The following is a 72,089-nucleotide window of genomic DNA, read 5'->3' as shown; positions in this document are numbered from 1 at the left end:
CCTATCTTCCTATCTTTGGTGACAAGGGTATCCTTCTACCTTTAGATGCAGGGAGTGCACCTTTCATATGGGAGATTTCCTGATTTTAGGGAGACAGAAAAGAGGGTCAGAGTGTCCCTCTTGTACTGGCCATTTCTTAAGTCACTTTAATTCAAAATAATAAGTATGCCATTTTGGGGTGGCCTTCCCTGGACCCCAATACTTCTAAACTGCCAAAAAACATTCTCTTCTCATTCTTAAGGGCATTTCCAATTTGATCTTCTTCAAAGTAGGGAGACAGAACTAAAAGACTATGACTCAAAAGTTGTATAATAACCTACTGTTGGTAAAAGCAAGTATAATACAACCTCCACCCCAAAATCTGAATTAAATTTCTTGATTAATTCAGTGAAGTTAACCTTTTCATTGTTTTGGCTTTATTCCCTGTTTTGTCTCTGTAGTCTATAATATCATACAACCCACCATATTTTCTTGGAAATGTGGTCTTAACTAGAGGGAATATTTGTGAGATTTGTGGGAAAATTAAGTAAAATTTACCTTTTCCTTCCCATGAGTTTTCATGAACACTTTCCAGAGGAAACCATTTTTCAAAGGGGTAAATAGGGACTTCCCTGGTGGTGTAGTGGTTAAGAATCCGCCTGCCAATGCAGGGAACACAGGTTCGATCCCCAGTCCGGGAAGAACCCACATGCCGCGGAGCAACTAAGCCCGTGCTCCACAACTCCTGAGCCTGCGCTCTAGAGCCCATGAGCCACAACTACTGAGCCCATGTGCCACAACTACTGAAGCCCATGTGCCTAGAGCCTGTGCTCCGTCACAAGAGAAGCCACCGCAATGAAGCCCGTGCACTGCAATGGAGACCCAACACAGCCAAAAATAAATAGATAAATAAATAAATTTTTTAAAAGGGGGTAAATAAAGGGATTTGAGAGCTATATAACTCAGCTACTCTGTGTATACCTGAACACTCCCCACTGCTTCCAAGTGAAGAGGACTGCTGGAGGTGAAGTAGGAAGGGGATTTTTTTCCTTGTATTGAAAGAGCATGCAGTTCTACAGCCAGTTGCACTGGAGCAAATCTTCTTGCTTTATTTGTAGGGAAATTTTAATTGCTAGAACACATAGGAAACTTGTCCTGTCTCACCAGAAAAACAAAACACAACAAAAAGCAACAACAAAACAGGATTTCCAAAATAGCATTGATTCAATGTCACAGAAAACTTTCCACTTACAGGCTTTTATTCTATTTCTAGCCAACAAAACTTTAAAGTAAGATATAGAAGATACTCTTATATTAATTGTGTTGATATAATTCCATGTTAGAAACTTGTGTTGGAATATTAACTTGTAATAATTCCTTTCTTGGCAAATGTAAACACATTTTTATTAAAGATCCTGAGTGGTAACTCTCAGCCCTCTCATGGTATGTCTTAAGAAAGAACTAGTCTTTTAGTCTAAACTATTTTTGAAGAATGGGAAAACACTAAAATGTTTTTAAAGTTATCACTTTCTTATTTCTGTTACAATAGAGGTTGTATGGAAATATTTTCTGACAGTTTGAAATTAAATATAGGTTGCTGGAATAACTAGTTCATATTTCTTTTTGTGTCTTTTCTGGTAATTAGGATAGAAACAAATATCCAAAGGGGAAAACATACATATTTCCATTTGTACATACATATTCACAACTGGTATACTCTACAGAGCCAGTTAGAGGAAATGTCTTTAAAAATCTCTTCAAATTCCTGCTAAACACTCCTGATTTGAGTAAGTTCACTAGCTAAAACAAAAATTCATAGGCTCAGATAAACAAAGTTCATATTAATGTAATGCTAATATACAAGGAAAATTGTGATTTTTTTGTTCTTGTTATTGTACATAACTACATTAATTGTGGTCTGGAGAAGTAGCCATTGGATTTGACATTTTCTAGTCAAAGAAGGTAACATTCTCAAGTGGACAAGTGGAGACATAGTTATCAGCTCCTCTACTCTCATCCTTTCAAATTGGATCACACCCTCCGCTGTAATGAATTTCATTATTCAACAAGTTGCCTCCATTGCATATATGCCTCTGTCTGCACAAGGAGTGGGGGAATGGGACAAAAAGAGAAAGACTATCTCACATATGACTAAGGTTGAGGAATTAAACGTTAAAAGTTTTTACCACCCCAAATATTTCCACCGATGATGTATTTTTTGGTTTCTTTTCAAGTTATTACCAGAAAAATGTAGTCTACTAAAATATGTTTATTAAGTAACATTCAATTTTGTTTCTTATTTTCTCTTTGTCAAAGCCTTATGCATCTGCCTATCTCAGCACTTGGTCAGAATGAGATCACCACCTTTGCCACCTCAATTAAACTCCACCGTCAAGTATGATAATACCAGCTGATAAGAATCTTATTAATTGCAAGTAAATACAATATTTTAGTAAGCCTGATTGATCATAAAGAGAGGGAAATAAAAACAAAAGGAACTGAAAAATAGCTCCTCTGTGTGACAGGCACTATGAAAAGTGATGATTTCATTGAGTCATCCCATCAACCAAATGAACCAAGTACTGCTTTTATACAGATTTTACAGTTGAAGAAATTGAGTCTTAGAGAACATATCTTCTAAGATTCCGGAGATAGTGAATGTGGGATACAAGCTTAACATGCATGCAGTCTGATGACAGAACCCCACATGCTTACTCAGTTAAGATACATTAATTTGAACAGATTTATCACAGATAAGTATACTGTTTCCATTAGCCCTTAAAAACTCACATTATTAACTTATAGTTCTTAGGAGAATCAATGCTATAAACTGCTAAGTAAAAGAACTGCTAGTCCCTAAACCCTCCTTTCTCACCGAAATAATAAATTGGTTTAAGAGATGATCTGTAAGTTCTTTATTAAGATTTTTTTGCTTTTGTTAGTGTTTTAGTTTTTTTACATGAACAAGCCAATGACTGGGCAAGGACACGAGTGAACAAGATTTAGATGATGTAAATTTTTTTCCTGCAAAAGTTCACTATGGAGAGAAAAAGACTAAAAAATCAAATGTCTGTAATTTATATAATTGGAGATCCATTTTACAAAAATGTAAATAGCTTGAACAGTTTTTAATACTGCAACTCTGCTCTTTTAAAAAATTTTTGGCCTTTAACATGTTGCTGAAGAGATCTTCTGTTTCCACAGAAAAGCACTTGACATAGGTAAAACAGTTTTACTACAACAAGGCATCTCTATTTTTTATTGTAATATCATTCACTTTAGATGCAACTTTAGTGTTTACTTTTTTAAGACAGTGTTTTAAACCAAATATGTGAAAAGCTAACAGGGGCTTTGATACTAAAATATGTTCAATATAACCTTAGTAGTGACTGTAAATCATTTTGTTCAATTTAACTTTAGCTCTAGGACATATGGATTATTCATTTGTAAGTCATTAAATAATCATTTATTGATCATGTCTTAGTCATTACGCTAGACAATGGGGATACAATGAGGTAAGAAATTAAAAATAAAATCTGTCGTTCATGATCATTATTGTTCTATAGAGTAGACAGATAGTTAAACAAACAATTATCATATAATATGTTCATTCTATAGTAGAATTTGATATAGGGTATCATGAGAACATTCAGATGAGGGGAGCTGATTTTGTTTAGTGTTTGTACTAGGTTGCATAGTGCCCCTTCCCTGCCCCCCAACTCATGTCCATCTGGAAACTCAGAATGTGACCTTATTTGGAAACAGTCTCTGCAAATATAATTAGTTAAGGTCAGTTAAGTTAAGTTATGAGGTCATACTGGATTAGGATAGGCTCTAAATCCAGTGACTTATGTCTTTATTATGGAGGGGGAAATTTGAATACAGAGACATAGAGAGGGAAGATAGCCCTTGAAGAAGGATGTAGAAATTGGAGTTATGCCGTCCCAAGTCAAGGAATGCCTGAGGCCTTTGGAAACTGGAAGAGGCAAGAAAGGTTTCTTCCTTAGAGCTTTGAGACAGAACCTGGCCTTGCTTATATCTTCTAGCCTCCAGAACTGTGAGAGAATAAATTTCTCTAGTGGTAAGTCTCCTAATTTTTGGTAATTCCTACAGTGACCCTCAGAAACGAATACAGATCTTGGTACCAGAAGTTGTATAGCTATTTAACAAACACCTAAAAATGTGAAAGTAGCTAGGAATTGGCTAGAAAGGCTGGAAAAATTTTGAGGAGCATGATTAAAAAATCTTAGATTGCCTTGAGAAGGTGGTTTATAGAAATATGAATGTTAGAGGCAAATCTGGTGGGAGATCAGAAAGAGTAAAGAATAAACAGTAAGTTAGAGAAATCTTCTGTTGTCTTAAATTACATATATCATCATTCACAGAATCAACAGGTAGAAATATGAACATTAAAGATGTTTCTAGTGAAGTCTCAGAAGGAAAGAAGAAACTTATTACTGGACATTAGATGGCAAGTGATCTTTGTTATAGTGGCAGAAAACTTGACTGAATCGAGTTCTAGTATCGTGTGGAAAGTATAACTTGTAAACTATGAACTTGGATATTTAGCTAAGGAGATTCCCACCAAGCTCTGGAATGGGTGGCCTGTTCGCTAATTTAGTTTGTAGCAAAAAGATAAATTGAGAAAAGAACTGTTAAGTAAAAATGAACCAGTACTTGATGATTTGGAAAATTTTCACCCTATTGAGATAGAATGCTTGGGAAACATGTCCATGGTTGTGCCTTAGTAACTTTTGCTGAGGAGATTATGTGTGTGACACATGGATACAGTCACCCAGATCATGGGTGGTGGGTTATGGAATAGAGATGGGTTATGCAGGCACGATCTTTAAAGAACCTTCTTGTTTAGTGGTATGGATTCCTTAATGGTATGGATTCCTTCAACATACATGGTAAACTGACAAGTTTTTTTTTCACGTTCTCATCAATTCATGGAGGGAGGGGAATGAAAATACAAAGAGAAAAAGGAAACATGCAAACTGTCTATTAAAGAAGAGCTTGTTCTTGTATTTTTAAATGCATCCTAGTATCAAATCATGGAAGTATTAACACTTCCTGCATTATATTTAAAATGTGATGTGACCTGTTTTGTTTTAACATGTTACTATTTACAATATGCCAACCCCTGCAACGATTGCATAATGGCAACGGTGTTAGATGCCCACTTGAAAACATGCGAGGGTTACCTCGCTTTCCAGAAATTCTCTAAGAGGTGCTCAAACAAAATGGCCCAGGGCTTCCCTGGTGGCGCAGTGGTTACGAATCCACCTGCCAATGCAGGGGACACGGGTTCGAGCCCTGGTCCGGGAAGATCCCACATGCCGTGGAACAACTAAGCCTGTGCACCACCTGACAAGATTTTTGAGAATGTTTCATCAACAGAAACACTGTCAGCTTGAACTGAAGGGGATAGAAACAGCATGAAATGAAGGAAGGCTGTTGGTCTTCTAGGATTATAGGCAGGAAACAAGTTGAAAAAGCTATTCAGGTACAATCATGAGCTACCCTTCAAACAAAAGCAAAATTACTTTGAGGGAAGAAGCAGAAGCCAGATAGGTCGACCCAAAGGCACAAATAATGGACTTAGTTCTGTAGGCCCAGAGGATGAGCTGTTGAGGCCTCCTTACACCCAAAAAAAGACCTTCCATAAATCCAAAGGGAGATCAAACCAGAGAATTATTCTCAAATTGTGAAACCTAATGGAATTTACTTTGCTGGATTCCAAAAATGCTTTGGGTCAGTAACTCCTTTATTCTTTTCATGTTCTCCAGTTCAAAATACAAATGTCTATCCCATGCCAGTTCTATAACTTGTACTTTGGAATCAGATAATTTTTCCAGTTTCACAGGTACAAAGATGGTGAGAAATTTTCCCCTAGGATTAGTCATATCCAGAATCTCACCTGTAGATGATTTAGATTATTATTAACTTTTTAAATTTAGAGTACTTAGATAATGAAATTTGAAAAATTTTAATTTGATATGTATGTGAGATTTTGGTATAGAGTTAATGCTCAAAGAGATGAAGACTTTTGGGATATTGGGATTGAATGAATGTATCTTGCACGTAGGATGGATGTGAATTTTTGGTGGCCATAGGGTGGACTCTGCTGGGTTGAATAGCATCTCCTAAAAATTCATGTCCACCCAGATCCTCAGAATGTGACCTTATTTGGAAATAGGGTCTTTGCAGATTTAATTAGTTAAGATAAAGTCATACTGGTTAAAGTGACTCTAATTTCAGTATGACTGGTGTTCTTTTAAGAAGAAAATTTGGTTAGAGAGAAAGAGACACACATAGGGAGAAGACAGCCACGTGAAGACAGAGGTTGAGATTGGAGTTCTGCTGCCCCAAGGTAAGGAATGCCTGAGACCACCAGAAATTGGAAGAGGCAAAGAAGGAGTCTTTAAAACCCTCATAAAGGACAGGTCCCTGCCAACACCTTGATTTCAGAGGTATAGCTTCCAGAACTATGAGATAATAAATTTCTGTTGTTGTAAGACAACAAGTTTGTGGTCATTTGTTTTAACAGTCTGAGTAAACTAATACCGTGTAGAATAGATCAAGGAAGGCTTCACAGGGAAGGAATATTCAAACTGGCTTTTGAAGAATAATTATGTTTTTTTACAGGCAGGAAAGACTAAGATGTTTAAGAAATGGATGCCCAAGTCTTAAAAAAAAAAGATATGTTTAATTTCTAAAGCAAATGGTGGCTTCAGGAGTTTCACAAGAGTAATACAAAAGTAATAACATGTCAACTGTCAGATTTATAAGATTGAATACCATTGAGGCAAATTTGCCATGAAACACCCAGCGATACGGCCTTTGTATGTCGTAACTTTTTAAGAAACTGCCAAACTGTTTTCCAAGATGGTGATATAATTTGAAATCCCCACCTACATAATAGTTCCAATTTTTCCACATCCTTGACAATTCATGATATAGATAGTCTTTTCAATTTTAGCCATGGAGGTAAAGTGGTATTTTATTGTGACATTAATTTGCATTTTCCTAATGACTAATGATGTTAAACATCTTTTTATTTTTGCTATTTAAAAACAAAATAAAGTAAGTCGAATTCAATGACTTACTTTAGGTAAGGTAGGTCTTAAGGTAAGACTCCGACCTCATTAGAAATAAAGGGAGACAAATTCATCTTTCACAAACTACTGCATTACTGCATATTTTTGTTTGAATCCCTCTACTCCTGATCTAAACTGTCCCTAGAGTTTAGTAAAAAAAAAAAAAAAAAAAAATGAAGACACGTGCGAATATTTTTACAAATATTTTTGATCTTAAAGACTTGCTCTCCTTGATACTCACTAAAAGATCTTATACTTAAATTCTCAGTTTGGGCCCTTTCTGCTAGGTTTTCTTTTTTTTCTTCCTTAGTTGCTTCCAAACTTATTTAAAGCATTCTTTTTCTCCTTTAACTTTTATTCATTTATTATTTTTTAAATAAATTTATTTATTTATTTTTGGCTGTGTTGGGTCTTCATCGCTGTGCACAGGCTTTCTCTAGTTGTACGGGCTTCTCATTGAGGTGGATTCTCTTGTTACGGAGCACAGGCTCTAGGCGCGTGGGCTTCAGTAGTTGTGGCTCTCAGGCTCTAGAGCACAGGCTCAGTAGTTGTGGCACACGGGCTTAGTTGCTCCATGGCACGTAGGATCTTCCTGGACCAGCACTAGAATCCGTGTCACCTGCATTGGAAGGCTGATTCTTAACCACTGTGCCACCAAGGTAGGCCCAATTTTTATTTTTATATGTTTATTTTTTTGGCTGTGACACACCTCTGGCGGTATCTTAGTTCCCAGACCTGAGACTGAACCTGCGCCCTAGGCAATAAAAGCATGGAGTCCTAACCACTGGACTGTCAGAGAATTCCCCCCCTTTTTTTTTTTAATTTTTGAATTTTATTTTATTTATTTTTTTAACAGCAGGTTCTCATTAGTTATCCATTTTATACATATTAGTGTATATATGTCAATCCCAATTTCCCAATTAATCACACCACCACCACCACCCCCAGCCACTTTCCCCCCTTGGTGTCCATACATTTGTTCTCTACATCTGTGTCTCAATTTCTGCCCTGCAAACTGATTCATCTGTACCATTTTTCTAGGTTACACATATATGTGTTAATATATGATATTTGTTTTTCTCTTTCTGACTTACTTCACTCTGTATGACAGTCTCTAGATCCATCCACATCTCTACAAATGACTCAATTTCATTCCTTTTTATGGCTGAGTAATATTCCGTTGTATATATGTGCCACATCTGCTTTATCCATTCATCTGTCGATGGGCACTTAGGTTGCTTTCATGTCCTGGCTATTGTAAATAGAGCTGCAATAAACATTGTGGTACATGAGTCTTTTTGAATTATGGTTTTCTCAGGTTATATGCCCAGTAGTGGGATTGCTGGGCCATATGGTAGTTCTATTTTTAGTTTATTAAGGAACCTCCATACTGTTCTACACAGTGGCTGTATCAATTTACATTCCCACCAACAGTGCAAGAGGGTTCCCTTTTCTCCACACCCTCTCCAGCACTTGTTGTTTCTGGATTTTCTGATGATGCCCACTCTGACTGGTGTGAGGAGATACCTCACTGTAGTTTTGATTTCTATTTCTCTAATGATTAATGATGTTGAGCAGATTTTCATGTGCTTCTTGGCCATCTGTATGTCTTCTTTGGAGAAATGTCTATCTAGGTCTTCTGCCCATTTTTGGATTGGGTTGTTTGTTTTTTTAATATTGAGCTGCATGAGCTGTTTATATATTTTGGAGATTAATCCTTTGTCCGTTGATTCATTTGCAAATATTTTCTCCCATTCTGAGGGTTGTCTTTTCATCTTGTTTGTAGTTTCCTTTGCTGTGCAAAGGCTTTTAAGTTTCACCCATTTGTTTATTTTTGTTTTTATTTCCATTACTCTAGGAGGTGGATCAAAAAAGAGCTTGCTGTGATTTATGTCAAAGAGTGTTCTTCCTATGTTTTCCCCTAAGAGTTTTATAGTGTCTGGTCTTACATTTAGGTCTCTAATCCATTTTGAGTTTATTTTTGTGTATGGTGTTAGGGAGTGAATTCACCTGTGAAGCCATCTGGTCCTGGACTTCTTTCTGTTGGAAGACTTTTAATCATAGTTTCAATTTCATTACTTGTGATTGGTCTGTTCATATTCTCTATTTCTTCCTGGTTCTGTCTTGGAAGGTTATACCTTTCTAAGAATTTTTCCATTTCTGCCAGGTTGTCCATTTTATTGGCATAGAGTTGCTTGTAGTAGTCTCTCAGTATGCTGTGTATTTCTGCAGTGTCTGTTGTAACTTCTCCTTTTTCATTTCTAATTTTATTGATTTGAGTCCTCTCCCTCTTTTTCTTGTTGAATCTGGCTAAAGGTTTATCAATTTTGTTTATCTTCTCAAAGAACCAGCTTTTAGTTTTATTGATCTTTGCTATTGTTTTCTTTGTTTCTATTTCTGCTCTGATCTTTATGATTTCTTTCCTTCTGCTAACGTTGGGTTTTGTTTGTTCTTCTTTCTCTAGTTCCTTTAGGTGTAACGTTAGATTGTTTGAGATTTCTCTTGTTTCTTGAGGTAGGCTTGTATAGTTATAAACTTCCCTCTTAGAACTGCTTTTGCTGCATCCCATAGGTTTTGGATTGTCGTGATTTCATTGTCATTTGTCTCTAGGTATTTTTGGATTTCCTCTTTGATTTCTTCAGTGATCTCTTGGTTATTTAGTAACATATTGTTTAGCCTCCATGTTTTTGTGTTTTTTATGGGTTTTTTTCCCTGTAATAGATGCCTAATCTCATAATGTTGTGGTCAGAAGAGATGCTTGATATGATTTCAATTTTCTTAAATTTACTGAGGCTTGATTTGTGACCCAAGATGTGATCTATCCTGGAGAATGTTCCATGCACACTTGAGATGAAAGTGTAATCTACTGTTTTTGGATGGAATGTCCTATAAATATCAATTAAATCTATCTGGTCTGTTGTGTCATTTAAAGCTTGTGCTTCCTTATTAATTTTCTGTTTGGATGATCTGTCTTTGGTGTAAGTGAGGTGTTTAAGTCCCCCACTCTTATTGTGTTGTTGTCAATTTCCTCTTTTAGAGCTGTTAGCAGTTGCCTTATGTATGGAGGTGCTCCTATGTTGGGCACATATATATTTATAGTTGTTATGTCTTCTTCTTGGATTGATCTCTTGATCGTTATATAGTGTTCCTTCATTGTCTCTTGTAACATTCTTTATTTTAAAGTCTGTTTTATCTGGAATGAGTACTGCTACTCCAGCTTTCTTTTGATTTCCATTTGCATGGAATATCTTTTTCCATCCCCTCACTTTCAGTCTGTATGTGTCCCTAGGTCTGAAGTGGGTCTCTTGTAGACAGCATATATTTGGGTCTTGTTTTTGTATCCATTCAGCAAGCCTGTGTCTTTTGGTTGGAGCATTTAATCCATTCATGTTTAAGGTAATTATCTATATGTATGTTCCTATGACCATTTTCTTAATTGTTTTGGGGTCTTTTTTGGACGTGCTGAATTCTCTTAGTTTTTGCTTGTCTGTAAAGCTTTTGATTTCTCCATCAAATCTGAATGAGATCCCTGCAGGATAGAGTAACCTTGTTTGTAGGTTCTTGCCTTTCATCCCTTTAAGTATATCATGCCATGCCCTTCCAGCTTGTAGAGTTTCTGCTGAGAAATCAGGTGTTAATCTTATGGGAGTTCCCTTGTATGTTATTTGTTGTTTTTCCCTTGCTGCTTTCAATGATTTTTCTTTGTCTTTAAGTTTTGCCAGTTTGATTACTATGTGTCTCGGCATGTTTCTCCTTGGGTTTATCCTGTATGGGACTCTCTGCACTTCCTGGACTTGGGTGGCTATTTCCTTTCCCATGTTAGGGAAGTTTTAGACTATAATCTTTTCAGATGTTTTCTCGGGTCCTTTCTCTCTCTCATCTCCTTCTGGGACGCCTATAATGTGAATGTTGTTATGTTTAATGTTGTCCCAGAGGGCTCTTAAGCTGTCTTCATTTCTTTTCATTCTTTTTTTCTTTATTCTGTTCCACAGGAGTGAATTCCACCATTCTGTCTCCCAGGTCACTTTTTCATTTTTCTGTGTCAGTTATTCTGCTATTCCTTGTAGAGTATTTTTCATTTCGGTTATTGTATTGTTCATCTCTGTTTCTTTGTTCTTTAATTCTTCTATGTCTTTGTTAAACATTTCTTGCATCTTCTCGATCTTTGCCTCCATTCTTTTTCTGAAGTCCTATATCATCTTCACTATCATTATTCTGAATTCTTTTTCTGGAAGGTTGCCTGTCTCCACATCATTGAGTTGTTTTTCTGGGGTTTTATCTTGTTACTTCATCTGATACATAGCCCTCTGCCTTTTCATCTTGTCTATCTTTCTTTGAATGTTGTTTTTGTTCCACAGGCTGCAGGATTGTAGTTCTTCTTGCTTCTGCTGTCTGCCCTCTGGTGGATAAGGCTATCTAAGAGGTTTCTGCAAGTTTCCTGAACGCATCTTTTCATTTGGCGATGTTCATATTATGATCTTGTGTCTAGGGAGGCCTGTTACCCATTCAAAACTTGCCTGAGAAGACTGGTACTAGAAGACAATAGACATGTATGACCTCATGCTGTCCTCTGCTTGTTTCCTGCACAACTGCATGTCTTGAATGGGGACAATTTCCATTCAACACAAATGGTAACTCTCCTGTTTCCAGCCCTGGTAGTGTTGTAGGTCTCCTGCAGAAGTGGGGGAGTGGCTGTGGCTCACCACAGGGACAAGGACACTGGCAGCAGAAGTTCTGGGAAGTACTCCTTGGTTTGAGCCCTCCTGGAGTACACCATTATCTCCACCACCCCTAGGTTTGGTTTTTTTTTTTTTTTGTATTGCATCTGGATTACATGCTAGATTTAGATTACATTAAGAAGTAGGGAAATTATCCTGAAGTATTTTGGTGTCACCTCTCTTCCAGCATTAAAAAATGTTACAGCCCCCTACAGTTCTGTATTAACAATACTGTGGTTCCCTAGTATACATTTGAATAGAACCACTAGATGATATTATCTTGGCTTTTTTTAAATCCCTCTATTGCATTTCTGGTAACTTAGATAGACTAATGCAAGAGTGACCTAAGTGTTATCACTTTGTGACTAAATATGGGAATGCTGATCAAGATTCCCTGGTTTCAAATTCCATCTCTACCATTTACTAGATGTGTGACTTTGGGTAATTTGCATAACCCCTCTGTGCCTGGGTGTTCTCATTTATAAAATGGAGATTATAATGGTATCTTCCTCCTATGATAATTAAGCATGCTGTAAATAAATAATATATGTAAGTCACTTAGAATATATAATATGTACTAAGTACATGGTATAATGAGTCTCTGTTATAGAAAATACAGTTAATGATTTTGCCTCTGGACACCAGTGTAGGATTTAATAAAATAATATAAGCAAAAGTACCTGCTCCGTGGTGTTTCCTATAAGTGAAGCACCCTTTTTCTTTAATACACCATTTCCAATGCAATAAATTCCAAGAGGTTCTCAAATTATGTTTTTCTGGCTGGTTATTGAAAATCTTATCAATATGAAGAAATGGTGATACACAATGATCTATATTTTTTTTTATTATAAAGTTTACTCAAATTATAATAAGGCAATCTTGGTAGATTTTCGTTATTCTCTTAACATCATTTCAGTTCAGCCATAAGGGTCCAAGTGCCAATTCCAAAGTATTTCCTGGAATGTCAGATCAATCAAAATGCCTAGTGTTCTCTCCACTTTTTTGATTCATATATATGGACACTAGAAACAAAATAAATGAATAAATGAATGAAGTTTCTTGATTGCTGAAGGAGTTGTAGCTTTGCATTTCTTAATTTCCATACACTTTTAAAGGTCAGCCACAGCACTATGTATGAAAAGATGAATACACACACTAAAATGATCTGTGGTTAATTAAAATTAAAAGAGATGAGAAATTTACAGTTTTACTTTTTAACTGCTTAGAGTGTTCTCATCTTTTAATACGTGGTTGGGACAAATGCTTATTGATGCTGGTTGATGAGGGCATTGAAAGAGAGAATGACCTTTATTTCAGGGAAAAACATTTCTGATGGAAATACCTCATATTGTTTCCCCACAGGTAATTTTTACTTACAAAGAGATCTGTAAAAATGTATTTTCCCAATTTTAATTATATGACCATTAAGAAGAATGGCTTTCTTTTGCAGGCAGCTAAGAGAATTTCTAGTGGTTTAATGTATTTGGAGAACCCAAAACGAGTTATTATTTTATTTTTAATTCAAACTTGGCTTTAATTTGGTCCTCTAGGAGACATACTGGAAGGCATTTGGTTTTGAAAAAATAATAATAACAATATTAAGGGTTTATGTTGTCCACTACTTGTTTTTTTTCCCATCCCCTAACGGCTGAAGAGGCCTCTTGGTGAATTTTCCAAATGTCTGCAGGTGCCGAATGTGTCAGATTTGCACCTGCAGAGTTGCATGATTGTGCTTCTGTAAGCTTCATGCTGAACAGTATATGGTGAATGCATTAGACACAGGGACTGAGGGACAGCTGGAGTTTGTGAAGAAAAATGAAAATAACAGAAGTAACAACAACAAAAATCTGGCAAATATATCAATGTAGTTCTCATCTTTCATTGGATTAGGGAGTGCAGTAGGTATTTTTAAACATAGAATCAGCAGCGGTTGAATTATAACTAGGAGAGAAATTGCACAGACTCCTCAAATCAATAATGTAACTAAAGTAACCTGGAATAATGATGTATAATTCCAGGTGCCTCTACAATAAACTAGACACAAGTCTCCCAGGGTCAGCCCTCAAACCCCACCATCAGTCTTGCCTTCTCCAAATTCATTATCTGTTGTATACTTTCATCAAGTTCTATAGATTCTCCCTCCAACTTGATCTGCTAATTACAGAAAGTTCCCATTCCCATAGCCAGCAATTAGCCTCCTCATTATTTTAAGCCTGAGTTATTGCACAGATGTCCTGCCACTAGCAAGGCAAGATAATGTAATAGAAATCATATATATTTTTTAAATATAGTTCTGATTGTAACTCTATCACTTATTTGTTTAACCCCTCCAAACCTTAGGTACCTGATATAAAAATAAGACCAACAATTCCTTTCTCTAGAACTGTGTAATAATCAAAGAGATAAGACAAATGAAGTTTAAGTTGTACAGCTAGTAATATACTAAACTATGGGTTAAAAAAAGAAAATAAAAACAATTTATGTTAACAAATCCAGTATAGAACCTAGTATCTTATGAAGGTTCCCTCTTACTTCTGACTCAAACCAAAGGTTGATTTCACAAAAATATTCTGCATCTCACACACATGAAAAGATGCTCAGAGTCACTAATCATCAGGGAAATGCAAACCAAAACCATCTCACACCTGTCAGAATGGCTATTATCAAAAAGACAACAAATATAAAGTGTTGGTGAGGATGTGGATAAAAGGGAACCCTCATGCACTGTTGGTAGTATGGTAAATTGTTGCATCCACTGTGGAAACAGTATGAAGGTTCCTCAGAAAATTAAAAAGAGAACTTCTATGTGGTCCAATAATTCCACTTTGGATATTTACCCAAAGAAAACAACACAATGATTTGAAAAGATATATGTAACCCAACGTTCACTGCAGCATTATTTACAATAGTCAAGATATAGAATAAACCTCAGTGTCTATCAATAGCTGAACAAATAAAGAAGATGTGGTATATATACACAGCCATAAAAAAATAAAATAAAATCTTGTCTTTTGTGACAATGTGAATGGATCTAGAGGGTATTATGCTGGGTGAAGTAAGTCAGACAGATAAAGACAAACACCATATGACTTCACTTATATGTGAAATATAAAAAACAAAACAAATGAACAAACAAAACAAATCAAAATCAGACTCATAGATACAGAGAACAAATGAGTGGTTGCCAGAGGTGATGGTGATGAGGGGGCAAATAGCTGAAGGGGATTAAGAGGTACAAACCTTCAATTATAAAATAAGTAAGACATAGGAATATAATACACATAAGAAATATGGTCAATAACATTATCATAACTTTGCACAGGGACAGAGTGTTACTAAATTTATTGTGGTGAACATTTCATAATGTATATAAATGTCAAACCACTATGTAGTACACCTGAAACTAACATGATATTGTATGTCAACAACAACAAAAAATACATTCTACATCTCTTTTCCTTTGAGCATTGAAAAAACCCAAATATATTAAATATTAATTAGGGATGTAATGACGAATGTTTTACTTATCTTCCACTGCCTCTCCAGATCCATTCCCCATCATCAGATAAACTTCCATCTGCCCTGAAATAGAAGTGAAAGTGTCAAGACCAATTAGAAGGATATTGTCATGATTTAGACAACAGATGATGATAGCTTGAACTACAAATGGCTATGCTGAATTATGGTCAAATTCTAGATATTTGAACATTGAAATAAGAACCCATGAGGTATTAGGGAAAGAAGAACAAAAACACCCCAAAGTTAGCAGAAGGAAATAAATCATAAAGATCAGAGCAGAAATAAATGAAAAAGAAATGAAGGACACAATACTAAAAATCAATAAAACTAAAAGCTGGTTCTTTGAGAAGATAAACAAAATTGATAAACCATTAGCCAGACTCATCAAGAAAAAAGGGAGAAGACTCAACAGAATTAGAAATGAAAAAGGAGAAGTAACAATTGACACTGCAGAAATACGAAGGATTATGAGAGATTACTACAAGCAACTAACTATATGCCATAAAATGGACAACTTGGAAGAAATAGACTAATTCCTAGAAAAGCACAACCTTCAGAGACTGAACCAGGAAGAAACAGAAAATATATACAGACCAATCACAAGCACTGAAATTGAAACTGTGATTAGAAATCTTCCAACAACAAAAGCCCAGGACCAGACGGATTCACAGGAGAATTCTATCAAACATTTAGAGAAGATCTAACACCTATCCTTCTCAAACTCTTCCAAAATATAGCAGGGGGAGAAACTCCCAAACTCATTCTACGAGGCCACCATCACCCTGATACCAAAACCAGACAAAGACGTCACAAAAAAAGAAAACTACAGGGAAATATCTCTGATGAAAATAGATGCAAAAATCCTCAAAAAAATACTAAGCAAACAGAATCCAACAGCACATTAAAGGATCATACACAATGATCAAGTGGGGTTTATCCCACCTGAATGCAAGGATTCTTCAATATATACAAATTAATCAATGTGATAAACCATATTAACAAATCAAAGGAGAAAAACCATATGATCATCTCAATAGATGCAGAAAAAGCTTTTGACAAAATTCAACACCCATTTATATAACATCCTCCAGAAAGTAGGCATAGAGGGAACTTACCTCAACATAATAAAGATCATATTTGACAAACATACAGCCATCATCTTTCTCAATGTTGAAAAACTGAAAGCATTTCCACTAAGATCAGGAACAACACAAGGTTGCCCACTCTCACCACTCTTATTCAACATAATTTTGGAAGTTTTAGCCACAGCAATCAGAGAAGAAAGAGAAATAAAAGGAATCTAAGTTGGAAAAGAATAGGTAAAACTCTCACTGTTTGCAGATGACATGATACTATATAGAGAGAATCCTAAAGATGCTACCAGAAGACTACTAGAGCTGATCAATGAATTTGGTAACGTAGCAGGATACAAAATTAATGCACATAAGTCTCTTGCATTCCTATACACTAATGTTGAAAAATCTGAGAGAGAAATTAAGGAAATACTCCCATTTACCATTGCAACAAAAAGAAAAAAATACCTAGGAATAAACCTGCCTAAGGAGACAAAAGACCTGTATGCAGAGAACTATAAGACACTGATGAAAGAAATTAAAGATGATACCAACAGATGGAGAGATATACCATGTTCTTGGATTGGAAGAATCAACATTGTGAAAACGACTATACTACCCAAAGCAATCTACAGATTCAATGCAAGCCCTATCAAACTACCAATGGCATTTTTCACAGAACTAGAACAAAAAATTGCACAATTTGTATGGAAACACAAAAGACCCCAAATAGCCAAAGCAATCTTGAGAATGAAAAATGGAACTGGTGGAATCAGGTTCCCTGACTTCAGACTATACTACAAAGCTACAGTAATCAAGACTATATGGTACTGACACAAAAACAGAAATATAGATCAGTAGAACAGGATAGAATGCCCAGAGATAAACCCACACACCTATCATCAACTAATGTATGACAAAGGAGGCAAGGATATACAATGGAGAAAAGACAGACTCTTCAATAAGTGGTGCTGGGAAAACTGGACAGCTACATGTAAAAGAATGAAATTAGAACACTCCCTAACACCATACACAAAAATAAACTCCAAGTTGATTAAAGACCTAAATGGAAGGCCAAACACTATCAAACTCTTAGAGGAAAACATAGGCAGAACACTCTATGACATAAATCACAGCAAGATCTTTTTTGACCCACCTCCTAGAGTAAGGGGAATAAAAAGAAAAATAAACAAATGGGACTTAATGAAACTTAAAAGCTTTTGCACAGCAAAGGAAACCATAAACAAGACAAAAATACAACCCTCAGAATGGGAGAAAATATTTGCAAACAAAGCAAGTGACAGATGATTAATCTCCAAAGTTTACAAGCAGCTCATGCAGCTCAATATCAAAAAAACAAGCAACCCAATCCAAAACTGGGCAGAAGACCTAAATAGACATTTCTCCAAAGAAGATATACAGATGGCCAACAAATACATGAAAGGATGCTCAACATCATTAATCATTAGAGAAATAGAAATCAAAACTGCAGTGAGGTATCACCTCACACCAGTTAGAATGGGCACCATCAAAAAATCTGCAAACAATAAATGCTGGAGAGGGTGTGGAGAAAAGGGAACCCTCTTGCACTGCTGGTGGGAATGTAAATTGATACAGCCACTGTGTAGAACAGTATGGAGGTTCCTTAATAAACTAAAAATAGAACTACCATATGGCCCAGCAATCCCACTACTGGGCATATAACCTGAGAAAACCGTAATTCAAAAAGACTCATGTACCACAATGTTTATTGCAGCTCTATTTACAATAGCCAGGACATGAAAGCAACCTAAGTGCCCATCGACAGATGAATGGATAAAGCAGATGTGGCACATATATACAACGGAATATTACTCAGCCATTAAAGGAAACAAAATCGAGTTATTTGTAGTGAGGTGGATGGACCTAGAGACTGTTGTACAGAGTGAAGTAAGTGAAAAAGAGAAAAACAAATACCGTACGCTAACACATATACATGGAATTTAAAAAAAAATGGTTCTGAAGAACTTAGGGGCAGGACAGGAATAAAGACACACATGTAGGGAATGGATTTGAGGACATGGGGAGGGAGAAGGGTAAGCTGGGACAAAGTGAGAGAGTGGTGTGGACATATATACACTACCAAATGTAAAATAGATTGCTAGTGGGAAGCAGCCGCATCTCACAGGGAGATCAGCTTGGTGCTTTGTGTCCATCTGGAGGGGTGGGATAGGGAGGGTGGGAGGGAGATGCAAGAGGGAGGAGATATGGGGATATATGTATATGTATAGCTGATTCACTTTGTTTTAAAGTAAAAACTAACACACCATTGTAAAGCAATTATACTCCAATAAAGATGTTAAAAAAATTTAATAAAATAAATAAATAAATGCATAAATTCATATTCAAAAAAAAAAAAAAAAAGAGAACCCATGCAGTTTGAGAAGATATCCACTGCCTGGGAAGAAGAAGGTGAGGGAGGAGCAGCAAGATCCAAAGATGATTCCTAGGATTCTTGTTTGAGGAACAGAGTAAAAGGCCAGTGCTTTAGGAGTTTGAAAAGCCTAGGGGAAGAACAAAATTTAGGGAAGATATTCATAAAGTCTGGAAGGAAATAGAAGAAACAATTAGTTTTTCATCCACAATGGCATTATTTTAAATAGATTTCATTCCATTCTTCATATATCTGAACTTCCTGGATTTTAATTAGGAGGCATGGCTTTTATATTAATATTAACAATTCATCACTTTTTATGCTGTCCACAAAAAACTGACTCAGCACAAAGATAGAACACATTAAATATAAATAATAAAAAATATGCAATAAAAACACTAATCAAAAGAAATCTTGAGGGACTATGCTAACAAGTTAGACTTTGGAATGATGACTATTACTAGGGGAAAACGAGGACTACTTCATGTTAATACACAGGCCAATTCATCAAGAGAATATAGCAATCCTAAATGTGTATAACCCTAGAAACAGTGCTTCAAAATATACGAAAATATCAAAATATATACAAAAACTGATATCATTTGAAAGGAGAAATAGAAAAATCCACAATTATAGTACAGAATCTCATCACTCCTCTCTCAGTAATTGAAAGAACAAGTAGATTAAAAATCAATAAGCACATAATACACTTGAACACACCAGCAAGCAACCTGACATAATTAATGTTTTTAGAACACTGTAGCTGCCCATCAGAGGATGTATACTTTCCTCTAATACACATGGAATATTCACTAAAATAAATCATATCCTAGGCCATAAAAGTAAGTCTTATTACATTTAAAAGAATTAAAACCATTAAATTATATTCTCTGACCACAATAAATCAAAGTCTAAATCAATAGCAGAAAGATGACTGGCAAAACTGAAATACATTTTAAAATTAAACACCATCTTTTAAAATAAGACATATTTTGGAGAAAAAAATCACAAAGAAAATGAGAAATATTTTAAACTACATGAAAATAAAAACACACCCTATTAAATCTGTGGTATTCAGCTAAAGCATGCCTTACAGGGAAATTTGTAGTAGTGTTTATATTAAAAAAGAAAAAAAGAATTAAAATTAATTATATAAGCTTCTACCTTAGGAAACTAGAAAAAGTGAGTAAATTAAATTCAAAGTAAGCAGAAGGAAGAAAATAATAAAGATAAGGGTAGATACTAATGAAAGATAAAACAGAAAAAAACAACAAAGAAAATTAATGGAATAATTGGGTTGGCAAATGGAATTGTTTACAAGGGACATGAGAGTGATTAAAATATTTCTAATCTTTTTTGTGGTATTTGTTAAATTATTACATACTTGGTCAAAACTAATCAAACTGTATCCTAAAATAAATCTAAACTTTATCTTAAACTTTATATATCAAAAAGCATACTTTGAAAATTATTTACATTATCCAATATATTCCGAATACAAGGCCTTTATTGTTTATGTGTATATTAAGATATCCTTATATTCAATGGCTGGACTTTTTACTTTCTTGGAATATTTGTAATAAGCTTTTTATTTTAGAATAGTTTTAGAAATATAGAAAAGTTGCAAAGAGAATTTCTATACACCCCACATGTTGTTTTCCCTATTGTTAGTATCTTACGTTAGTATGGTGCATTTGTCACAACTAATGAACTGATGTTGATATAGTGTCATTAATCAAACTTCATACTTCATTCATATTTCCTTAGTTTTTACCTAATGTCCTTTTCCTGTTCCAGGATCTCATCCAGGATACCATGGAGCATTTAGCTGTCATGTTTGCTTAGGCTTCTCTTGACCATGATGTTTCTTAGACCTTGCTTTTGATGACTTTGTCAGTTTTAAGGAGTACTGGTCAGTATTTTGTAGCATGTCCCTCAATCAAGATTTTTCTGATGTTTTGCTTGTGTCTGGGGTATGTATTCTTTGGAGGAAGACTATAGATGTAAAGTCCCATTTTTATTGCATTATATCAAGAGTATATACTATCAACATGATTTATCCTGTTGATGTTGACACTTATCATCTGGCTGAGGCAGTGTTTCTCCATTGTAGAATCATTTTTTTTCCTGTCTTTCCATACTATACTCTTTGGAAGAAAGTCACTATGAGCAGCACACATTCAAAGAGCAGGGAATTGTGCTCAGAATCCTTGGGGGCAGATCATCTCTATAAATGTTTTGGAATTCTTCTCGACAAATCTATTTTGTCTGCCACCATGCTATAATATGAATGTTTGTGTCTCCTCAAAATTCGTGTTGAAATCTTACTGCTCAATGTGGCGGTAATAGAAGGCGGGTATACCTTTAGGAAGTTCTTAGGTTGAGTAGAGCTCTCATGAATGGGATTAGTGTCTTATGATGGATGGCCCAGAGCTCCCTAGCCCCTTCTGCCATGTGAGGACACAGTGAAAAGATAGCTGTCTGTAAACCAGGAAGTCCTAACCGAACACTGAATCTGCTGGCCTCATCATCCTGGACTTCCCAGACTCCAGAACTATAAGAATAAATGTTTGTTACTTATAAGGCACCCAGTTTATGGTATTTTCTTATAGCAGCCTGAATAAACTAAGATACCCCCATTTAGTTATTTATATATTTTATCATTTATTTATGTAATATCCATGGACTCATGGATATTAATTTTAAACTTTGGGTGACCATCCAATGCATTAGTTATTTTGTTGCTTACATTGTTACAGCTTTGGTCACTGAGAAATCTTTCAATTTGCTCCCGTGCCCTTTTGACATAGTCTCTTGGTTGTGTGTCTTTGTTTGTTTGTCTGAGTGCCTTCTTATTTTCTGGCACTAAAAGATGGCCCAGGCTTATCTTGTATGTTCCCTATCTCAGCCCTAGAATTAGCTATTTCTCCAAAGAACTATGTTTCCTTTTATTGAAGAATGATATTAGAAACCAAGATCTGGGCATTGGTTATACTCATTTTTACCAGGATGTAGTTGCTTTTGTCAGAGCAAGAAAATATGAGTGTCTTTGTGAATTTTAATTAACAGAAATTTATACTTTTAATGTCCAAGTTTTAAATTTGTTAATGCTCTGTTTAATAAATCTTTCACTTTTACAAACCCAGGGTATTTATACTATGATTATTTTTAAAAAGCATGTTGTTTTATTTTCCACACTTACTTATGTTTTGATTTTCAATATGTCTGACTTTGTTATTTGTGTATATCATGATATATGAGTCAAATTTAATTTTTTTCCATATGGATATCTAATTGACCTAGAATAATTTATTTAAAAGACTAACCATTTTCCATAAATAACTGGTAATGAGTTTGTATCCAGAATAAAAGAGAACTCTTGCAAAGCAGTAGCATTAGGGACAATAACCTAAAAGAAGTCTTGTCACGAAACTTCAATTTTTTAAAAAAATTTATTTTATCTATTTATTTTTGGTTGCGTCAGTCTTCGTTGCTGTGTGCAGGCTTTCTCTAGTTGTGGCTAGTGGCTGCTACTCTTCGTTGCAGTGTGCGGGCTTCTCATTGCAGTGGCTTCTCTTGTTGCGTGCAGAGCATGGGCTCTAGGCACACGGGCTTCAGGAGTTGTGGCACGTGGGCTCAGTAGTTGTGGCTCATGGGCTCTAGAGCACAGGCTCAGTAGTTGTGGCACATGGGCTTAGTTGCTCCGCGGCAAGTGGTATCTTCCTGGACCAGGGCTCAAACCCGTGTCCCCTGCATTGGAAGCAGATTCTTAACCACTGCACCACCAGGGAAGCCCTTGAATTTTTTTAATATGAATTAAGTGTTTATTGCAAAATACAAAATATTAGTTTCTCACTGTCAGTGATTCAAGAAAACAAGGCCATGAGCCCTGGGTGGAGCTGGGGGTTAAAACAAGGATACCGAGTCATAAAATAACTGTAATGTGAAAACTTCCTCTATTTTATTAGTTGTCAAGTTAATGAAAATTAAAACCATAATGACATACCATTACATGATGATCAGAATCATTAAAGTTTAAAAGTCTAAAAGTATGTAGCGGTGAATATGTGGAGCAACAGGAATTTTTACTCACTACTGGGAAAAACTTTAGCATTATCTACTAAATTTGACATACTTAGTTATATACCTTGTAGAAATGGTGCACCTGTGACCAACAGACATGTATGAGAATGGTCATAGCAAGTTTAATTGTGTAATAGTCATACAATGTAATACTAAAATACGATGAAAATAATGAGTAAGATGTGCAGACTTTAAACAATATGTACATTATAATTTTACTTAATAAAGTTCAAAGATAAGTAAAACATATATTGTGTTAGGAATCAGGAGAGTGTTTTCTTTGGGGCAGAAAAGAGACATGCTTAGGAGGAGGCTTGTCTATCTTCTTGAGTGTTGGTGTATTTCTCACCTTTGGTGGTGTTTACATGAGTGTATTTAAGTCAGTGATAATTCATAAATCTATGGGCTTAAAATTGTGAACTTTGTGCACATGATGGTTCAATTAAAAAAATGAAAATGCATTGTGTAAAAATAGGAAAAACTGGAATTAGAAGATCTAGAAGCAAGGTGGTATGCCTTCTGTCACTGAATATTATGGGATTTGCGTCATCTGCAAATCAAAAAATTGTCACTTGGAATAAAGATGAATTTTGGGCTTTGTGAGGCAAAGATGCCAAAGGCATACTATTTTAGAGGTAAGTTGTGCCACAGAGAAAAGTGTCAGGAATTAAAATAAACAACATGTATATTCTGATTTGAAGTGTGCTTGTTTTAAGGACCTGGCAAGTGTTACATTCCTCCCTTTAAAATGACTCCTAGATACAGAGAACAGCAATAAAGGCAATAATTACAAAGATTTTTTCTTTGTAAATCCATATTTCATGTGCATTAATACAACTTAATTTATAAGGATTAAGGTTATTTTGATGAACACCAAAGCTATTAATGATTAATCTAGTTATTTTAGAGTGTGTCTGCTTGAGATAATGTTTTGCAATCCTGACATTAGCACAATCCATCTGGCTCTTATTTATGCATATTTAGATGGAAGTGCCTAGAATGTTGTATGCTGAACACTAATCATGTATTTAACAAATGCATTATTGCCAAGTGACATATTTTTACTCGCTTGTTAAAAACATGTCTCTTAGTAAATATCTTCATCTTTTTATTCCTTAGGTGAGTTTGAGTTTATTTTGTATCATGAATTTAAGGAGTACAGCACTTTTATGTTTCTACTAAGTTCATTTTTCCAATTTTTACCACCTATGGTCTAAGCATGAATAATTTCATTTGGATATTAGTCTATACTATAATAGTAATCCCTGACTTTATTTAACAATACAGTGAAAGACATTTCTTCTGATAAATGCTGAAGTATATATGATTGCTTGTTCCACAATGCAGATAGTACTTTTGTCATTTTCTCCAATATCTCCATATTTTATCACTTTAACATGAATATCACGAATAAACATCCAAGTTCTTCCAATCTCTTATCAGCAGTAACATCTATAAAATGGAGTGGAACTATTTAATTAAGAATGATAAATAGCATGAAAGTTCCTCAAAAAATTAAAAATAGTACTACAATGTGTTGTAGTATTCCCACATTGGGGTACTTATCCAAAAGAACTTAAATGAAAATCTGGAAGAGATATTTGGACTCAGGTTCATTGCAGCATTATTCACAATAGCAAGAAATGAAAACAACATAAATATCCACAGATAGATGACTGGATAAAGAAAATGTAGCATGTACATACAATGGAATGTTATTTAAGTAAGAAAAAAGGGGGAATTCTGCTGTATGCGACAGCATGGATGAACCTTGAGACACTATGCTAAGTGAAATAAGCCAGTCATAGAAGCGCAAATACTGCATGATTCCACTTACATGAGTTATCTAAAATAGTCAAACTCATAGAAGAATATAGTAGAATGGTGCTTGCCAGAGGCTGGGGAGGGGGAGATGGGAAGTTGCTGTAAAACAGGTACAATGTTTCAGTTATGTAAGTTGACTCTGCTCTAGAGACCTGCTATTCAACACTGCTTATAGTTAACCGTACTGTATTTTACACTTACCCATTGGTTAAAAAGTTAGATCTCATCTTAAGTGTTCTCTGAACAATTTAAAAAAGGATAAATTAAAAACTTAACGTACATAAAATTCTGACTCAGAAAGCAAAGGACCAATGACAACATTTGTTATGTGCAATGCTAATTACATGTATAGGAAATGCTTTTAACCCACTTCCAATCACTGTTTCTAGATACAGCCCTGTCACTGGAACAGAATATGCAGTAATTGTACCTGCCATATTATTATTATTTTTAAGAGTTACTTTTTAAAATTTTTATTTTGTATTGGATTATAGTTCATTTACAATGTTGTGTTAGTTTCAGGTGTACAGCAAAGTGATTTAGTTATACATATAAATATATCTACTCTTTTTCAGAATCTTTTCCTATATAGATTATTTTAAGAGTATTGAGTGGAGTTCCCTGTGCTATACAGTACGTCCTTGTTGATTATCTATTTTATATATAGTAGTGTGTATATGTTAATCCCAACCTCTTAATCTATCTCTCCCCTGCCACCTTTCCCCTTTGGTAACCATAAATTTGTACTCTTAAGTCTGTGAATCTGTTTTGTAAATAAGTTCATTTGTATCATCTTTTAGATTCCACATATAAGTGATATCATATGCTATTTGTCTTTGTCTGACTTACTTCACTTAGTATGATAATCTCTAGGTCCAACCATGTTGCTGCAAATGGCATTATTTCATTCTTTTTTTTATACCCACATTTGTGTCTGTGTTACAGTTGTTTGATGTTGCAGAAATCTATCTCTGGATAGATGTACACATACTTTCTAAAATGATGAATTCTTAGCAAATTCAAGACTAAATATTAATTAAATTTCTATAACTTTTCTGAATTTATCTAATTATTATTTGGATCAAAATAATATGTTATTTTTGTCATATCATTAAGTTGAGATTTCACAAAATAGATTGAATTTAAAATCTATAACAGTCATTATGCTATATGACCTAACATAAATTATCAAATATATTACATTTTATTTTTATTAAATAGGATTTATTGTTTGTTTTTCAGATGATGAAAGACTGTCTCAAAGTTTTAGCAAATTGCCCAAAGTTTCTTAACTAATACACTGAAGAATTGGCAATGATTCAAAGATTGTCTTACCAAAGACAATGTCCTTTTCACTATTCCATTCTATTCAAAAGTATGTTTGTAGGTCATTGGTACTTCTGGATATTCCACCCCCTCAAAAAATCAAATATATTTAAGAAATGATGCATACAGCCTCGTCCTCTTGGAGACGTACACAACACGAGTATTATTAAGTTTCAGAGAATTTCCGCAGTGAAAAACTTAACTTTGTTTAACCAAGGGATTTCCTAACATATTTTACTCCAATCCCTTTTCACCAATTAATATCCTAATAGAACAAGTTTTCTAAGGAAAATGCTAGAAAACTTAGTGTTACATCACAGTTGCCTGATTTTTTTTAAAAAAAATGATTTATCATAATCGTGATTGGAATACTGATGCTTGGTATAACATAGATGAACTTGAAATACTATGTTAGGTGAAAGAAGTCAGATGCAAAAGGCCATATATCTTATGATCCCGTTTGTATCAAATGTCCAGAGTAGAGAAATAATACACCGAGATAGAAAGCAGATGAGAGGTTACCAGATGCTGAGTGAAAGGGGGAATGGGGACTGACTGCTAGGGAGTATCGTGTTTCTTCTTTTTGTGACTATGAAACTTTTCTGGAATTATATAGTGGAAATTTATTATTTGAGGATTGTATTTCAATAATGCTGTTATTAAAAATTTAATAGAAGCAAGAGGAAATATACATGGTTATTAAGCATAGTAGTAACTAAATATATTCAAATTCAGGTTGATTGGTAACATTTTTATTTAAAAAATTAGGGAGTTTGAAAAGTAACTACATTTTCCACCTATCATGGCCTTGGGAACCAGACTGATCAAGTTATGATATTAAGCCCAATCAGGCCTTAGCGCAAGAACCCAAAGCACTCCACCCATGAACCCTAATAAAGGCATGTGCCCTAGGTCCTATCTGTCTCTCTGCCTATACCCTGCCTTGACCCCCTGTGTTGCCCCTCAAAGCATGCCTAGTACTTCTTCCAGGACCAGTGAGTAATACATCTTTCTATTTCAGTTTTTCTCGTGGTCTTTTGTTGAACCAGGGTTTAACATCTTGCACCCCAGGGCTCTACTTAACACATGTTAATTTAACAAATTCATAACATAGGTGACTTATAATGATAAAATTGGAAACAGACTAAATGACCAACAGAAAGAATCTGATTAATCAAGTTATGCTTTATTTACCAGATGCACTATTATGCACTCATTAAAATGTTTTTTTAATATGATGATACACCAAAATGCTCTTTTAAAAACTACTAAGTAGATAGTGATAATAGAGAAGTTTGTGTATATAATGACTTAAAATATGTAAAATATTCATGAAAGACATGACTGAAAAAAACCTCACAAAGTTACCAAATTCAAATAGTGATGATTTTTGATTGATGAGACTGTGCTTTTCTCTTGCTTATTGATAAATTTATTTCTAAAATTTGCCCAATAAGTATGTATTTTATAAATACATAAAATATTTTAGATACTAAATAGAAGAGTTACAATCTAACATAAGAGAATCTAGTAGGGTCAAATCAGATATGTTTTAGCAAAGTTTGAGAAAATAATGCCAAATGCCAATAAAAATAAAATAATGTCAGTGATTTACATTTGCATGTGTATTAAACTATAGATATATGTTCTAAGAGGTTTATATGCATTAATTATCTAAATTATGGCAACCACCTTATGACATAGTACTGTTCTCAACCTCATTTAACATTTTGGGAAGATGAAGCAATTTATGAATATGAAAATTTCTCAGCTAGCAAGTGTTGGTGTCAACATTCAAACCCAGGCAGTCTGGCTCCAATATGCTAAATGCTGCTAGAATAAAATCAGCAGTGTTTGTACTCTATGCATTCTAGTATTCCTAATAACTTTTCTTACAAAAAAGAAAAAAACACTAACAGTATTTTAGCCTTCAGAGCTTTAGTCAAAGAAATGAAGATTTATACAAACACAAATATAAACATAATGATTAATTATCATGACTTTCTAAATGCCCTTTGTGAATAATTTACAATGAATGACTTATTTGCTCTGCAGAAAAGATTTGCATTTGTTAATTAAACCTGACTTTATTTATATGACTTCTATTTTAAGGGTAAAATTTTGCCATAGAGGTTGTGATAATCAAGGCATTCAGAACCTAAAGATGGTGCCTTGAAAAAGGTAAGGACAAAATAAAACAGAAAGGTTCGAATATATTCAAGCATCTATTCTAGACAATTTGAGTCTAGACACATAAGAATCATTATTTTAAGGCTACAGTTCCTTTATTTATTTACCTAATGTGTTTTCCAAGGACTTTACATCACTAAGTTCTCAGACAATCCTCCTCCATTCTAGATGTGAATTCTTGCCAAAAAAGTGATAAAACAATCTGAAATTTCCATTATTTTAAAGAAAGTTCCAGTTTTAAAGTTATTAATGTCACATGAAATAGCTTTTCTTAATAAGCAATTCTTTACCACTTAACCTTGACTCTTACTCAAAACACACACACACACACACACACACACACACACACACACACACTTCTGGATACAATTGCCTTTAAAATGCTCTGGTAAATGAGGGGGGTTATGTATAGAATTCTAGTAGTGGCTAATCTCAACTATTAAATATATTATCTTTCTTTTGTGCAAAAAAGCAATATGATATTGACTTTGAAAGTTTGTGCATATATTTTATGTCTGTAAACACGTACAGTGAGATACAGCAATGTGTGGGGTAGAGATTAAGAACCTCTTAGCAGCTCTTCTTTGAGTCTTTCTTTTGGATTGTTTTTCCAGATCTAGCAGTATTACTTCATTTACTGAACTAGTTATTGTCTAATAGGGCTCTAGAGGACTGAAAGAGTTAATAAAGCTTCCAAATGACACAGAATCAGAAACAATTTATTACCAGTTGAAAGATTCTTACAGACTACACATTCCTAAGACCTTTATGGAACAATACTTGATAACTTATAAGCAACCAACTCTCTAAGCAAAGCAGGTCTATTCAAATAAAAATATGATTTGTTTAGACAAACCTTGCAGCAAATTTTCCAAACTTATAATCCTAGGAAATGCAAACATTGCAGAAAATTTTCTGAGACATTTAATCCACCATATTTTTTTTCTGATATTAGTCAGTGTTAATTATGGGCTATGTATGCTGCCAAATTTTTGCCCCACTTTTACTGACTGTATGAAATACTTAGGGATACAGAGCAACACAAATAAAATGTCCCTTTGTAAAGAAGTGAAGAAACTCTGAAGCCAAATTCTCAGTTTTGTGATACTGAAAAATAATTTAATTATTCTGGGCTCTATTTTGTCATTTCTATTATAACATGGTTATTTCTGTGTTCTTTGCTAGCATTAACGTTCCAGTGATTGTAATTGGGTTTGTGTGTGTGTGTCTTTCAGTTCCTATTTTTAGAAGTTGAACATTACATTAGTCATTGTCAAAACTGTTCTAGATGATAAACTCATACAATTAAATATCACATCATGCCACATCAACAACACTGGTCACCTTGCTTGCAGCAGTATGATAGGGTTTATTCTTCTTTGTCAAGCATGGTACACTCTATTTAAAACTCTTTTATTGTGTACCTCTTTTGAACACAGCACTCCCCAAAATGACGGAGAAGCCCAGTATATATATTTATGGTGTAGAGTCTTATTGTAATGTTGGATCAAAAAGTCAGGTAAACATTTACAAAATACCAAGTAGAGAGGGAGAAAGATATAATACACACAAAAATGGCATGGTAATGAAACAGGCATGAATTGAAATTCTCACTTGCTATCTTAATTGTGTAAACTTAGATCATTAACCTCACTTATTCTTGGTTTCCTCTGTTATAAAAGGTAGATGATAACAACTGAATTATAAATTTTTATGTAAGGACTAAAGGGGGTAATGTATAAAAAGTGTTGGCATATAATAAGGATGTTGCTTAGAATTTTCCTGATTTTCCCCATTAGAACCTCCTCTTTCACATTCTAGTAAATGGCAACTGCATCCTTCCAGGTACTCAACCAGGTACTCCAAACCTGGACTCACTACTGACTCCTCTGTATCACACATATTGCATCCCATGCCCACAGGAAACTTGTTTCACTTTCTCTGTATTTCTCTCTATCCACTACAATTACCCTGGCCCAAGCAGCCCTCATCTCTTATTTAACTGTCTTCTTTTCTACACAGTTTATTCTCAATACAACCATCAGAATGATGTTTTAAAAAAGTAAGTTTGATCAAGTCACTCCCTTTCTTAAATCATTCTACCATCTTCTCAACTCATTTAGATTGAAAATCAAAGTTCTTAAAATGTCTTGTAATGCTCTAAAAGGATTAGACTTACACTCTCAGTATCCCCACCTTTTTTCTGGTCCCATTATCTACCATGTTATCTCCCTGCTTCTTGTTCCAGCCAACATGGCCATATTCCTGAATATGCCAAGCAAGCTCCTGCCTCAGGACCTTTGCACTTGCTCTTCATCTGCTTTAAAGACATTTGCCTGGTATTTGTATGGCTCACTTCTTTCTGGTACCACTTTAAGCACTACCCTTTAGAGAAATCTTTTCTGATCATGTAATTTACACTACTCACATGTCCTGTAATCACATTTTCTTTAACTGGCCTTAATTGTCTCCATAGTCCCACCTGACACAGCAAACACGTCCTTACTGGTTTATTTTCTGTCTTTTCTACATTAAATATGAGTTTCACGAAGGCAAGGTCTTTTCTTTGTTTTTCTTTCTTCTGTAACCAGGCATCTGATGAACATCAATAGATAATAGAAGCATGATGAATAACTCTTTAAATAATAAATAAGTGAATAGATCATACAGTAGAATGTATGTTTGTAATAATGTTCCAGGTATAAAAGAAAGAATCTGAAGCAAAAGAACTCAGGAGAGAAAGTGATTGTCCTTGCAAAACATATTCAAAGGAATTCAGATTTTAGAAGAACTGCTGCATCAGATAAACACACAAAGACACAGTGACACACACACACACACACACACACACACACACAGAAAACTGAAATAGTATCTCCTTCCTAAACATTAAACGGAGTGCTACTAACACAGAGAAGATGCTCAATAACAATTTGCTGAATGTATGGGTGAGGTAAAAGATGAATGGAGACGGATGGGTGGATGGATGGATGGGTGGATGGATGACAAATAGAAGAAAGACACTAAACTAAAATATTCTTGTGTTTAAGTGAAGAAGAATGTGGAGGCATGCTAGCTACATTATCTCACATGAATAAGAACATGACCTTAAGGTAGTCATGGACATAGTAAAGATACTATTTTTCTTACTGGAGGAAGTTTATAATAACAGGCACTTAGAGAGACCTTCAAGATGGCGGAGGAGTAAGATGTGGAGATTACCTTCCTCCCCACAAATACATCAGAAATACATCTACATGTGGAACCACTCCTACAGAACACCTACTGAACGCTGGCAGAAGACCTCAGACCTCCCAAAAGGCAAGAAACTCCCCACATACCTGAGTAGGGAAAAACAAAAAAGAAAAAAACCAAGACAAAAGAATAGGGATAGGACCTGCACCTCTGGGAGGGAGCTGTGAAGGAGGAAAGGTTTCCACACACTAGGAAGGCCCTTCACTGACAGAGATGGGGGTGGTGGGGGGAGGTTAGCTTTGGAGCCACAGAGGGGAGCACAGCAACAGGGGTGCAGAGGGAAAAGCAGAGAGATAACCTGCAAAGAGGATCGGTGCCAACCAGCCCTCACCAGCCCGAGAGGCTTGTCTGCTCACCCACCGGGGAGGATGGGGGCTGGGAGCTGAGGGTCGGGCTTCGGAGGTCAGATCCCAGGGAGAGGACTGGGGTTGGCTGCATAAACACAGCCTAAAGGGGGCTTGTGCACCACAGCTGGCCAGGAGGGAGTCTGGGAAACAGGTTGGAATTGCCTAAGAGGCAAGAGACCATTGTTTCAGGGTGCGCAAGGAGAGGGGATTCAGAGAACAACCTAAACGAGTTCCAGAGATGGGTGTGAGCCATGGTTATCAGTGTGGACACCAGAGACGGGCACGAAACTCTAAGGCTGCTGCAGCCACCGAGAAGCCTGTGTGCAAGCACAGGTCACTATCCACAACTCCCCTCCCTAGAGCCTGTGCAGCCTGCCACTGCCAGTGTCCCGTGATCCAGGGACAACTTCCCAGGGGAACACACAGCACTCTTCAGGCTGTTGCAACGTCACACCGGTCTCTGCCTCTGCAGGCTCGCCAAGCATTCTGTACCCTCCCTCCCCTGCCCCTGGCCTGAGTGAACGAGAGCCCCCTAATCAGCTGCTACTTTAACCCCGTCCTGTCTCAGCGAAGAACAGATGCCCTCAGGGGACCCACACACAGAGGCAGGTCCAAATCCAAACCTGAACCCCTGGAGCTGTGCGAACAAAGAAGAGAAAGGGAAATCTCTCCCAGCAGCATCAGGAGCGGTGGATTAAATCTCCACAATCAACTTGATGTACCCTGCATCTGTGGAAAAGAATTAAACAAGATGGACTTAATTGATATTTATAAGACATCCATCCAAAAACAATAGAATACACTTTCTTCTCAAGTGCTTCTGGAACATTCTCCAGGATAGATCATATCTTGGGTCACAAATCAAGCCTTGGAAAATTTAAGAAAATTGAAATCATATCAAGTATCTTTTCCAACCACAGCACTATGAGACTAGCTATCAATTACAGGAAAAAATCTGTAAAAACTACAACCACATGGAGGCTAAACAATACACTACTTAATAACCAAGAGATCACTGAAGGAACCAAAGAGGAAATCAAAAAATACCTGGAAACAAATGACAATGAAAACACGACCACCCAAAACCTATGAGATGGAGCAAAAGCAGTTCTAAGAGGGAAGTTTATAGCAATACGATCCTACCTCAAGAAACAAGAAACATCTGAAATAGACAACCTAACCTTACACCTAAAGCAATTAGAAAAAGAAGAACAAAAATCCCCAAAGTTAGCAGAAGGAAAGAAATCATAAAGATCAGAGCAGAAATAATGAAAAAGAAATGAAGAAACAATAGCAAAGATCAATAAAACTAAAAGCTGGTTCTTTGAGAAGATAAACAAAATTGATAGACCATTAGCCAGACTCATCAGGAAAAAAAAGGGAGAAGAGTAAAATCAATAGAATTAGAAATGAAAAAGGAGAAGTAACAACTGACACTGCAGAAATACAAAGGATCATGAGAGATTACTACAAGCAGCTATACGCCAATAAAATGGACAACCTGGAAGAAATGGACAAATTCTTAGAAGAACATAACCTACAGAGACTGAACCAGGAAAAAATACAAAATATAAACAGATCAGTCACAAGCAATGAAATTGAGACTATGATGTAAATCTCCCAACAAACAAAAGCCCAGGACCAGATGGCCTCATAGGCGAATTCTATCAAACATTTAGAGAAGAGCTAACACCCATCCTTCTCAAACTCTTCCAAAATGTAGCAGAGGGAGGAACACTCCCAAACTCATTCTATGAGGCCACCATCACCCGGATACCCAACCAGACAAAGATGTCACAAAAAAGAAAATTGCAGGCCAGTATCGCTGATGAACATAGATGCAAAAATCCTGAACAAAATACTAGCAAACAGAATACAACAGCGCATTGAAAAGAACATAAACCATAATAAAGTGGGATTTACCCCAGGAATGCAAGGATTCTTCAATATACACAAATCAATCAATGTGATACACCATATTAATAAATTGAAGGATAAAAGCCATATGATCATCTCAATAGATGCAGAAAAAGCTTCTGACAAAATTCAACACCTATTTATGATAAGAACCCTCTAGAAAGTAGGCACAGAGGGAACCTACCTCAACATAATAAAAAATAAAATGACAAACCCACAGCCAACATCGTTCTCATTGGTGAAAAACTGAAACGATTTCCTCTAAGATCAGGAACAAGACAAGGTTGCCCACTCTCACCAATATTATTCAACATAGTTTTGGAAATTTCAGCCACAGCAATCAGAGAAGAAAAAGAAATAAAAGGAATCCAAATCAGAAAGAAGAAGTAAAGCTGTCACTCTTTGCAGATGACATGATACTATACATAGAGAATCCTAAAGATGCCACTAGAAAACTACTAGAGCTAATCAATGAATTTGGTAAAATAGCAGGATACAAAATTAATGCACAGAAATCTCTTGCATTCCTATACACTAATGATGAAAATCTGAAAGAGAAATTAAGGAAACACACTCATTTACCATTGCAACAAAAAGATTAAAATACCTAGGAATAAACCTACCTAAGGAGACAAAAGGCCTGTATGCAGTAAACTATGACACTGATGAAAGAAATTAAAGATGATACAAACAGATTGAGAGATATACCATGTTCTTGGATTGGAAGAATCAACATTGTGAAAATGACTATAATATCCAAAGCAATCTACAGATTCAGTGCAATCCCTATCAAACTACCAATGGCATTTTTCACAGAACTAGAACAAAAAATTTCACAATTTGTATGGTAACAAAAAGACCCTGAATAGTCAAAGCAATCTTAAGAAAAACGGAACAGGAGGAATCAGGCTCCTGGACTTCAGACTATACTAGAAAGCTACAGTAATCAAGACAGTATGGTGTTGGCACATAAACAGAAATATAGATCAATGGAACAGGATAGAAAGCCCAGAGATAAACCCATGCAAATATGGTCAGCTTATTTTTGATAAAGGAAGCAAGAATATACAATGGAGAAAAGACAGACTCTTCAGTAAGTGGTGCTGGGAAAACTGGACAGCTACATGTAAAAGAATGAAATTAGAACACTCCCTAACACCGTACACAAAAATAAACTCAGAATGGATTACAGACCTAAATGTAAGGCCAAACACTATCAAACTCTTAGAGGAAAACATAGGCAGAACACTCTTATGACATAAATCACAGCAAGATCCTTTTAGACCCACCTCCTAGAGAAACGGAAATAAAAACAAAAATAAATGGGACTTAATGAAACTTAAAAGCTTTTGCACAGCAAAGGAAACCATAAACAAGACGAAAAGATAACCCTCAGAATGGGAGAAAATATTTGCAAATGAAACAACTGACAAAGGATTAATCTCCAGAATTTACAAGCAGCTCATGCAGCTCAATATCAAAAAATCAAACAACCCAATCCAAAAATGGGCAGAAGACCTAAATAGATATTTCTCCAAAGAAGATACACAGATTGCCAACAAACACATGAAAGAATGCTCAACATCACTGATCATTAGAGAAATGCAAATCAAAACTACAATGAGGTATCACCTCACATCAGTCAGAATGGCCATCATCAAAAAATCTACAAACAATAAATGCTGGAGATGGTGTGGAAAAAAGGGAACATTCTTGCACTGTTGGTGGGAATGTAAATTGATACAGCCACTATGGAGAACATTATGGAGGTTCCTTAAAAACCTAAAAAGAACTACTGTACGACCCAGCAATCCCACTACTGGACATATACTCTGAGAAAACCATAATTCCAAAAGAGTCATGTACCACGACATTCATTGCAGCTCTATTTACAATAGCCAGGACATGGAAGCAACCTAAGTATCTATCGACAGATGAATGGATAAAGAAGATGTGGCACATATATACAATGGAATGTTACTCAGCCATAAAAAGAAATGAAATCGAGTTATTTTTAGTGAGGTGGATGGACCTAGAGTCTATCATACAGAGTGAAGTAAGTCAGAAAGATAAAAACAAATACCATATGCTAACACATATATATGGAATCTAAAAAAATAAAATAAAGTGGTTCTGAAGGGGCAGGACAGGAGTAAAGATGCAGGTGTAGAGAATGGACTTGAGGACATGGGGAGGGGGAAGGGTAAGCTGGGACTAAGTGAGAGAGTGGCATAGACTTATATATGCTAGCAAATATAAAATAGCTAGTGGGAAGCAGCCGCATAGCACATGTAGATCAGCTCGGTGCTTTGTGACAACCTAGAGGGTTGGGATAAGGCAGGTGGTAGGGAGACGCAAGAGGGAGGAGATATGGGGATATATGTATATGTATAACTGATTCACTTTGTTATAAAGCTGAAACTAACACACCATTGTGAAGCAATTATAGTACAATAAAGATGTTAAAAAAAAAAGGCAAGAGAATAAAAAATACTGGCAAGGATGTGGAGAAAAGGGAACCCTTGTACAATGTTAGTGGGAATGTAAACTGGTACACCCATAGTGGAAAACAGTATGGAGTTTCATCAAGATATTAAAAATAGAACTACCATGTGATCCAACAGTCCCACTTCTGGGCTTCCAAAGGAAACAAAACCATTATCTCAAAGAGATATTTGTATTCCCATATTCATTACAGCATTGTTTACATTAGCCAAGGTAATGGAAACACCTAAGTGTCTGTCAATGGCTGAATGGATAAAGAAGTTGTGGTATGTACATATACAAAGGAATATTATTCATCCTTAAAAAAAGAAAAAAAATCCTGTCATTTGTGACAACATGGATGAAACCTGGGAGCATTATACTAAGTGAAGTAAGCCAGACAAAGACAAATCGTGCATGGTATCACTTATACGAGGTATCTAAAAACAATATTAATAACTCAAACTCATAGAAATGAAGAGTAGAAAAGTGATTGTCAGGAGCTGAAGGTGGGGAAAATAGAGAGAGACTGGTTAAGCATAGAAACTTTCAGTTATAAGATGAATAAGGTGTGAGGGTCTAGTGTATAACATGTTGACTATAGTTGATAACACTGTACTGCATAATTGTAAGTTGTGAGGTGATGAATGTGTTAATTAACTCAATGGGGAGAATCTTTTCACACTGTATACATACATCAACTCATCACATTGTATACTTTATCTTATAAATTTATTTGTCAATTATGTTTCAATAAAGCTGAAGAAAATCACAGGGTATGTGTAACATAATCAACTTTTAAATTATTAAAGCATAATAAGAAGTTTAAATAAAATAAAATGCCTACAGGAAAAAAAAAAAACAGGCACTTAGGCATAGAAGAAAAGGTATGGGCTTGGGAGCTAAGTCAATTGGTTTCATTTTACAGGTCTCCAAATTTATATCTGGATAACTGTGGGTTCATTTCTCAACCTATAAAAGCCTCAGTGTTCTCATCTGCAAACATAGGCATTTATGTTATATTATTGTCATAAGGTCTTGATATAATGTATGAAAGGTGCTGAAATATAACAAGTATTTTTCTGTTGTAACTAATACTATTTGGTGAGGGCAACCATTGCCAATACTCTGTTGTCTTTGGTAAACCACCTAGCTTTAAACTCTATGGTGCCCTTCAACAAACTTTTTTAAAAACTTTAATGACATCAGTGCAATGTCTAGTTTTTAAAAAACAAAACTCATTTAATATAACTCTACATTTTTCTGAACTGTTTGAATATTGCACTACTTTAGGGAATATGATATTTTACACATCAACTAGTTCCAGGTTAAAATGTAACATATTGGTTAAAACAGAGCCTTTATAATCAGGCTTGCATTTCATTTCCTGCTCTGCCACACACACGTTTGACATTGGGCAAGTTAATTAAGTTTCTAAGCCTCAATGATCTCATCTCTAAAATACAGATTAAAAACACCTATATCTTAGGGTTGTTGTGAAGCCCGAAATGTACATTTTATTCAAAGCTCTAACCTTATGTAAATGAGCTTACACTCTATTATTCTTCACAACAGACTCTGAGGTAAGTAATATTATTATCCCTATTTGCAGAGGAAAATAGAAGGCGCTGAGTGAGGAAGTAATTTGCTCAAGGTCACAAACCTAGGGAAGTGAAAGGACTGGATCTGCGCTAGAGAATCTGGTTCTAGAATACTCTTAACCACTTCTCCATGCTCGTCTTGTAAGAATATGCAATGACATTGAAGCCTTTTGAAAAAGGCAGGAGGTATGTCATTTTTTATATTCCTAGAAACTGGCAAAAGCCCCACATGTACTACATTAGCTAAAGGGCTATGACTTAAATTCAGGCTAAGCTTCTCTAACAGAAGATAGAAACTCAGAATAATGCAGATTGTTTTTCCCATGGGAAAGTATTTTCCATTTCATCTTAGAATTCAAAGGAATAATATGATTTACAGTAGTAAGCTGTGACTTTCATTCAACTGCTGGATTTTATCTAGTCTGTAATGTGACAGATATTTATACTGGTATGTATAGTGTCTGGAAAATGGGAAGTGGCAGGTTTTGAAGGAAACTCTAACAAATTTAGTTTTACGACATTTGAATTTATGGTCGTATTTTACTGTTTACCAGCTCTGTGACTTGGTGTGATTCATATCTTTCATCTTCAGTTTCCTTGTGGGTAAAATCTGAACAAACACTTGAGTCATCAAATGCAATCAGCGTATTCTAACAGTTTTCAAAATGTAAACGCTGACTGTTACCATGATTAGTGATAAATCATTCCAATATGAGTTTTGAATAAATAACATATTCACCCCATAAATGAGACTTTACTCCTCCATCTTTGGGAGATGAATTTTTACCTGTGCAACATTTCCCTAAAGATTCATTTAAGCCATGAAACTTAAAGGATAGGCTATTTTCCCCCTGGGAGATATTAACCTCTAATACTGGACACACTGTCATGCCTCTTTAAACATACTATATGGAACCTAACTTAGCTTTTTATTAATGACTCATGGTTACGAGAAACAGGTGTGACTCACCTTAATACATGTAATGATCATGTCAGAGGTGATGAAAGTGAGGAAGCAGCTGCATGATACTAAATACCCTGTTGGTGTAGTCTTCACTTTTTGTATCTTTGATCAAGATGTCACTAATTTCATGTCCTGGGCCTAGAATCTTTAGTACTCAATGTAGCTTTCTGTCAGTTCTTCCGACTTATTTTCTATAATCTGCAATGGAAGAGAATATTTCAAAACAAGTGCATTAAGACGATTACAAGAGTCATTAAGTTTGGAGTGAGAGTCAAGAGTGTCTTCTAGAATAAGGCATGTGGGTTTTGGCAAAAAAGAAAAAAAAATGTTGGTTGGCTGGTGAATCACCATGGAGATTGGGTCTTAGCTGGCTGGATGTTTTTGCAGGAAATCTTATCTTCAGATAACTGGGTGTGTAATGCACTCCCCAAATGTTGACATCATCAAATACATTGGTGCGGTGAAAAAAATCTATGGATTACTCTTATGAAAGATTGTAAAATCGTTCAGAAAATAGACAAAAACCCTAGGCTTCATTATTAAAATGACTCAGTTACTTTAGGCCAGAAAGAGTCCTGACATTTAGGGTATTCATAGAATACCTTGCTCCAGCTGAAGGTTGTTGCTTAAAAATGAGACTAATTTAGTCTTTGTATCTAGAAACAGACCTTAAAAAAAGAAAGAGTGAATAACTGATTTGTTTGAATATGTATGCTGCCTGCCTTAAAAACAAATATTTTTAGATACTGAAAACATCATTTTCAACACATTTAGATATTTGGACTTAATATATGCAAACAACTTTCTGAGTTCCAAAACAAGGAAAGCAGGGAAATATTTCATTTAAAAATATATTTGACAAGTTTAGATTACTGGGAAGAAAACCTCTCTTCTGGGCTTTCAGAATTGTCTGCAGCATATGCCTAATTACCCCCTCTACATATAGAAGGAGGGTTTTGTTTACCCGTATTTACAACGTGTTCTTACTTCCAAATTACACGCTTAACCACAGAAATGATAAGGCACAGTGAAGGTTACGTTGCTTTCATCCCAAATAGAGAAGGGAATAAAAAAGTAGATGAGTGCATGTACAATAGCTCAGTTATAAGGCCAAGTTCTGCTACTTTGTTTTTCTACAAATTCTGCAAGTTCTTCTGTTATGCTCCATGCTTATCTACTAATGGAATATTACAAAGCAAATTAATGTTTGTTTGTCAGGATTATTTTAAAGGTACTGTGAAGCTAATGTGATTAATTTTCATTATAAAAATAGCTTGAACTGCAGGAATGATCTGAAAAAGTTTTCAGATAATAAATGGACCACAGATAAAATCTTCCTCACTAATGAGAAAGAAATTCTAAGTTCTGCTGACCTGTGGTGGGTTTTATCTTCCTTCAGGAAAAGTGACTTTACTTGCATTTACTTTTCAAGCTGTTATTCATTATTAACTTTGAAAGATTTTGGAAATGATTATATATGTTTTGAGGTCACTATATTCTTAGAAGATGTCGAGTTACCTAAAATATAATAGAACAAATTATGTAAAATTATTGATGTCACAAATCATTGCATCTCACAGGTATTAGTCTATTTGTGATTGGTCAATAATGTAGAAACACCTCATTTCTCATATGTAAATCATTCACTAGATAAAAATGGAAGTTTTAATAAAATTTTTGAAGATGGTGGGTGGATAGGTGTGGCTACATCTGCCTTTGCATAACCAGTTTTGATTGGAAATATCTTTAGCTGCCCTTGCAGGACATGTCTGTAGTCATATTATGTCTGCTTTGTTAAACAGTTATTTAAGCAAGTGTAAAGGTGAAGTGATGAAAGAAAAGAGGTATATTGAGTTCCTCATTATTATTCTATCTGCTTCCTTTTTCCTTTCAGAATACAAGCAAAGTGAGATTTATCACATGCTATAACCCTCCTGGAAGTATGGCAAACACTGAACTGAGGAGTACATTCTAAGAACATTTTATTTATTTAGTACATTAACATTTAATATTAGTTCAGTTTTAATTTTTGTCTTTGATTTCTGCCAGAAGTTTTAAGGATTTGTATTATTAGATAAGTAATTTCCAACTAAGATCATGTAATTGTAAAATTAAAGCTACAGAATTTACTGTTTAAGTCACAGCAAAGTATGAAACGATCCTCCTTACTTTTCCAATATTTATTATAGAAATGCCTTTTAGTGATTTTACAACTTAGCAATTCTTCTGCTGATTCATATCATTAACCTCTTCCAGATTGATCTTCCCCAAATACAGCTATTCTCAAAACAGAATTTCTCTGATCAAATGTCTTAAGATTCCCACTATACATTAAATAGACTCTAAAAAATTAGCATACAATCCAAGTCTTCAATAATGTTGTCCCAATTTATTATTCTATCCATATTGACCATTACTCCTTTTCATACGTACTGGCTCTCCAGCTAAGTCAAGATACTTGCCCTCTGCAAATATACACTTTGTGTGTGTGTGCATTCTGGTAATTCTACCTGAAGTTTCCATACTCTAATCATCTCATCACATATATATGTAATATATGGATATATGAATATATGTGTGTATATATGTGTATGTTACACATGTGTGTATATATATCTGTGTGTGTGTGTGTGTGTATATATATATATTATATATATATATACACACACACACACATACACAGAGATTTGTCTTCATAACATACACAACCTATTAGTCATGTTCAAAGACATATTTTCTTTATGCTTGGCTCTCATAGAGCCTAACATTATCATGGATATAGGCATGCAATAAATAGTGAGTGAAGTAATGAATGAATAGCACATAAATAAATTTTAACAAAGAATATTTTGATACTCTTTTCCATATCTCAACATATGATCATGTGTCAGAGTGAATGATCTGTTTCCCTTCACTGAATCATTGCTCCCTGATTTAGTGATTCGAGTATAAAATTTTATGTTGTATGTTGAATGAGAAACAGGATAGCATAATGGTTAAAGGTGCTGGGTCTGAACTCAAGGTTTAAATTCTGGTGGCTCTCCATAATGTGTGAGTGTTCTTGTGTCACTTTTTTTTTTTTTTTTTTTTTTTTTTGCGCCACGCGGGCCTCTCACTGTTGTGGCCTCTCCCGTTGCGGAGCGCAGGCTCCGGACACGCATGCTCAGCGGCCATGGCTCACGCGCCCAGCTGCTCCGCGGCATGTGGGATCTTCCCGGACCGGGGCACGAACCCGTGTCCCCTGCATCGGCAGGCGGACTCTCAACCACTGCGCCACCAGGGAAGCCCCTTGTGTCATTTCTTTAACCTCCTTGTGCCTCAGTGTCCTCATGTAGAAAATATAATTAATAATAGTATTTACTTTATAGGGTCATTATGGCTATTAGGGGAGATAATATATGTAAAAGTCTAAGGATTGTGTCTAGCACATACAATATGCTCAATAAATGTCAGCCATTATTATTATTGCATGTCATAAATTAATATTATTTTATATATTGCATATATTTCACATGATTTTTATGAAATAAGTTTAGTACTTTTACTTGCATTGATGTACTTGTCATCAAATTGTTTTATACAAATGTCCTCATGAAGGATTTACACATAACCCAAAAATACATTCTTGTAAATTTGTAAGAAGTTTCAAACAGCTAACTGTGAGAAAAAATTGTTTATGTAAAATTTTATCAAAAGCAAATACCACTTTACTAATAGGCATGCTAGGAAAAACAAAACCCACGCACATATTGAGATAATCATTAGCTAAATGCAAAAATGCTAGTTTGCAACAGAAACTTCAGCCCAAACATGTATTTAAAGGCAAACTACAAAGTTCCAGATGTTCTGAAGTTATGTGAAGCCACTGAGCTCCAGATGCTGCGGTGCAACCACCCATTTCCCAGCTGTGTCATCACACTTGTGGCACATGTAAGAGAGGCCGACAGAGTTTCATGTTCTCCATGGCAGGACCAGCTCTTGGGCCACCTCCAACACCAGACCTCACCACTGTGACCTGTCTGCTATAATGAGAATATAATATCCTTATTTAATTGCAAGACAATTAAGATATTCTTGTCTTACATACTTATTTACCCCAGTCCTGACCCAGTGCTCTAATTCCTCACCTGGATTTTTGTCCCCTGTCTACATCTCCTAATCTCAGACTTTTCCCCAACTCCTAGAACTGTTCCATGATGCCCTCTAATATATGTGGTCTATCACCAGCCAGATCTTCTACCCCTTACACCTCCTCTCCAAATGTTCTTTCTCATAACACCTCTCAGTGAAATCTGAGGGACGTTGCCCCTATAGCTCCCTTCAGGGTGGCTGCTTATTTCTCTTACACCACATACCTTCCATGGGGCTGGGGCTGGAGGTGGAAGAGTGTTCAACATGCTCCCCATTGCTGGTTCTACATGGTTTCTTCTCATTACTCCCTGCCTTAATTAACTTGAGCTGCGATAACATAGCATCATAGACTAGGTGGCTTAAACCACAGACATTTATTTTTCACAGTTTTGGAGCCTGGGAAGCCCAAGATCAAGGTGCCAGCAGATTTTGTTCTTAGTGAGGACCCTCTGCTTTGCTTTCAGTTGGCTGCCATCTCACTGTGTGCTCATATGGTCTCTTTTCTGTGCACTCAAGGAGAGAGAGGGCTCCAGTGTCTCTTCCTCTTCTTTGTAAGGGCAGTACGCCCATCATGAAGGCACCACCCTCATGATCTCATCTAACCTTAATTAACTTCCAAAGACCCCACCCCCAAATACCATTTCAATGGCAGTTAGGGCTTCAACAACTGCATTTTGGGGGAGACACAAGCATTAAATCCTTAACACTCCCTTAAATCCCAATTCCTTTGAAACTCATGTTATCCGACTGCACTATGTGCTATTTCTAAACTTAGTAGTCAATATAAAACTTATGTTTTAACACCTGCCATCCTTCTCTTTACTGCTTATAGTGTTGTTTATTATATGGTCTTCAACATCTGGTAACTCAAAGGTGCATTGGGAACTTCAGATCCTTGGTATCTTCATTTGAAATAAGTGTTTCCTCCATCCTACGTATCCACCACATTTCATAGTCATTTCCTGGACTTTTGTTTTTACTACCAGTAAATATATGGCATCCAGAATGTTGATTCAAAGGAGACTTTTACTACCACCTTCTAACATTTCAACTCACTTTGCACACATTTCAAAAATTCTTTGATTTCCCTGAATCATAATCCATTGACTTTATCACTTTTTTTTGAATGTCTACCACCATCCCCAGGTTTGCAGTTTATTCTTGCACACAGCTTATGTTCTTTGGTTCTTATGCCTAAGAATTTCTTGCTTAATACACTCAAAACAAATAACCCACTCTTCCTCTGTGTTTCTCAACTGGCAAAACCCCAACTATGATTACATCCAAAACTATACCTAATTTGCAGAAACAAGCAAAGATGCTGACTTGTCTCCCTTTAAATTTGTGACTACAAATTTGGCATGTATGATCATAGGAGTCTGTCAATAACACTTATTTTCATTGGCAATTCACTTTTCCAGTATAGAGACAATAATTCTACACTTTCTCCTCTCAAGGAGAAATTCTCAGATTGACTCCTGGAATTACTTGTAAATGTGCAACAATATTTTCTCCATGGGTTTTGGCATTGTGATTTCTTCTCACTCTGTGTTTCTGAAGATTATGTTGTATATACTCTTTACATTCTGATTCTAAACATTTGTAGCTCATTACTAATATCTTTCTTCCACATGCTCTTCTCTTTCCCTCTCTCTCTCTCTCTCTCTCTCTCTCTCTCTCATCCCATTGTGTGTGGAACAGGAGAGACAGTAAAATTATTTGTTTAGAACGTATTGAACCAATTCTATTCTTTCTGGATTAGACATTTTATATACTTTGAGCATAATTATATATATGTAGATAACCCTAAAATCATATTTTGAGCTTTGATATTTTCCTATCCTTCAGGCCCTGCCTATTGCACATCATTACTTAAGTTTTTCCTGTCATGTCTTAAACTCAGCATATCCAGAGATAAATTCATTTCTTTCTTAAACTTGTTCCCTATTTTAAAAAACTACAAATTTCAAATAATTGCAATATGTTCTACCCATGTGTCCATTCCAGAAATCTAGTCTGAGCAACACAACTGATGCATCCTCTCCATCACCCTCAATTCTCACAATCAATCAATCAATCCCAGGCCACTATCATATATTATCATGTCTTACCTGGATTATGGAAACAGCATCTAATCGATTCCCTGCTTCTAGTCTTTCCCTAACCTGGTCCATTTTTTCTAGGCATTTAGAACTACTATTCTAAAATAAAAATGTATCAAGTTAATATTTCTACTTAAAAGCTGCAAGCCATTTTAATGCTCTTAGTGCACCATGAAAAGCATTAATGAGTGTGTAAACAACAGCTATTTCTTTTATTTTTCTTACCAACAGAGCCTATCTTCCACTGTACTCACTGTGAATGCCAGAAAGTTCCTTTCCCAGACATGTTTGCAGCTTGAGAGTAAGCAAATAACTCCATTTTGGCCAACTGAACCTGAGATAGAACCTGTTAGAGAGCTTCTCGCAAACATTTTCCTCCTTGACAGAATGAGAGAGATGAGTAAAGATTATTGTATTAGCTCCTACTGCCTCTACTGGCTCTGTCCTTGCTTGTCCTCAGTCTTTTCAGAATATGGCAGCCATTTAAAAATGAAGTCCTTGAAAAAGAAGTCAATCACCCCTCTACTCACAGCCCTCACCTGGCTTCCTATCTCCTGAATAGCAGTAAACATTCTCATAGTAGCCTATAAATCTCTACCTAGCACACACTTCCTTGTCCTTGCCCTGTTTTAACTCTGTGACCTCACCCCCTACTTCCCTCCTCCTTTCTAACACTGCTTCCATTAACAGCATTCTCTTTACTTTTCCTCTAACTTGGCAGGAATGCTGTTCTACCTGTTGGACACCTCTGCCCCTTGGTGACTGCATGGTAACTTCTCTAATCTCCTTTAAATCTTAACTGCCATGTCATTAATCATTAAAACCTACCTGGGTTATACTATCAATAATTGCAACTCACCCCCCCCCTACAAAATTGAGATATGACACGTGCACACACTTCCGGTTCTCCTTTATTTTTTTTTTTCTTGTTGACATTTTCACTAACTAGCAGACTCTATATTTCACTTAGTTTTCTTTTTCTTTTTTTCTCTTTCTTCCTACCTCAAATATATATGCCTTGAGCATGGGATTTTGGTCTGTTTTGTTGACTGAGGTACCCTTAGTACCTACAACAGTGCCTGACCACTGATTTTGAGGAATGAAAGGAAAGCTCATCTTGTTCTGATTTTGGATGAAGCCATGTAAGGATGAGACACTTGGAGCTGTCTCAGGCATCTCTACCATGTGGAGAGATATAGCTGATACTTTAAGAATGGCAGACAGAGTGGATCGTTAGAAAAAGCCTGTGTCCTTGATATTGCTGAGTGATTTAACAAATCCTTATATCATCTACCTTCAGCCACCTTCTTGTTATATGGGGTTTACTAACAAGTCCTATTTTTTTATACCACCTTTACTTGTGGTTTTTGTTTTTGAAAACGAATCATGACATAACTCACAAGACTACAGTGGGCACAGCTGAAGAGAGAATTAATGACGTGGAAAATAGTTTACAAGAAAATATCCAGACTGAAACAAGGGTTGTCTTGCTTGATTCACCACTATAAATATAACAACTAGTATAATTTTTTAACACAGTAGGTGTACTACTGCTTCTACTACTAGTACATATTACTAGTACTTACTGTTAATACTACTACTACTACTGCTGTTATTTCTACCATCAAAATTATCAGTTAATAGTTATTGAATGCTCACAATGAGTTCAGCATGATTATAAAATCTTGAATATTTTAATATATTTGATTTATACTGCAGTCTTATTGAGTGAAAACTAATATTGTCTCCACTTTATAGATGAGAAACTGGAGCACAAAGGATTAATTAAGTTGTTTCAGGTCCTGTATTTAGTGAATAGTCAATATCAACCCAATCTCTTTACTGTACTGATTCTCAGAAAGATACATTTTGATAAGGTGATGAGAGAAAGCAAAAAGATTTGGCAGCAGAGAAGGTAGGAAAGTGAGGGGGAAGGATGCAGACCATTTCTTGCAGCCTCATTACTTTCTGACTTATCATTTCAAAGTTTTCATTTTTCTCTGTCTAGAAGGAAGTGTTCGTATGAAAGTAAAATCTTGATCACATTGACTGCGTATTGGTTTAGGATGGGGAAGGGGAAAATGGAATTGATCTATATTCCTGACTTTGCCACCTATAATATTATTTAACACATCATAATTTCTACAACTTTCAAAAATAAAAAACTTAATACTAATTGTTACTATGGATTTTTGTACTAGGAATAGACTCACTTTTCTATGACTTGTTAGAAAAGCTAGAATATTAATGAGCTAATATTGATACAGCATGTAAAATACAAAGCAGACATTTGAGAGATGCTAGATTTCTTTAAAAACAAGCAGAGTTCTATTGAAAACACATGGAATATATGCTGAGATTAAGTAGTGACAGTATCTCCTAGGTTCTTAGCATCCCCAACTTCGAATTTACAGTTCTGAAAATTAGAAAGTCATGGCAAAACAAATAATTTGCATTTCTACATTTTATGCTCTGAAAACATTAGTTTTTGGAATATTTCATCACAGTGTTTAAAATTGTGGACTAATTGAATAATACAGAGAGCTACAAATATCACTTAAATAACCTATGTGACTAATGTTTGGGTTGGGGGCAATACAGAGGCTTAAAATTTCCAGGTCTCATTCAAAGAATCATATTTTATATTCCTTGAAGCCTAAAATACATGCCTTCTATTTTTGTTGACTTTCCTAAAAGTATCTACTCACTTCCAATTTTTTAACAAACCATCATTAATAAAAGAAAGAGTAGTGATGCTCTCAGAAAAGTGCTTGTAAAAGATTTTCTTGACTTAAATTATATCAGTTATATTCATTGTATTAGATATTCATAAGTCATTTTAAAATAAATTTTCTAAAACAGCTAAATTGGAAATATATAATTAAATGAATAATGGTCACTATATTATACACCTAAATAAAACTAAACATATAAATAGGCAAAGTACAATTTAATTATACAAGCAGAAATTTAAGAAAAAAATGAGAGTGAGATCATTTTACTCTTTTTATAGTTATCAGGATTTCAAATATACACAGATATTTAAAACATGAAAAATGATTAAATTCTTACTGAAAACTATTCATAACACTCCAAGTATGTTTTTAAGTCATTTCATGTGTTAATCATAAACATTATTAATATTTTCTATGCTTCTGCATGTCCTAAGGTCAAAAGAGGTGATAAAAGTTCCTGTTGTGTTTTGTTTCTTCTATATTCAAAAAATTTTAAAAAATGTTTTTTGGAGTATAGTTGATTTACAATGTTAGTTTCTGCTGTATAGCAAAGTGAATCAGTTATACATATACCTATCTCTACTCTTTTTTAGATTCTTTACCCATATAGGTCATTACAGAGTACTGAGAAGAGTTCCCTATGCTATACAGTAGGTTCTTATTAGTTATCTATTTTATATATAGTAGTGTGCATATGTCAATCCCAATCTCGCAATTTTGATTAATACTCAGAATCAGTATCTCACAAAAATATCCAGTTTTCTAAGAATTTCCTCAAAAAGCTTGCTCCTTACTTCAGGAAATATTTTTGAGAGCCTATTATTATGTTAGTAACTTTTTAGATCCTGGAACTCTAACAGTGAATAATACAGGGAAAGCCCTGCTCTCATAGAGCTTATATTCACTCAAGGAAAAATAGACATAAAGAATTAAGTGTTATGAAATCTGTAACCAGGATAATGTGAGACAGTGTGAGTTGGGTCAGGGTCTAATTTAAATGAAATGGTCAGGGAAACCTTTCAGAAATGGTGACCTGTGAGCAGAGAATAGACTGGCAAGAAGAAACCAAGCATGTGAGTGTGTGGTGGCAGGGCATCTCAACTAAGGAGCACCTAAAGGAGGTTTACATGTTTAAGTAATGGAAAGAAAGACCCTATGGCTAGAGCACAGAGAGACGGCTGTATGGAAAATGGATTATAGAAGAACAAGAAAGGCAGCAATTTTTTCTTTTGCCCTACCCAGGTACGTGGGCTAACACACCATTGTAAAGCAATTATACTCCAATAAAGATGTTAAAAAAAGAAAAAACAAAGAATAGAGTGAAAAAAAATAGTACATATGACCTGGAGAAGGTAAATAAACGTTTTTAAAAATTCACAACTCAAAAAAAAAAAGTGAAAGGCAGCGGTCAGAAGATGTAGGGAGCTCTTGGCATAGTCCAGGTGAGAAATGATGACACATGGACCAGGTGGTAATAGTAGAGATGGAGCAGGGTAGTTGATATGCAGAGCAGATTCATTTGTTGACTTTTAAGTCTTTAATTAAATTGAACCTCTGCAAGTATTTGCTGTTGATATTACATTTTTAGATTCTAGTGTATCCCTTCAATTAGTTTTGATTTCTAATTAACATAATTTATTTTTCATTTAATCACTAACAGTATTTACATGTTGGAAAAAATACATCTGGATCTTAATAAAACAGTAAATCTGAGACTATTGATACTTTAACTTCTAAGCATGGCAATAGAAGAGGAAGAAGGCAATTTTTTAAAAAATAAAATTTTCTTTCATATAAATTAACTATGGTGAGTTTGGCAACTCTTTAAATGTTGGAGGCCAATATGCTGAATAATTCTTCTGACAAACTGGCTGAAATTTGAAATATAAGCAAGAAAGTTATTTGTGAATTTTTAGTTTTTTCCTTGAACAAAGATTTCCAAATGCTTCTTTAAAAACTCTATCCAATAGGAAACAGTTTTATTGAACACATTTTATATGTCAGTATTTTACTGTACATAATTCTACTTTCCTATAATGCATGTCAATGGTCCATTCTTAACTTTTAATATTAAAAGATAGAAATTCACATTATATATGAAAGAAAAATGGGCTATGCAGATACAATATATATTCTCATGCAAAAGACCAAAAATCTTGTATTTGGAGATCTAAAATCAACTTTAAGTTTTTCTCTACTCTAGTCCCCTTCTTTAAGGCAGAACTTTCTTCAAGCCATTCTAAATAGTTTTCTACTTTTTCTCAAGTTCTGTAATGCTTATAATAATAGCCATATACAGAATAATAGAATACTAAGTCTCCTTAACTGGCTTTGATTTTTAAAAAATATTTAATGAAATAGTAAATTTAGGATAAGAGAATGTCTGGACAAAAAATACATTTTTAATCCAAGCCGTCACTTTTATAAAGCTACATTACCTGCATCTCAATATCTCATCTACATCCTCATCTACATCCTCAATATTTCCTAATAATTTAAAGTTTCCATAAAATTTCAACCTGATCTATATTTTTAACTCATTTCAAGCTAACTTTATCTAGACTTTTTGTCCAATCTACTCAAACTTTTCCGGAAAAAAACAAATACTTCAATCTCTGACTTGGTGCACTTAGACAAGGCTTTCATCTCAGAATATCCCCTGTTTCTCTAAACACTAATCTGTCAAAGTTGGACTATGTTTGTTCCTCCCATATGACACCTTTCTTGACTATTCAGTCAATTTTGTATCTCTTCCTCTTCTTTACATTATTTATTTTATAAAATTCATGTGAGGCTTTACTGATAACTGTCCTTTTTTTTGTTTGTTTTGGTATATGTTTATCTCCCAATTCTGTACTAGGAGACTTCATTTATTTTAATTTAAATGAATTTAGAAGGGACATACACTCTCCATTTGAGCAGAATCCCTAATACCTCGCATTGGCTTATACTCATTTCATTTATTTTCTTTCTGACCACTGTGGGTACTTGATTTGAAGACTCTATTCTGTACCCATTCCTTAGAGTACTGAGTGGAGGTATTTCTCACGCAACTAAACTTGGAGATGGAGAGAGTTTTACACTTCTTGTCATTATCCATTATGACAGAAAAATGAGTGCCAGAGAGATGAAATGTTTTGCCCAAAGATACAGCAAAGTAGGGGACTAACCTGGTCCTATCTGCTCCTTGCTTTTTGCTCATACTCTTAATGTACCATTTGTCACACTATAAGTACTTGCTAATGTGCCTTGTCTCTCCATTAGAACAAAAGCTATGCAATCAACTTTTTATCAGCCCAATGCCCAGCATATAGTAAGCATTTTGTAAACAAGTGTTGAATTAGTTTTCCACTCTATCAGGTGGAAATTAATTTGCTTCAATGTTCCACTCATTCTCTCAGTTTTCCCTTTTAGTTATTGTTTGCTTCCATTTTAAAATCTTTCTTTTTCAATTTGTACTATATTTCCATTGACTTTAACGTGGCAAGGGAACAAAAAAGAAGATTGTTAATTTATTTGGGGCCTTTCATCATCTTGGTGCATCAACTGGAAAAGGCCAAATGCAGAAGTGCTTGCCAAAACAGCTTATGTATTCCTGTCAATTTCTCCCTGCTGAAAACATACTTCTTCCACAGCAGCCAGCAATGAAGAGGTTTGGAGCCAAAAAGCAATGAGTCTGCCTTCCTTTCCAATTGTATCATGTTGTGCATTTGGAACCAAAAGCTAAGATATTTTATTCATCTTTTGTCACCAAAAGAAGCTTAACTGTTTTACGATGCCTTTCAATGCAGGCGATTGGTGAAGTTCAAAGAACTGTTAAACATGAATTGACCCTGAAGTTTTGAAACATTTCATCAAGTTTTCTGAAGATGCACTGTTTCTGAAAAGAATGATCCACTTAGCAACCCTTAAAAGACAGATTCTGTAAAACCTTCTAATCAAGAAGAAAACAAGGGCTTCCCGGGTGGCGCAGTGGTTGAGAGTCCGCCTGCCGATGTAGGGGACACGGGTTCGTGCCCTGGTCCGGGAAGATCCCACATGCTGCGGAGCGACTAGGCCCGTGAGCCATGGCCGCTGAACCTTCGCGTCCGGTGCCTGTGCTCCGCAACGGGAGAGGCCACAACAGTGAGAGGCCCGCGTACCGAAAAAAAAAAAAAAAAAAAAACAAGTAGGCATTATGGGCATGCAAATCCCAAACTAGGCCATAGTTCCAATATCCCAATGATCAAATCCATGTGATGATATCTATTATGTAACAATAAGCATGAATCTGACAAGTGAACACCATATTGTGACTCTGAAAATAAGTGAGCTAAGTTTAACATTAAAAATGTTTTGATGCATATATACTTTTAACAATTACAAACCATCCTCTAGGACCAGTTCCAATAATTCTATCTAACTCAAAACTATACAGCAGAGCCACCATGTTTGCCAGGACAGTGTGTATTGCTTGTGTGTACATCACCCCCGAAGTATGGTGATATGGTAGACTGAATAGACAGAAGACAACATCCAAAAAGCTTATCCTAAAATATTTTGGCTTTTAAATATACAATCTCTCTTCTCTCTCCATAGATACAGATATAGATATATACATATACATATACATATACAGATAGACATAGATATCTCTATATCTATACCTGTATCTTACCTATAACTATACCTATATTTATATCTTTATTTATACCTATACCTGTATATCCCTATCTATCTGTATCTATCTATTTATCTATCTATCTATCTCTCTATCTATCCTGAGAACCAAGCATCCTGTTTACATTGCAACCTAGGAGACAGTAGCTACTATAGTTTCCATTTATTACTATTTAAATGACTTTATAAAGAGTTGCTCATTTAAATTAAGTTGCTTATGAATTTTATTCAACACATTGTTATTTTCATCAAGAATTTAGCAATAGTAAATGTAAAATAATTGAACCAGAATTTTAATGGCAGTTATAAATAATTACATTTCTCTAAGTATTTATATTAATACATTCACCCAAATATTTTATATGTAATTTTATTATGCTTTATTATCCTTTACACAGTAAATTTCCCCTCCCTTTGCCTTTAGACTTAGCATTTTGAGATAAAAATTTAAAGGATAGACTTAAGAATATTGTATGGGAATGAATCACTGAAACTTGGGAGAATTAAAACTGCAACAAATAAGGTCAGTAAGCTTACAGATAAAGTCAAGAATTAATTCTTATGAATGTTAAAACTGCTGAGACTAAATATTAACTTTATTTCTCTTAGAGCGCTTAAGAACTAGAGTGTACGTTCATGTATTAACTTGCTTTGTTTTGTTTGTTGAGTCTACAGAAAGGTATAGGTTAATTTTTTACAGTATTAAGTAAATTCTTAGTCCAATTTAAATATATATAAATTGCCACATTAAGAAAAAGAGGACCGTATATTTCACCAAACATGTACTTGATTTTCCCCAAACCATTAATGAAGTTTTATATTTTTCCCCTTTACTAGTTTTTTGTTGCCTGTAGCCTCCTAAAATTTGTTGAAAGATTAATTTAATATCATTTACTATCCAATTAAATTTCAAGATAAATAGGATTTTATGAATACATAGCACCTTAGTGTATTATTCAATGTTTGTAATAAACCTATGTGTCTGTGGAGAAAAAATGAGTTGGATTAGTGATTCTATAATTGGTCTCACACCAGCAGCAATGGTATCACCTGGGAAACTGTGAGAAACACAAAGTATTTGGACTCATTCAAGATCTGTGGATTCCAGAAATCTGTCTTTATAAAAAGAAGACCCTGATGTGTGGTATTTACCTATTTCTGTGGTATAAATACTCCCACCATGGTCAGCTAGAAGATGCAAATGTAACATTCCTGAGTGCAGAGTTGAGAAGTGATTTACAGCACTGCATGTAGATGATTCTGATGCACACAACAGTTTGAAAATCACTAAGTTGAAATATGGGGAAGTGGCTAAGTTGAATTACGGGGAAGTGGATAAGAGCACAGGCTTGGATGTCAAACAGATTTGGGTTTGGAGAGGTCTCTGCTACTTACTGGATTACTAATTTAGTCTTGGTCAGGTTACATTACATTTGTGAAACATTAATTTCCTTTTCATAAATAAGGTCAATGAATGTGTCTACCTAAAGGTCTGACAGTCAAAGGACTTAGTTGGATTAGATTGGAGTTATGTGTAGAACTTAAGTTCTAAAGTCAGTGTTTAGGGCATAATTGTCTAAAGACCAAAATCACCTTAACAAATTACTTAGCCATGTCTGTACAGCAAAGACAGCCCCTGTTCCTCCACTGCAAGAAGAAATCTCTGTTTCCTCAATCAAGCACCAGGTACAACATTTAGCTTGTATTTAAAGACTGTATGATATAAAAGTTACTTATTTTTAACACTAGAATAACATAGAGTACAGCATAATTCTCATTCTGTGGGAGGCCCATGAACTGAATCCACTGAGGGTGCAATCAATTCACAGCTTCCACTCTTGGTTCACTCCTGGACATACTGGAATTGAAATTATTTTTAACTATTGTTATAATTATTGCTGTTGTTGGTGTTGTGTTGTTATTATTTTTTTCTTTGATTCTTCTCCTTTTTAGAGAGTGCAGAGTACAAATTTTGAAATTCACTTAATTTAAATCCAGATATTGGGATTCTTTACACTGAAGTATTTAATACAGTATTATTAATGCAGTTTCATTGCAGTTTGAATAACACATAGTAAGCCTCCCATATCTTACTTAATATTATTATGGTTTTTGTTGGCAGATGCATCTTACATGGAATCTAGAATGAACATATTCTCAGCCATTCCTCAGAGAACTTCGCCTCTCCCCACCAAAAAAAACTTGTAAAAACAGTAACAATGAAAGCATAAAACATCCAGGTTTTGCCACTCCTTGAGTAAAGTTTAACACATTTCTTAGAACTATGTCAGTTCATTTTAGTTTTACTACATTCCTACAAAGATTACATCTATCTTACATTTCAGATTCCACCAAAAATATGCTTTTTACTATATTTCACCCCAATATTCACAGCTGCACAATACCTTGTGCCAAAATAAGTGGTTCTTTTACTCTGACATTTGCTCTATTCAAATATGTGTACAAATATGTGTACCTATTCCCCCTTCGGCTTAGCTGTAAAGACATTTTCCCTTTCATCTTTCCCGATTACACAGCCCTCTAATCAATTTTGTTGCTCTCATTTCAGAGCTAAATTCAATGCCTTCTATAATTCAACTCTTGTGAGAGAGTTGACTGGACTGAATGTGATGCTTTTTAGTCTGAATTGGAAGGTTTGGGGGCACACTTAAAAAACCACTCAGTACTGTAAATGTATAATGGATATTAACCTGAAAAACATTGATTTTAATCTTGATATACATTCTGAAGCTCACTAGTGTTTGAACACTTTCAGCTCCTGTGTACCTAAAAGTAATAATATATTTTTCCTTGCCTCTCAAGAATCAATGAAGCATCCAATATCCATCATATTTGAGCAAAGTCAATAAACCTCAGGTTTTTAAGCCTGCTGTAATACCTGTCAGAGATAATGGCTATTTGGATGTTTCTTGCTTGATCACTGGATTTGACAGCTAATGATTCTCAAGAAACTGAGAGGCAAATACAAGGAAGCTTATATAGTAATTAGTAGAGCTTTATAATGAGATTTGTATGCATTTTATTTTATATGGAAATAGAGGTATTTGTTGATACCTAATTTCTAGATCACCAAAAAGAAAAAAAGATTGTAATGATGTCTTGTAACAAAGGTGTCCTGAGGCCTATATCTTTTCAACAAGAGTGTGAAATTTTTTATTTCTGTATATTTTGTTATGATAACAGACAGCTTCCCTCTTTTAAAAAATATCTTTCACTAGCCATCAGGAGACTTGTATTTCTAACTCCTTCACTAATTTTTCATATGTTAGTGGGTAAGTCACCACCTAACTAAAAACAATGACCTGATTCAAGACATCTGTTAAGAAAAATTTCTCAAATTGGTTCAAGGTGGTGGAGTAGAAGGACATGCTCTCACTCCCTCTTTCAAGAACACCAGAATCACAACTAACTGCTGAACAATCATTGACACAAAGACACTGGAACTCACCAAAAAGATACCCCACGTGCAAAGACAAAGGAGAACCCACAATGAGACAGTAGGAGGGGCGCAATCACAATAAAATCAAATCCCATAACTGCTGGGTGGGTAACTTACAAATTGGAGAACACTTATACCACAGAAGTCCACTCACTGGAGTGAAGGTTCTAAGCCCCACATCAGGCTTCCAAACCTGGGGGTCCAGCAATGGGAGGAGGAATTCCTAGAGAATCAGACTGTGAAGGCTAGCGGGATTTGATTTCAGGACTTCAACAGGACTGATGGAAACAGAGACTCCACTCTTGGAGGGCACACACAAAGTAGTGTGCACATCAGGTCCCAGGGGGAAGGAGCAGTGACCCCAGGGGAGACTGAACCAGACCTACCGGCTAGTGTTGGAGGGTCTCCTTCAGAGGTGGGGGGTGGCTGTGCCTCACTGTGAGGACAAGGACACTGGCAGCAGAAGTTCTGGGAAGTACTGCTTGGCGTGAACCCTCCCAGAGTCCCCATTAGCCCCACCAAAGAGCCCGCGTAGCCTCCAGTGTTGGGTCGCTTGAGGCCAAACAACCAACACAGAGGGAACCCAGCCCCACCCATCAGCAGACAAGCGGATTAAAGTTTTACTGAGCTCTGTCAACCAGAGCAGCAGCCAGCTTTACTCACCACCAGTCCATCCCATCAGGAAACTTCCACAAGCCTCTTAGATAGCCTCCATCCACCACAGGACAGACAGCAGAAGCAAGAAAAACTACAGTCCTGCAGCCTGTGGAACAAAAACCACATTAACAGAAGAGAGGCAAGATGAAAAGGCAGAGGGCTATGGACCAGATGAAGGAACAAGATAAAACCCCAGAGAAAAACCTAAATAAAATGGAGATAGGCAATCTTCCAGAAAAAGAATTCAGAGTAATGATAGTGAAGATGATACAGGACCTCGGAAAAAGAATGGAGTCAAAGATCGAGAAGATGCAAGAAATGTTTAACAAAGACATAGAAGAATTAAAGAACAAACAGAGATGAACAATACAATAACTGAAATGAAAACTACACTAGAAGGAATCAATAGCAGAATAACTGACACAGAAGAATGGATAAGTGACCTGGAAGACAGAATGGTGGAATTCACTGCCATGGAACAGAATAGAGAAAAAAGAATGAAAAGAAATGAAGACAGCCTAAGAGACCTCTGGGACAACATTAAACACAACAACATTTGCATTATAGGGGTCCCAGAAGGAGAAGAGAGAGAGAAAGATCCCGAGAAAATATTTGAAGACATTATAGTCAAAAACTTCCCTAACATGGGAAAGAAATAGCCACCCAAGTCCAGGAAGTGCAGAGAGTCCCATACAGGATAAACCCAAGGAGAAACATGCCGAGACACATAGTAATCAAACTGGAAAAATTAAAGACAACGAAAAATTATTGAAAGCAGTTAGGGAAAAACAACATACAAGGGAACTCTCATAAGGTTAACAGTTGATCTCTCAGCAGAAACTCTACAAGCCAGAAGGGAGTGACATGATATACTTAAAGGGATGAAAGGCAAGAACCTACAACCAAGATTATTCTACCCTGCAGGGATCTCATTCAGATTCGATGGAGAAATCAAAAGCTTTACAGACAAGCAAAAGCTAAGAGAATTCAGCACCACCAAACCAGCTCTACAACAAATGCTAAAGGAACTGCTCTAAGTGGGAAACACAAGAGAAGACAAGGACGTCCAAAAAAAACACCCCAAAACAATTAAGAAAATGGTCATAGGAACATACATATAGATAATTACCTTAAACGTGAATGGATTTAATGCTCCAACCAAAAGATGCAGGCTTGCTGAATGGATACAAAAACAAGACCCACCTGTATGCTGTCTACAAGAGACCCACTTCAGACCTAGGGACACATACAGACTGAAAGTGAGGGGATGGAAAAAAATATTCCATGCAAATGGGAATCAAAAGAAAGCTGGAGTAGCAATACTCATATCAGATAAAATAGACATTAAAATAAAGAATATTACAAGAGACAAGGAAGGACACTACATAATGATCAAGGGAGCAATCCAAGAAGAAGATACAACAATTATAAATATCTATGCACCCAACATAGGACCACCTCAATATGTAAGGCAACTGCTAACAGCTCTAAAAGAGGAAATCGACAGTAACACAATAATAGTGGGGGACTGAAACACCTCACTTACACCAAAGACAGATCATCCTCTTTGAAGAAATCAAAGAGGAAATCAAAACATTCATACAGACAAATGACAATGAAAACATGACGATCCAAAACCTATGGGATGCAGCAAAAGCAGTTTTTGTTTGTTTGTTTGTTTTTTGTGGTACGCGGGCCTCTCACTGTTGTGGCCTCTCCCGTTGCGGAGCACAGGCTCCGGACATGCAGGCTCAGCAGCCACAGCCCACTGGCCCAGCCGTTCCACGGCATGTGGGATCTTCCCGGACCGGGGCACAAACCCATGTCCACTGCATCGGCAGGCGGACTCTCAACCACTACGCCACCAGGGAAGCCCAGCAAAAGCAGTTTTAAGAAGGAAGTTTATAGCTATAAAACCCTACCTCAAGAAACAAGAAAAATCTCAAATAAACAAGCTAACTTTACACCTAAAGGAACTAGAGAAAGAAGAACAAACAAAACCCAAAGCTAGCAGAAGGAAAGAAATCATAAAGATCAGTCCAGAAATAAATGAAATAGAAACAAAGAAAACAATAGCAAAGATCAATAAAACTAAAAGCTGGTTCTTTGAGAAGATAACAAAATTGATAAACTTTTAGCCAGACTCATCAAGAAAAAGAGGGAGAGGACTGAAATCAATAAAATTAGACAAGAAAAAGGAGAAGTTACAACAGACACTGTAGAAATATAAAGCAACCTAAGAGACTACTACAAGCAACTCTATGACAATAAAATGGACAACCTGGAAGAAATGGACAAATTCTTAGAAACGTATAACCTTCCAAGACTGAACCAGGAAGAAATAGAAAATATGAATGGACCAATCACAAGTAATGAAATTGAAACTGTGATTAAAAATCTTCCAACAAACAAAAGTCCAGGACCAGATGGCTTCACAGGTGAATTCTATCAAACATTTAGGGAAGAGCTACCATGCGTCTTTCTCAAACTCTTCCAAAAACCTGCAGAGGAAGGAAAACTCCCTAATTCATTCTATGAGGCCACCATCACCCTGATACCAAACCCAGACAAAGATACTATAAAAAAAGAAAATTACAGACCAATATCACTGATGAATATAGATGCAAAACTCCTCAACAAAATACTAGCAAACAGAATCCAACAACACATTAAAAGGATCATACACCATGATCAAGTGGGATTTATCCCAGGGAGGTAAGGATTCTTCAATATACGCAAATCAATCAACGTGATACACCATATTAACAAATTGAAGAATAAAAACCATATGATCATCTCCATAGATGCAGAAAAATCTTTTGACAAAATTCAGCACCGATTTATGACAAAAACTCTCCAGAAAGTGGGCAAAGAGGGAACCTACTTCAACATAATAAAGGCTATATACGACAAATCCACAGAAAACATCATTTTCACTGGTGAAAAACTGAAAGCATTTCCACTAAGATCAGGAACAAGGCAAGTATGTCCACCCTCACCACTATTATTCAACATAGTTTTGGAAGTCCTAAGCCATGGTATTCAGAGAAGAAAAAGAAATAAAAGGAATACAAATTGGAAAAGAAGAATTAAAGCTGTCACTGTTTGTAGATGACATGATACTTTACATAGAGAATCCTAAAGATGCCGCCAGAAAACTACTAGAGCTAATCAATGAATTTGGTAAAGTAGCAGGATACAAAATTAATGTACAGAAATCTCTTGCATTCCTATACACTAGTGATGAAAATCTGAAAGAGAAATTAAGGAAACACTCCCATTTACCACTGCAACAAAAAGAATAAAATACCTAGGAATAAACCTACCAAAGGAGACAAAAGACCTGTATGCAGAAAACTATAAGACACTGATGAAAGAAATTAAAGATGATAACAACAGATGGAGAGATATACCATGTTCTTGGACTGGAAGAATCAGTCCAGTGAAAATGACTACTACCCAAAGCAATCTACAGATTCAATGCAATCCCTATCAAATTACCAATGGCATTTTTTACAGAACTAGAACAAAAAAATCTTAAAATTTGTATGGAGACACAAAAGACCCCGAATAGCCAAAGCAGTCTTGAAGGAAAAAAACAGAGCTGGAGGAATCAGACTCCCTGACTTCAGATTATAATACAAAGCTACAGTAATCAAGACAATATGGTACTGGCACAAAAACAGAAATATAGATCAATGGAACCACATAAGAAAACCCAGAGATAAACCCATGAACCTATGGTCAACTAATCTATAATAAAGGAAGAAAGGATATACAATGGAGAAAAGACAGTCTCTTCAATAAGTGGTGCTGGGAAAACTGTACAGCTACATGTAAAAGAATGAAGTTAGAACACTCCCTAACACCATACACAAAAATAAACTCAAAATGGATTAGAGACCTAAATTAAGACCGGGCCCTATAAAACTCTTAGGAAAACATAGGAAGAACACTGTTTGACATAAACCACAGCAAGCTCTTTTTTGATCCACCTCCTAGAGAAATGGAAATGAAAGCAAAAATAAACAAATGGGACCTAATGAAACTTAAAAGCCTTCGCACAGCAAAAGAAACCATAAACAAGATGAAAAGACAACAATCAGAATGGGAGAAAAACTTTGCCAAGGAATCATCGGACAAAGGATTAATCTCCAAACTATATAAACAGCTCATGCAGCTCAAATTTAAAAAAAAAAACAACCCAATCCAAAAATGGGCAGAAGACCTAGATAGACATTTCTCCAAAGAAGACATACAGATGGCCAAGAAGCACATGGAAAGCTGCTCAACATCACTAATTATTAGAGAAATGCAAATCAAAACTTCAATGAGGTATCACCTCACACCAGTCAGAATGGGCATCATCAGAAAATCTACAAACAACAAATGCTGGAGAGGGTGTGGAAAAAAACTGAACGCTTTTGCATTGTTGGTGGGAATGTAAATTGATACAGCCACTGTGGAGAACAGTATGGAGGTTCCTTATAAAACTAAAAATAGAATTACCATATGACCCAGCAATCCCACTACTGGGCATATACCCAGAGAAAACCATAATTCAAAAAGACACATGCGCCCCAATGTTCATTGCATAACTATTTACAATAGCCAAGTCATGGAAGCAACCTAAATGCCCATCGACAGACGAATGGTAAGGAAGATGTGGTACATATATACAATGGAATGTCACTCAACCATAAAAAGGAACGAAATTGGGTCATTTGTAGAGACGTGGATGGATCTAGATACTGTCATACAGAGTGAAGTAAGTCAGAAAGAGAAAAACAAATATCGTATATTAACACATAAATGTGGAACCCAGTAAATGGTACAGATGAACTGGTTTGCAGGGCAGAAATTGAGACACAGATGTAGAGAACAAATGTATGGACACCAAGAGGGGAAAGTGGCGGCGGGTGGGGGTGGTGATGTGCTGAATTGGGCGATTGGGATTGACATATATACACTGATGTGTATAAAATGGATGACTAATAAGAACCTGCTGTATAAAAAATAAATTACATTAAATTAAAAATAATAATAAATTAAAAAGAAAGAATACTCAGATGAGAAGGATGATTAAAAATTTAAGAAAAGAAGGAAAAGTTTCAAAGGATTTTTGTAGTTGTTGTCACTGGGTAGAACATTTTCACTTTTGCGACCAGCTTTGAGAATGTCTAATTCATAACTGGAGAGTGACAGAATTAGTGTGGTTATAATGGAGTGAGCATAGTCTTAAAATCAGGCTAACCTGGATTTGAACCCTTCCTTGGTTCTTGCTAGTTATGTGATCTTGGATATATAACTTAGATTATCTGAGTTAAACTTCTTCTTTTAAAAAATATGGATAATATCGTTTATCCCATATACTTGTTAAAATGATAAACAAGCAAGGTTCTGGGATACTGGTTTGCCCCTGATATTTATTTAACAGACATGAACTGTTAATTTATCTCTTTCATGTTTTGTTTGTAAGTTTTTAATTTGATGAAATGCTGGATCAAATCTCTAAATGAAAAATAGAAGCAGAGATCTTCTGGGCAGTCAGTTAAGGAAGACAGGAGAAGGTAAATTATAAAGATTCGCAATTGTTGACTTTACTTTTGTTCTTAAGATGGTTCCTGAAGAAGGTCAGTGGAACTCTTGGGCTCAAGGAAATACAGTTATTACATGCATGATCTCAAGTACCTTCTGCAGCCTTCCATGGCTGATATAATCTCCTCCTTGACTGAAATTTTTACCACTTTCCTTCTTGCTCCTCTGCTGCTTTGCTCTTCCTGAAACATTCCAATGCATTATAATCTCACAGCTGTTGTATTTGTCTCCCTGCCTCCCACACTTTTCAAGGTATTTTCATGGCTAATTTCTTGATTTAATTCATGTTTTTTCTCCAATATTTTCTTTTCTTAATGGTCTTCTATAAATAGCCCATTTTAAATGACACTCCACTCTTCTATCCCAATACTAAACTCTAGTTATCATTAAAGTGCAGGTTTTGAGGATAAAGCCTATCTCAACTTCATATATATCAATATATTCCCTGTACCTAGGCAATTGCCTGAAACAAAGTAGGTGTTCAAAAATCTATATCACATAATCATATTTTCATAAATAATTATATAATAGTGGAGGAATTGGGGGCAGATACATCATTTGTTTATGTGTTTGTGTATGTATATGTGCATACCTGCATGTATTTATTTGCCACACAGGACTAAATACAATCCGGCTTGATATACACTCTATCAAAAAAAAAAAAAAAAGGAAAACATTTATTTAAGTGTAATCTACATATCATAAAACTCTCCCTTTTTAAGTGAACTTTTTAATTAGTTTTAAAAATACATATACTCATATATCCATCACCATAATTAATAAATAGACGATTTCCATTACCTCATAAAGCTCCCTTGTGGCTCTTCCCAGTTAATCCCTACTCTATGCCTGGTTTCATGCAACCACTGATCTCTTGACCCTATGGATGGTATTTTTCTTTTAAAGAAAGCCATATAATGGAATCATACAGTATGTATTCTTCTAGGTCCAGTTTCTTTCAATCAAGCCTACCATTCTTGAAATGTATCCACATTTTTGTGTATATGTAATTCATTACTTTGTATTGCTTAATAGCGTTCCAGGGAACCAATATTCTACCTTTGTTTATCCTTCCAACAATAAAGGAGATGTAGGTTGTTTCCAGTCTTAGGATATTATGAAGAAAACTGCCATGAACAATCATGTATAAATCTTGTACAGACATGTTTTTGCAGTTAGGATATTTCCAGTAATGCTGGATGCTGAGACAGAGTTAGAGGTACAAAAACATTATTGGGAGGTAGTACCTGTGAAAATCAAGGGTTATGTGGGTGGGGGGATTGTGGAGGGGAAACATTCAGACTGCAGTGCAGAGCACAAAGTTTTAAAGAGGAAATAAAATAAAACTTGGCAGGGAGAGCCTCAGACTAAAATATAGATCTGACAATTTTTCAGCCCACCCAATGGGAAGTAGTGGCCCAATGATTTCCTGTTAGTGAAGCCATGCTGTATTAGGTTAGGTATTCTGAGAAGCAGGTGCCAAGACAGAATTAGATACACAAAGATGTATTGGATCACCTAGATTAGGTGGCAAAACTCTTTACACTTCTGCCTGGATCTGATGCAAAATTCTTTCCATGTTAACTAATATATCGGCTGTAACATAATTCCCAGATGTGGTATGTATGTGTGTGTGTATATATATATATATATATATATATATATATATGCCTCTGGAATTTATGCGTGCATACCAGGGATTTTGCTTCCCTTATTGTAGCAAAGGAGGTACAATTCAGGATTTTTTCTCAATTTAGAGTGGATACTCTACAATTGGGCTCCTAAAAACTTTACTTATGTTGCAGGCTCCTAAATAATCAAAGGGTTTACATTCCACCCTCTGGGGTCCATTTGTCTCACCAAGGCTGCTCATCCTGTCCAGTCATCCTATGTCATGGATTTAATGATTCAGTGTGATTTCCAAACCTCTGCATTATGACAGAGCAGGAGATGTCTATAGACCTGGAGCAAAACTCTAAATGTGTTCTGATGTCCCTGCTGTGCCAACACCAATTAATTATTTTTATCATTTTCTTTTCATTTTGATCAGTTATATTGTTATACTCTAATAATAAAATTGTCCCATTTAAAGTGTGCAGTTAAATAGATTTTACAAATACATATGGTCAGTTAACCATCACCACAAAAGATTTATAACATTTTTGTAACCACAGAACATTTCGTCATTCCCTGTTAAACTCAGTCTCATTCCCCCATCCTAGCCCCAGGCAACCACTAATCTGGTTCTGTTACTGTAGACTTTTTCCAAATTTTATATCAGTTAGATAATATAATATATAACCTATTCTGTCTGGCTTTTTTCACTTAATGTAAAGTTTTTGTGATTCATTCATGCTGTTGCATGCTTTTTTACTGTTAAATAGTAGACCATTGTCTGAACACAACACAATTTCTTTAATGATTTACAAATTGATGCCACATTATGTTTATCACTTTTCCAGAAGATTAATGTTTTCCATTAATGGCTATTAAGAATAAAGCTGCTATGAAAATTTACATAAAATTTTTTGCATAGACATATGTTATCTTAGGAAAAGACAAAGGAGTGAAATTGATAAGTCAAATGATAAGGATATGTTTAACTTTATAATAAAATGCCAAATTGTTTTCCTATAAGTTATATATGTGCGTTTTACTTGCTTCACATCCATGCTAATACTTGGCATTGTGAGTTCTTTTAACTTTTCTAATATGTGTGGGCATAACTCATTGTAGAATACGTTTGCACTTCCTTAGTGACTAATGAGGGTGTGCTTCTTTTTGTGTACTAGTTTGTCAGCTATGCATCTGTTTTGAAGAAGCGTCTGTTTAAATCATTGCCCATTTTTTATTAAGTGGTTTGTCTTCTTTTGTTGTTGTTATTGAATTGTAAGTGTTCTTTATATATTCCAGGAATACGTTGCATTTGAGATACTTGTTTTACAAATATTTTTATCCAGTGTCTGAATTCCTTTCAATGTCTTACGTGTCCTTTAAAATATCTTCAGTGATGCATAATTATAGTACAGTAAGCTACACATTTTTAAAGTGTGCTATTGTATCAGTTTAACAGATGTGTCTACACACATGCAACTATGAAACCATGAAAATCAAATAGTAAACATTTCTATCGCCCTCAAATTTTTCTTTTGTTCCTTTGTAACCCATCTCTACACCTACCCTTGTCAGCAGGTAAACAATTAAATTAGCTTGCATTTTCTGGAACTTGATATAAATGAAATCAAAATATATGTATGCATTTTTACCTGGCTCCATTCACTGTGCATAACATTTCTGAGATTCATCAGTGTAGTTTTGTGAACCAGTAGTTCATTTTTAGAGCAGGGCACTATTCCATTTTATGTATGTATAAAAAGTTGTATATTCATTCACATTTTGATGGACATTGGGTTGTTTCAAATTTTTTCCTATTACAAATGATGCTGCATGAATATTTGCACGCAAGTTTTTGTGCATATATACGTTTTTATTTGTGGGCATATACCTAGTAATGAAATAGCTGGATAATATAATAAATAAATGTTTAATTTTTGGAAAACTCCTAAACAGTTTTTTTTTTAAGCATTAAGACCATTTTACACCAAAGATGAATGGGATTTCCTTATACACACTTGGTATGGTCTTGTCAAAAATTTTAATTATTATAAGGGATGTGTACCCATATCTCCTTGTATTCTTCATATGTATGTGTGTTTTCTTTTAGATTTTGTTAATTTGTTTAACATTGATTTTTCTTCTTATTTTAAAATCATCTTTTTTTTTTTTTTGCGGTACGCGGGCCTCTCACAGTTGTGGCCTGTCCCATTGCGGAGCACAGGCTTCGGACGCACAGGCTCAGCGGCCATGGCTCACGGGCCCAGCCGCTCTGCGGCATGTGGGATCTTCCCAGACCAGGGCACGAACCCACGTCCCCTGCATCAGCAGGCGGACTCCCAACCACTGCGCCACCAGGGAAGCCCTCATCATTGTTATTTTAACTGCATTTATCTTATAATGTTGAGTGTCTTTTCATGTACATATTGGTCATTTATATATCTCCTTTCGTGAAGTATCTGAGCAAATCTTCTGCCCATTATTTATTTTCTTATTATTGAGTTGTAAGAGGTTTTCATATATTCTAAGTTCAAGTCCTTGTATGATTCATGTGTTTTGAACATTTTCTTTCAGCCCATAGATTGCCTTATTGTATTAGTGATGGCATTTAATCTTGATGAAGTCCAGTTTAAAAATTATTATTTTATTATTTGTTAGTTCTGCTCTATCTAAGAAATCTTTATCTAAATCAGGGTTAGGAAGATTTTCTCCTGTGTTTAATTCTAGAAATTTTAGCTACAGGTTTTGTAGTTTGGTTTGTAATCCATTTTGAGATAATTTTTTATTGTGGTAAAATATATATAACATCAAATTTACCTTTTTAACCATTTTTAAGTGTACAATTTTGTGATATTAAGTACATTCACAGTATTGTGTGGCCATCATTACTATCCATTTCCAGAACAGTTTCATTATCCTACACAAAAATTCTCTACTCTTTAGATACTAACTTCCCATTCCCCCTCTCATCAACCCCTAGTAACTTCTACTTTCTGTATCTATGAATTTGCCTAATCTAGGTAACTCAGGTAAGTGGAATTATTCAATACTTAACTTTTGTGTCTGGCTTATTTCACTTAATACAATGTTTTCAAAGTTCATTTGTATTATATCATGTATTCAGATGTCATTTTTTAAGGTTGAATAATATTTGATGTTTGTATATAACACATTTTGTTTATTCATTCATTCATTGATGAAAATTTGGATTGCTTGCACTTTTGGGGTTTTGTAATAATGTTGCTATGAAGAGTAGTGTACAAACATATGTTTAAGTCTCTGCTTTTAATTATTACTGAAGCATATAGTAATTCTATGTTTAATTTTTTTGAGGAATTGCCATACTGTTCTCCATAGTAGCTATACCATTTCACATTCCCACCAGCAATGCACAGGCATTTCAGTTTCTCCATGTCCTTGCCAACACCTGTTACTTTCAAAAATCAACAAACGAACAATAGCCATCCTAATGGGTGTGAAGTGGTATGTCATTGTGGTTTTAATTTGCTTTTCCTAAATGATTAGTGATCTTGAGCATCTTTTCTTCGGCTTATTTGCCATTTGTATATCTTCTTTGAAGAAATGCTTCCTCAAGTCCTTGGCCCATTTTTATAATGGATTGCTTTGTTGTTGTTGTTCTTGACTTGTAGGAGTTCTTCATATATTCTAGATATTAATCCCTTATCAGTTATGTGATTTGCAATTTTTTTTCCATCCTGTGGGTTCTCTATTTTTGTGTGTATGGTATGAGGTCAGAGTCAATGCTTGTTTGTTTTTTTCCCAGCTAAATTACAGGTTTCTTTTTACTTTCCATAAACACTTCAGTACGTATATTATTACCTAGTGATCAATATAGATTTATTAATTCTATGTAAAATTTACACACACTGAAATGCACACATTTATGTTTGCTTAGTTTTGGCAAAGGCATGCACCTGTGTAAATGCAGCCTATTATGATATAGAATGTTACCGTGATCCAGCAAGATTCCCTGATGTTCTTTCCCAGTCAGTTCCCACAATCTTGCCCCCAGATGTAACCATAATCACACTTTTTTTTAACCATAAATTTGATTTCACTGTTTTAGAGCTTTAAAAATTTTGAGGAAAAAAGAGAGCATGCACTCTTTTGTGTAAGGTTTTTTACCACCTAGATTGATACATGACTTTCAGGTTCACCCGTGTTGGTACATATAATCAATAGTCTGTGCCTTCATAACAATGAGTAATGTTTCCTTCTGTGAATATCTCTCTATCTAAATGGAAACTTGGGACAGTTCAATTTTGGGGCTCCTATAATCACTTTTTGCAATTCTTTTGTTAACACGTATCTATTTCTTTTGGATAAAAAGCTAAATTTTGCATTTCTGGTCATAGTCTAGGTATATTTTTAATTCTATAAGAAACTGACAGAACTTTTTTCAAAGCAGTTGTCCTTTTCAATATTTGCACAAACAATGTATGAGTTTCAGTTTCTCCGCGTTCGATGTCATTGTTAAACTTCGTCCATCTGACATCCTAGGAGGTGTGTAGTAGTATCTCGTTGTAGTTTTATTTACATTACTAACATGAATAATAATATTGAACACTTTTTCTGGTGCTTATGGTCCATGCTTACATCCTCTTTAGTGAATTGACTATTCAAATCATTTGCTTATGATTTTACTAGATTTTTTCCACCATTTTATTATTGAATTGTAAGAGTTTTTCATATACCCCAAATAAATTCACTTCACCAACCCTCCCAGGAAACACTTTATAGATGATCAAGGAGATTTTTAGTGCAAAAAGAAAAATAAAAGTGTACTACTCTAGAATTAATAATTAATCTGAAGGACCTATAATATTTTGAGTAGATAGATATAAAAATTTATTTACTTTAGAATTTTAATATTAGCAGCAGCAGGATGAAGCACAAGCAAAATAACAACAAAAGCAATGAAACCCAAATTATTTCATTTTATGTAAAGTAACTTTAGTTTTTATTCAAATTGTCACCTTATTTAATGCTTATAAATAATATTTTTGTATAATGACATATGGAGGAATGCTCTTCAGCTGTGTTTTATTTATTGCTTTCCCACTAATAAAAGCTATCATTTATTAATTTCTAATGCCAACTATTGTTTTAAGCATGTACATTATTACTTATTACAAATAACAACGTTTTACCAGTAGGTTTTTAATAAGTAAAAAATTGCTCCATTAATATAAGCACACTATTATTTATTTCTCATGAACTTAATCCTCAACTTGCCTTGCAATCTAGTTAGTGGATTCTAAATTATGTTTATTGGTTTTATTTTATATGCGAGCAATAATCTTATAAATACATTAAAGTTTACAATCACTGTTTACATGGCCTAAATTGCTGTATTTTTTCCAGTCTTTGGAAATTGATCCTCTAATTATGGGATAAGTACTATTCAGTGATAAGGTAATTATAGAGTAATTGCTAAGTTATTATTGAGTAATAACATTGTAACACCGTGAAATTACAGGGTAGATAAATGCATGCCAATTTTTATGTACTAAAGCACAGTACAAAAAATCCAATAATTATATTTCATTGCATTTAAGGAAAGCGTACACTAAATCACACTAATCAGTTTTCAGTGTTTATATATATTAGCAAAATTGTTTCAAAGCAAAGCCTTTATTTTCTGGTGAAAGCAAGTAGCTTAATTTTTGTGGAAAAGTTAGTGTTGGAGACAGTGTATGATAGGAGTTTATGTTTTCTCTTTCAATATCACTGTGCATACTATCTTTCACATTTAAGTAATCACAAATGAGATTTCTTAGGAAAAAAGTGCTATTATTTTAAATGTAATTAGAACTCTATCATTCTAATTTATATACTAAATTTACATACACATTCCCTCTTATATGAAACAAACAAACATGCTTCTGTGAGAGGAATAGATTTTGAAACTTCAGTTACATACTTTTGTGTGGCTTCAGTGTCAGTGTCATAAAAGACAAAAAATTTGGGGGGAAATTATTCTAGATTAAAGAAGAATTAAACCCATGACAAGTAAAAAGATTCTAGCTTAGGTCCTGGTCATAAAAAATAACAGATATATGATATTATTGAGAGAATTCAGGTTATATATTAAGCAAAAGTATTTCATACATGTTAAGCTTGCTGATTGTGTTCATTATATTGTTTTATGTTGGAGGATATACTTGTTTCTTAATAATATATGCTTTACTATTAACCACGATGCTCTACCACTCCACGAAAAATATGTGTCTATACACACATACACACACTTAAGCTCACACACACTTAATGGAGACAGAGGAGAGGGAGGGAAAGAAGGAGAAAAAAAGAGAGAGCAAAAATAACAAAACCTTGACAAGAAAGAGAAAAATATATGAATGATAAATACATAAATGCTCACTGTAGTATTCTTGCAACTTTTTAATTGAAATATAGTTGATTTACAATGCTGTGCCAATCTCTACTGTACAGCAAAGTGACTCAGTTATACACATAGAGACATTCTTTTTTATATTCTTTTCCATTATGGTTTATCACAGGATATTGAATGTAGTTCCCTGTGCTATACATTAGGACCTTGCTGTTCATCCATTCTAAATGTAATAATTTGCATCTACCAACCCCAAACTCCCAGTCCATCCCTCTCCCTGCCTCTCTCCCCCTTGGCAACCACAAGTCTGTTCTCTATGTCTATGAGTCTGTTTCTGTTTCGTAGATAAGTTCATTTGTGCCATATTTTAGATTCCACATAGAAGTAATCTCACATGGTATTTTTTTTCTCTTTCTGAATTACTTCACTTAGTATGATAATCTCTAGCTGCATCTGTGTTGCTACAAATGGCATTATTTTGTTCTTTTTTATGGCTGAGTAGTATTCCATTGTATATATGTACCACATCTTCCTTATGCATTCATCTGTCAATGGACATGTAGGTTGTTTCCATGTTTTGGCTATTATGAACAGTGCTGCTGTGAACATAGGGGTGCATGTATCTTTTTGAATTATAGTTTTCTCCAGGTATATTCCCAGGATTGGGATTGCTAGATCATATGGTAATTCTAATTTTAGTTTTCTGAGGAACCTCCATACTGGTTTCTATAGTGACTCCACCAGCTGACATTCCCATCAACAGTGTAAGAGGGTTCCCTTTTCTCCACACCCTCTCCAGCATTTGTTATTTGTAGACTTTTTAATAATGACCATTCTGACTGGTGTGAGGTGGTACCTCATAGTAGTTTTGATTAGCATGTCTCTAATAATTAGTGATGTTGAGCATATTTTCATGTGCCTACTGGCCATCTGTATGTCTCCTTTGGAGAAATGTCTACTAACGTCTTCTGTCCATTTTTCGATTGGGTTTTTTTGTTGTTGTTGAGTTGTATGAGCTGTTTGTATATTTTGGAGATTAAGCCCTTGTCTGTTGCATCATTTGCAAATATTTCCTCCCATTCCATAGCATGCCTTTCTGGTTTTTTTATGGTTTCCTTTGCTGTGCAAAAGCTTGTAAGTTTGATTAGGTCCCATTTGTTTATTCTTTCAACTTTTTAAGTTTAATTTTTTAATACAAAGTTATTGATATAGTCTGGACCATGACTTGATAAATCTTAGAACTGCAAAAGAAAACAATAAATGAGGAAACCCAGATGTTTCATGTATAACTACCATATCAGAGATGAATCAGAGGGTACCTAAATATGCAGCATTCTTTACTTACACTTGTTTTGTCATATGTTGTAGTACATCCCTTAATTTGACTCAAGTTCCTTCCCATATTCCACATACATGCACAAACTACATACCTACACAGTAATATATGCAATAGATGTGGATATACACATATAATGTCAACTTTTCTTTGAAAAAATAGTTGGTGAGTTTGGTAGAAGAAAATGCATATGCATGTTTAAGGTATATCTCTTCCCCTCTGTCTTTTTCTAATTTTCGTATTTCTTTTGAGACTAAATTAACCCCATACTGAAATACACAGACACCCCCCCCCACACACACACACACACGAGAGAGAGAGAGAGAGAGAGATTAAGAGAGAGAGAGAGATCTAGAAAGAACACTCAGCAAACCACCTGTGTCTTGAAAGAAGTAACGTGTCAGCTTTATAATATCTCTAAAAATATGAGTCCCAAATTATAAAGAAATATAATACTTTTCAGTTGAATTAGCTCTAGCAAAATCAAATTTTGGAGATTCAACCAGTTTTTTTTCTTTTAATTCTCATGGTGTCATTCAAATCAAAGAGAAAGTCTGGTTTCTGAATAATTTTGTATTCATTACTTGATATAGATGTTCATATATTGTGGGAAAAATATATCATAAAG

This window comes from Stenella coeruleoalba (assembly GCF_951394435.1).
Source record: "Stenella coeruleoalba genome assembly, chromosome: 8".
NCBI classification, from domain to species: domain Eukaryota; kingdom Metazoa; phylum Chordata; class Mammalia; order Artiodactyla; family Delphinidae; genus Stenella; species Stenella coeruleoalba.
This window is presented reverse-complemented; position numbering follows the sequence as displayed.